Raw genomic sequence first — 60,948 nt, 5'->3', positions numbered from 1 at the left:
CAAACTGACAAGTGTTATGACTTGGCTATTCAAACTGCTAATTTGTTATGATTCAGCTCCCTCCGTCAGTCTTGACCGTTATCTTCAATGAAAAATTAGATTTGACCGAAGTATTCCGAAAATACCCTTATTTTGACCGTTTAAAAACCAAAATTACCATTTTCATTTATTAATTAGTATAAAAGACTTTTCTTTTTTTCTTTTTTTTTTTTTAAAAAAAAAAATCTAAGAATAAATGCAAAATCATTTTTTGTGGTTGGCCGAAATTACAAATCGCTAATCGTAGAATAAAAAATAATTCAAAAGTTTTCCAGATAGGCCAAAATAACAAATTAGTCTCTGCAGTCAAATTCCGTCAAAACAGTTGACGGATTCCGTTAGTTTACCACGTGTCATCGCCAATAGAATGATGACACATGTCACTATTTTTTTTTTTAAAAAAAAAGAAATTATGAATAAATTAAATATTTAAAAATTAAAATTTTAACAAATTAATTGTTGGGATAATTGCAAAATCAATCTATGTGGTTAGCTTAAATTACAAATCGTTTTTTCCAGTATAAAAAATAATTCAGATGTCCTCGGGTTAGGCCAAAATATCAATTTAGTCCCTGTAGTCAAATTCCGTCAAAACACTAGACGGATTTCGTTAGCGTGTCACGTCATCACATAGAATGATGACATGTGTCACTTTTAATAAAAAAACATATTAACATATTAAAAATATAGTATATAAAACCTAAAAATTTAAAATTTAAAATTTAAAATATTATTATTATTATTATTATTATTTTTATCCCCATAAGGGCACAATGGGGAGAATCTGGCCCAAGTGGTCACGTGTGTGCAATTTTCCATCTAGGTGTTATAATTCAGTAAGTAAGGATTGATAAAGATACTACAAGTTTTTCACTATAAGAATAAAGGTTTGAACCCCGATACTAAACCTAAATAATAACTTTTATAAGTACCCGGTACAAATAAGGTTGTTTGTGCCTTCCACTATCACCACCACTAAAAGAACAATAAGTCAGGGGTCAGAGGTGGCGCGCGACCACCCCAAAAGTTATTTAAGGGTGGCGTGCCCCACCCTCGACCACCTCCGGGTGTGGCCATGCGCCACCCCCATTGGCTAGGAGTGGCTGCCCAACCGGTAGCCACCTCTTTCTTTCTTTTCATTTTTTTTTTTTTTAAAAAAATACGCTTTTAAGTTTTATTTAATTATATATATATTTTTTATTATGATCGACACGTGTCTCCATCTTATTGGCGCTGACGTGTTGCCTGATGAAATCAGTTAAAAATTTTAATGGAATTTGACTCCGGGGAGCGATTTGTAAATTAAGCCAACCACATGGATCTCTGAATTAATTTTAATATCTGAGAGAGCGATTTGTAATTTAGGCCCACCACAGGGACCAATGGTGCAATTTTTCCTAAATAATATATGCACTTTTATTAGATTAAAGCATCTCCAACAGAATAGCCAAATCCTTAATAATAGCTAAATTTGATTATTATGGATGCTTTTTCGTCTACAACAGAAGAGACAAATTAACTTTTTTTCTTTTAATATGAACAATAAATAGGCTCTACTGTCTATTCACTGTTCACACTACATTTTTTTTTTCTTCTCTTTTCCTCTCCTCAATGAGTCCAGCCTCCTCTCTCTCTCTCAACGAGTTCAGCCTAGTTGAGTCTTGTTGGAAATAATCTTACTCATATCGACCCATTTGAAGAATCATGTGCCTCCAGGCTAGTACCTGCCCACAAAGAATTGTTGGCCCCAAGCTAAGATCACAAGACTCTCGGATGAGCCTACCCCAGGAGATAGACACCCAAACGAGGGGTCCCCGATAAAGGCTGTTTTCGAGAACACATGACAGACGACACATCCAGATCGAGTCTCGGGAGTGGATACATCTCGGGACTAAGGTTCAATTTCTCCAGTCAAGGCTCGGGACAAGTATGCCATGGGGACTCAGGTATCAGTCTCATCACAGAAGATGTCAAGGATGCTCAGTCTTTGATCCACAGAAGGATATAGCCGGGCCTCACTCCCTGGAATTCTTAGACTAGATCTCATCTCATGAAATCCAGATTAGAATCCTACTCCAAGTCTAATTGGGGTAGGAGTCATAATTTCGGTCTAGTTAGGACTCCTTGAAGAATCTGATCAACAGTCCTACTTCCAGTTGGATTGTGATAGGACTCCTAGTGCAAATTAAACTCCTAGCACTCCTTCGACAAGTTAGAGTAGAAGACCTAATCCAGGTTGAACTACATATCTTAGCCTATAAATAGGCCCTTATAACATGTATAAACCCTATATTGAATTATCGTGCTTTGGGTATACTTTTCTCTTAGATATTTAATTAGGCATCAGAATGAGACCCGTCGGGGTGCCCGACAATTTCTCTCTGATTTTGGTTGTTTTGCAGTAATCGTAGGAACGTGAAGAATATCGAAGAACGAGTTGTTCACACTATATCTGAAACTGTTCTAACAGTCCTATCTCCTCCTTCTATCTCCCTCTCCAATGAGTTCTCGTCGCTGAGGCTGGGCGTTGAGTTTGGTGATCTCATTGGATACGGAGGATGGGTTTGGGTAGATCCGATTGGTGGGAAAACTCAATCGGGTGAAATCTAGGTTCACACGATTTTTTTTTTTTTTTTATTTTTTTTTATTTTTTTTTTTCATACGGGTTATTCATCTAGTTTGAGTTTTTCATGTGAGTTCTTTGCCTGGTGTGATTTCACACAATTTGTGTTTTTTTGGAGATAGTTTGTGGTCTTTGTCATTTGAGTTCTCTGTCATTTGGTGGTTTCTCACGATCTAAATTTTTGGAGATGCTTTGGGTCCTCTTTCATTTGGGTTCTTTGTCATTTGAGTTTTTCATCATTTGGTGGTTTCACATATCTGTCATTTGGTGATGGTTTAACATTCCATCACTGGTGTAGATGGAGAGAGGATGGAGAGAGGAGAGAGAGAGACGAGAGAGGGGAAGAAAAACTGTTAGGTTAAAAATCAATAAAAAAAAAATCATTGAAAAATAATATTTAAAGAAACTAGAGAGCGAAATAGATAATCTACTAGAGTTTGTAATGAAAAGAATAGGTAAATAGAAAAGATGGCTTTTTAAGTAGCTAAAATAGACATTGTTACTGGAGATGCTCTTATATTAGTTCTATTCGTGAAATTTCAGTTACTGAACACCATGGTCAAAGATATTTTTTTAAAAAAAAAAAAAAAAAAAAAATGTTCAAGCCAGATGAATGGAGAACTTAAACTTTTTTAAGAGTAATGTTACTCTTCACACCTATTTATCACTCATTTTACAGTGGATGACATAGCGTATTTTAAGTATTATATATATATATATATATATATATATAGAGAGAGAGAGAGAGAGAGAGAGAGATGCTATTTTTCCTTATTCTGTCTAACTCTTGTCCAACTTCATCCATATTTTTTTTTCAAATCTACCATTTAATTTGTAGGACCCATATGTGAGTTCTATAAATCCAATGGTAAATTTGAAAAAGAATTGGATAAGAGATAAAAAGTGTTGAAAGAATAGGAGGTCTATTTTTTATTTTTTAAAAGAAATGCTATGCTATACACCACTATTTCACTCTTGTCCCACTCATCCTACGTGGACATCAATTTTTCTCTTATTTTATTTTCTTTTAAAAAAAGAAACCAACAAAAGTGCTAAACGAAATGGGCGGTCCTCTGAACAAAGCTAAGCAAAAGATAAAAAAAAAAAAAAAAAAAGGAATCAAAACTTACTCTCTCTATCTCTTTCATCTCGTCGGAGGTACTTTTAAGTGTTTTGTTCTTTAATTTCTGTATTAAAAAAGAAAATGGGTAATTACCTTTTCCCCCCATGAACTACCGGTCAATGTCATTTTGCCCCCACGAACTACCACTTCGACCAAAAGAGAGCATCAAACTACCATTTTTACACACTTTGCCCCCTTCTGTCAGTCTAATTCATGCAAAGACGTAAATGCCCTAACTCAATTTTGAAAATGACTAAAATACCCTCATTTAAAAAAAAAAAAAAAAAAGAAAGACTGAATGAAAGGGGTGGCGGCTGAGGTGGCTGCCGCCACCCCTGAGGTGGCCGGGTGGCCTGCGAGCCACCCCCAGAGGTGGCTCCGGCCACCTCTGGGGTGGCTTGCGGCCACCCCGGAAGCTGGGTGGCCGCGCGGCCACCCTAGAAATGACCTAGGGTGACCGCGCGGCCCCCCCAGGTTCTGGGGAGGCCGTGCGGCCACCCCTTAGGTCGGGGTGGGCCGCGAGCCACCCCAGAGGTGGCTCCGGCCACCTCTGGGGTGGCTCGCGGCCCACCCCGAAAGCTGGGTGGCCGCGCGGCCACCCTAGAAATGACCTAGGGTGGCCGCGCGGCCCCCCCAGGTTCTGGGGAGGCCGTGCGGCCACCCCTTAGGTCGGGGTGGGCCGCGAGCCACCCCAGAGGTGGCCGGAGCCACCTCTGGAGTGGCTCGCGGCCCACCCCGAAAGCTGGGTGGCCGCGCGGCCACCCTAGAAATGACCTAGGGTGGCCGCGCGGCCCCCCCAGAACCTTAGGCCGGGGTGGGCCGCGAGCCACCCAGAGGTGGCCGGAGCCACCTCTGGGGGTGGCTCGCAGGCCACCCGGCCACCTAAAGGGGTGGCGGCAGCCACCCCTTTTCCTTCAGATTTTTGGTTTTTTTTTTTTTTTTTTTAAATATATTAATTTTAATATTTTTTATTAATTACTGTAGAGGGTATTTTGGTCTTTAAGTCAAAATTAACGGTAAAAAATGGCATATTCCATCCAAAATTAACGGAATTCCTGACGGAAGGGGGCAAAGTGTGTAAAAATGGTAGTTTGATGCTCTCTTTTGGTCGAAGTGGTAGTTCGTGGGGGCAAAATGACATTGACCGGTAGTTCATGGGGGGAAAAGGTAATTACCCCAAAAGAAAAAGAAAATGCAGAGCATAAAAGACTTTTGTGCATATCGGGTATTAATATGATAAATAATATTGGTGTTACAATAAGGGCTATAGTGGAATGTTATTATTGGTGGATTGTTATTATTATTATCATTGTTATTGTTGTTGTTAATATTATTAATTGTTGGAATACTGGTAGTTACGAATTGTTTGAGAAATTGACGTGGCATCAATGAAGATGAATTTTTGGATTCTTTTCAACAATATGTGGTATTTTTTCAACAATCCCAAATCTGCAACCACCATTTCTTACTGAAGTTGGTGATCATAGTAGGCTTGTTAAATTATATTAGAATCCTCTAAGCTCTAATTAGTTTCAAATTGGGATAATCGAGTATATATACTTGTTAGAGGCCATTCTAATGTTGGCAAACATCTAGTTGGCTAATTTTCCTTGTAAATTAAGAGTTGTATCGGCATTTTCCACACAATCCACATGATCATACCACTTTAATAATTTAAATTCCTCATTGGATACCTTTTGTTCAAAGTTGGTTACTTTCAGATTTAGGTTAACCAAGATTTGGTTTCGGTGTATAGTATGTACTATCTTATTATTGTTTCATTGGTAATTCTAGGCCACTTTCTGTTCTCTTAAATGTAACTTCAAGCTCAGGCTTAGGGAATGAGGGTGAAATTGAATCTCTGTGTACATAGATTCCAAATGACAACGATTCAACCGATGAAGATGGACCCGAATTTGGTTAGGCTTTTAACTTTTATATTATTTATCTGAACTATGTATTATTTATTTGATTCTTTTTTTATATGTGATTTAAAGTTGGATGATAAGGAGGATAACAAGATGATAGATGAGAATGATAAAGTTGAAGAACCTAAGGAATTTATGATGTTTGATTCGTTGAAAGGAGTGGAAGACTATTATAGGAAGTATGGTCAACAAGCTGGTTTTGGTGTGGTAAAAAGAACTGAGAAAAAGGGGAAATATGGACATAACAAGTATATAACTCTTGCATGTATTCGCCAAAGCAAACCAAATAAAAGCAAAGGTGATGGTACAAAGACAATTCCAACAATAACTAAAACATAATGTATAGCCAGAATTTGTGCGATATTATGTGTTGATGAAAAGTGGTTTTTGAGTAATGTTTTGGTAGAGAATAATCATTATTTAAGCCCAGGAAAAACAAGATTTTTTTCAGATGCTATAAGAATATAGATGTTGCGGTGAAAAGAAAGATTGGGTTAAATGATGGAGACGGAATACGTACGAATAAGGATTTTAACTCTTTAGTTGTTGAAAAAAGGGGAATGAGCATCTTACTTTTGAAGAGAAATATTGTCGGAATTATATTAAAAAGGCAAGAGAGCTTCGACTTAGCAAAGGAGGTGCTCAAACACTTCATGATTATTTTAGTAGAATGCAAAAGCAGAATAATGGGTTCTATTATGTAATGGATGCGGATGATGCTTTTAGGATTTGAAATATGTTTTGGGTCGATGCAAAAAGTAGGGTAACGTATGAATTCTTTGGGGATGCCATTATGTTTGACACGACCTACTTGACCAATAGATATGACATGCTATTTGTTCATTTCGTATGTGTGAATCATCATGGTCAGTCAATACTTTGGGGGCAGAACTAATATCAAATGAGGATACAAAAACATTTTATTTGGTTGTTTAGTATTTGGTTATAGTGCATGAACAGCAAAGCTTCAAGTGCAAGTATAACATATCAAAATAAGGCAATGAAAAATGCAATTGCTATAGTTTTCACAGAGAGAACTTGATATAGATATTGTTTGTGACACATTATAAGAAAACTGTCAAAAAAGTTTGCAGTACATGTTTAATTCAATGGCATTAATAATGCCCTTAGTATTTGTTTGTATGATTCTCAAACATGTGATGAATTCGAAGAAAATTTGAAAAGTCTACTTGAGGCTTATGAACTTTATGACAATGCATGGCTAAATGGGTTATATAATGAGCGGAATTTTTGGGCGCTTGCACATATATATGAAAGATACAATTTAGGCCGGAATGAATACAACGCAGTGGAGAGAAAGTATGAATGCATTTGTTGATGGTTATGTGCACTCACAGACTACATTGAAAGATTTTTTTTTTGATTAATTTGATAATACTGTGAGGAAAATGGTTGAGAAATAGAAATTTTTTTATTTCGATTCTTTTACTCGCATGATTCCATGTTTAAGCCCCTATCCTTTATAGGAGAAATTTCAAGATGTGTGCACTAATACAAAGTTCAAAGAAGTTCAGGGGGAGTTTGTGAAAGTTATGCCTTGTAATAACTTGTTTTAAAATGAAAGTGCAATTTTTACCTATCAAGTGATTGAAATTAGTGTCATTAATAGAGACATGAGAAGTATCATATTGTGTTTATTACAATGAAGAAATAGAAGTGAAGTGCACTTGTGTATTGTTTGAAATAAGAGGTATCTTGTGCTGGTATGCCATTTCTGTGTATTGTTTGAAATAAAAGTTTCAACGTTGCCACCAAGATTATTTCTTACGAGATGGAGGAAGGATCTAAAGCAAACATACATATTATTGAAGAGTAGTTACGACAATTTTTGTAGTAACTTTGATGATGAAAGATGTGACAGCTTGTGCAAAAATTTAAATGAATTAGCATCGGTCGCATTAAAAGGCATGCACATTTACACTAAGGTGATGAAAGGAGTTGATGTTGAATGCAGTGAATTAAGACCTGAGCCCATTATCCGTTCCCATCACATTTCAACTATAGTCGCATCTCCTAGCTGTAATGAAGTCGTTCAAAGTAATGAAGCTTCGGCGTTGCAAAGCAATAATGTGCTTAGTCATATTAAGGTTAAATGTAAAGGGAGACCACCAATTAGAAGAAAGGTGCCAATAGTTGAAAAAGTAGCGAAAAATAAGCCATAAGTAACAAATGAGCCATCAAGCAACAATAATGCCAAAACAGGTAAAAAAAAAAAAAAGTAGGTTGATTCTTTTTTCCTCATAATTTAAAAACACATACATGCCCCACCTAGGTTTGTCTTGCGTTTTGTTTGAAACACATGAACCTAACCATTTTCTAATTGTAGACATCAAAAGCAAAGCAAGATTAAGCGAAGATCTTCCAAACAAAAAGAGTGATTGAGTTCGACTCAAGCGAGTGAGTGAAAGGCGTGGCAAGAGAGAGTTCGACTCGCAAACGATACATAAGTCAAACTCTATTGCCTTCAGTTTTTAATGATAAACACGGCCATTTAATTCGCACTCAGTTATATTCATAAATATGTGGACAAATATGACAATTTACTTGATACAATTTTTATAATCTTTTCAAACCTTGGGTTGTCTCATGTGTGTATTAGGTTGAGGTGCTTGTTGATCCAACAAGAAAGTTATCAAGATTGGTATATGAACACAATTTTGAACAGGCTTTCCACGTAGCTCTTTCAAGCTGCGATTTGTCCATTGTGTCCCGGCTACGATCATAGATGAATTGTCTCATCTAACAATGTGCACAAACTCAACAATATGTTTATAAATTGTTTTTGGTGAAAATTTATGTTTTTTTGTGAATATCAACTCTTTTTTTTGACATTTGAAGTGTTTATTTAAGATATGCATGTGACTGATGCAACAAAAGCTTTCTTTTTAGGTTGATCTACGGTGAATTTTGTCTGTAGTTCCTCTCCATTTGAGCCAAGGAGTACTACAAAACTTTTTGTGGCAATTAGCTTGTGATATCAGTAACAACCCACTTCAAAAACTTGCTTGGATGATAGTGATAGCCAATGCAATGATTTCAACTGAGCCAGGGATTGCAGTGCATGTGCAGCCCATCTTATTTCAAGTCGATAACATTCTCAACCATTAATGTACCTTGCACACACAAGCTGGTGTTGAGCTACTAAATATTCATTTTCTGATAAATGTTACAATTCCATTATCATGACTTCTAAATAGTTCTAAAGTTATTATATTTGTACTTGTATTATGGTCAGATTATGTAATTTTTTTTGCGATTGATTAGCCATCTTCTTGTTCTAATTAGACAATGTTAGTAAAAGAGACAACCAACTACAGTTACTCAAGTACCATTAGCAACTATATCAAGAATTTATAGTCAAATTTGCAAGATATGATTTTACCAGAAATTGTTTTTAATTAACATGCATGGCATCTTTCATGAATTTTCTTAAAATTGTCTTTGGATATGTTCATTGATTATAAGGCCCAAGATAGCCCACATTTTCCAGCCGAAAAGAAAAGAAAAGAAAAAACAATGTAATAATTCCTCTCGGGATCAGTCTACTATTCCATGTTATCTTTCTCCCGAAGGACCTTAGGCATCCCTAGAGAGATGGGATAAGGAGTTCTTTAAGCTGCAGAGTAGCTAATCAGAATTTTAAAAAATTTACGAAGGTTTTTCAATCTAGTTTTTATTGAACTGGACCAGAATTGTGCATCCTAGTCATTCCCTCCCCTCCCCTCTTTTGAGATTTGGTGTTTTTAGCTTGAAGTTCTATTTTGTTGCTCCAACTGCATAGTAATTACATCCATATGAGCTACGGACAAGCATTAAAACCCATATTCTAATCAGACGTTTCAAGAGGTTTCATTAAAAGATGGAAGTATCTTCGTGATTGCAATGGACTTTAATTATCAAGAACTAGGAAATTTTCTATACTGGACTGCCCTTGGGTGTTATACCAAATAATAAAAGCTCAGGTGCTTTTAAAATTTCTTACAGTGGAATGTAACTGTACTATAAATCCAAACTACAGGTGCAACATGAATTTAAACTTTGACCCATCACAATGCTACAGATAAGCTGTGATCTTGACTCTTGACACACATGAGCAACATCATCGACATCAAGGGTTCACAAAAAGAGGAAAAAAAAAATTTCACACCAAATTAGTGTTTACAAAAGTACGAATTGAACCCAAAGATCCGCTACTCCCTTATAGATGCCTAAGTCTATAGTCACTACGTTGGGACCCCATTGGCAATACCCAAATTAATTGAACCAGGCATAATTCGAACTATCTAGAGTCAGATGCAATATTCATGAATAAAAGTTATATTTTCATCTGTCAATTCTATCCAAAAACAATTATAAGAAAATTCATGAAAGAAAACAATTACTGTTAAAACCATATCTGAGAAGAGAGAGTTCCGACAAGAGAAAACTGACCTCCTGCGAGATAGATCTGGCAAGAGAGACCTAACGAGAAAAGAGAGTTCTTGACAAGAGCACGCAAGGTCCAGTAAGATCCGTCGAGAGTTTTTCGTTGAGAACCAACAAGAAAGAGTTTTTGCCGAGAAGAGAGAGAGAGTTTTAAACTTTTATTTTGTACTTTCGATCAAAGGACCGCCCATTTAGTTTAGCACTTTCGTTGGTTTATTTTTTTTAACAAATGAAATAAGAGAAAAACTGCTGATCTCGTAGGACGTGTATAGCACTAAAAAAAACCATTTAAAACACACCACATCAGCTAACACTACTCAAAATGCCGAATGCCCAAGGACATAACTGGGCAACTTTATGCCCCCCGTTTCCCCGATCACATTATATATATATATATAAACTAGCAAAAACGTGAAGGAACCATAAAAGACTTTAGACAGATACATACTTTGTGTGCCTGCCTCTTATCTGTACCATTAATTTTGAATTAAAGTTGATTGAGATGCGTGCAAAAGAGGCGTAAGGTGCGCAAATAACGCTGTCTTCAAATGTTGGTGGAGCGAACTACTTTTGTGCCATATTTCTCGGCCAAAATTCAAAACTACCGAAGAAGATTAAACCTAATTAAATTCCAACAGCTGGAAATTGCTTTGGACCCAATAAGAAGAGTAAATTGAATTTCATTGGCTCTAGAGAAAAAATAAAAAAAAAAAATCAACAATATTAATTAATTTACAAAAAGATATCTTATTGTATCATTACACAAGACTGAGCCACATGAATTACATTCATACCCAAACACTGAAAACAAAATAGAAGGCCATTTACTGGCCAAAAATAGAAAATGATGGCGGTTTGCTTAACAATTGAATCTACGATGAACATTTAATATCAAACAAAACAATTAAATACAAAACAAAATAACTTATTCTATTGCTACATTAAGACAGCTAAATGGAGTAGCCTTATACCGAAACGAACACCAATCAAAAGAACGATGACCATTTACATTAAAGGGAGCAAATCACAGTTCAATTACCCAGCTGGTGTCGCCGCCCGCAGTCAAAGTGAATACTGGAAAAAGGAACAAAGGATTCTATCACATCATGAAGGTGATAGGCTGCTGAAGATGCGCTTCAAACTAAGGCATGCCGCACGTAACCTCACCATGCTCATTGAACATACCTGTCTCACAAATGAAGACCCCCATAAAGATAATGATAAAATAATTCAGGTGATACAAAAAATAAAAACAAACAAGGATCTAGGGATGGATTGGCTTTTTAAATCTACCTGGGAGTGTGTTTTGCATTGTGATTTCCCAGGCCAAAAAATTTATTGATTGTGAATGTGTTTTTAAAAATCACGATTTCAAATCGCACATTTTGAAATTGTAAACTCAAAAGAACCCTTATAAGGATCTAAGGATCCAGAGAGAGAGAGAGAGAGAGGTTGCTCTCACCTTTGGACAAAAACGGACATCAAGAGTCTCCAGCATGCTACACTTTGATATGGCAGCTTCAACCGCTACTTCATCAATGTTGCAAGACTAACAAAGCGCCAATTCCAAAAGAAAGTCAGGAAAAAAGCATTAAATGGAAGCAATTTGGGGCATATACATACACCAACTCTAAAAGAACACACCAAAAGAATATAAGCCTGCATTGTGATGTGAGTCCCATCAACAAATGCCATGAACGGAAATTACTTTTACATCTACGGGACATACAAATCCAGCAGTCTAAGTAGAGGAAATTCCTCCGTAGTAGTTGACCATATATCAAGATAGGGACTCTCTAATACCTACCAAATGTCAAAACTTCTCCAATTGGGACACTAGTCAAAAAGTAGGTAACTGCAAGTAAATGAATTACAAAATCGTACTATGTTTGTAATATATATAGTTATCAATTAGGAAAAAAAATCCAGTTACCCAATCCAAAAGTCCCCAAAGTGATAACCCAACATTATTTAACTCCATCCAAAAAAGAAAATGGTAAAGATAAGTTTCATATCTTCAACTGACATGCCAAGAAAATTATTAAGGGCCTCAAACATGGAATGCAGAATGCATACCTGAAGAAAGAGACTAGTCAATCTCGGACACTCAAGCTTCAATATTTCCAAAGAGCAACAATTACTGAATAGGATAAGAAATAAAAAAAAATATATATATAGATACATCAGCACAAGATAAAACATCAGCAGGATCACAAACAAACTTCACCATATCCAGAAAAAAATGGGTACCTCAAATTAAGGAAGCATAAATTGAAACAAGCAAGATCAACTTCCTTCAAATTCGCTGATAGAGAAAGGTTTAACGATGACAAATGTACACAACGTGCTGCCGGTGGAATGAAAACTTTCCTAATATTCGAACAACCTACACAGTTTAGGTTCTGTAGTAATCGGTTGGCCTGCCCAATTGGCTCATTGATATTTTCAGATGACGTATAAACACTAGGTAGCTCAGAAAGCTGACCACCAGTACAACCCCAATTCAGGTCATGCATATTCACACAGCCATTCAGGCTCACATGTGTAAGATGTGTGCAGCAAGCAAGAAGCTCTTCTATGGCAGACTGACAGAGGGTCCCATAAGAAAGGTCCAATTCTTGGAGAGTTGGTAGAGCACCTTCCTTGTAAAGGGGCTCAAGTGATGAGTCAGCAAGATACTTGCAAGCTTGTAATTTTAACACCTATGAGAAGAAGAGGAAAAGTAAGTTTCAGTAAAGCCCAACCCTCCCCTACCCATCATAAAAGGGGTGGGGAAAATAAATAAATAATAAAAGAATAATAATAATAATAAAAAAGGTACTCAGCTCACCCTAGTCAGCTAAATGGGACTAGCTGTTTAGAATAAACAATAAAAGCAGAATCTGGAGTGGAAGTGGGAGCGGGCATCTTTTGGATGTTGGTTGGGAAAGGAAGGGGGGGGGGGGGGGGGGGGGGGGGGGGGGGGGGTTGTCCTGAATTACCATCTTCAAATATTAAAAGAATAACGCATTTTGGGGTATTTTTGTCCAATAAAAGCCAAGATGACATTAACCCAGACACGATATATGTACTGTTGGGAAATTTATTAAGAAAATATGGCCATGACAAGCATGAGAACATGAACTTGATATTATCAACAGCAACAGCATACACAACTTCATGGTCTGCATTACAAAAAGAAAAAGAAGAAAGATGAACATGTAAAAATTGGTCTAATGAATTTGTAACTTTATTTATTTATTTATTTTTTATGAATAAAGTAACTTTTTCTTTTCTATGTGAACCTTAATGCATTTATACCGCCAAAAATGAGATAAATATGATACAATCAAAAAGAACACATTCATGCTATGTTCTGTACCAACAAATCTCATAGATGAGGACCATCAAACGGTTGGCCTCTATCATTAAAACAAATTATGCCAAGTTTAAATTTAGAAGCATTTAAAAAGATTTTGTTACTAATCTCCAAAAAAAAAAAAAAAAAAAAAATCAAGTGGACGGTTAGAGATTTTGGCTGCTAGAATTTAGAACTTAGATTTAATGTGTTTTCTAGTTGACAAATAATTCTGTGGTTTTTTTTATACCTTTTCCCTAAACTTTAATGGCTGAAGTTGTAATATGCCTCATGTCAGAAGTAGAATGTTTATATATCTGGATAGTGAAAATTACCTTTAGTTGCAAACAAGACTCAAAAACAGGCTGCAAGTTCATCAAAAAGGTGTATGATAAATCCAGCAGGGTCAGATGCGGAAGGCAACGCAGGGAGTAAAGCCCATCAGAGCCAATCGATGGGCATGACATCAATATCAATGACTCAATCAGTGGGCATGAAGCAGTTGTTGCAGACAAGCAATCGTCCTTGAGTTGGCTGCATGTGAAAATGACAAAGTTGTCAGCTTGAGCACCAAAAAAGGACCACCAAAACAAATATAGAAGTGACTAACCTGCAAAAGGAAGCATCCAGAGACGTCAAGAGCGGACAATTAATAGATGCTTCAGATAATACACCACATCCTTTCAATTCAAGCAACACCATAATCGGTGCTTCAATACTGAGTACATTTAGTTTTGGGCATATTCCAAGATTCAGCGCCTGTAGGCCAACCTAATAGAAAGAAGAAGAAAATTCATGTTTAATCCTATTGGTTAATGCCACAAAAGAAGCAATTAAGCATGTCAAACTAAATTGAAAAACGAAATGTTGAAATATAAGATAGCAGCATTATACAGTATGAAATATTTTGTTTTAAGTTTAAACAATACATGGAGTATATTAGAGTATATATCGACAATACATGTTGCAAAATATTATTAACTCGGTTATCATTAATACCCAACAGAACATTAAAGTCAAATAATTTCTGTATACGACAGTAAAAAAGCAATTATTCAATCATTCTCACTTACAGGACAAAATGATGCTCTTTCAAGATGATCACAACCATCTAAGCAAACTTGCTCAAGATAGGGGCATGTGAGTTCAAGAGCAGTGATAGCCCGGCAACCAACAAGAGAAAGACTAACTAAAGAAGCACTGCAGAACCGCACTGCCGTCAAGCTCTGAACAGAGTCAAATCATCACATTAAATTAAAAGGGAAATCAAATACAACCATGACAACTCAATAGAAGAAGTAATTGTAACATCAAGGTCAATCAGATAGTAAACCATGATGGCACAATGCAATGTCAAACATACAAGAAATCAGGAAGTAATGAGCCAGATTCAATCAGAAATTTTTTATCATATCAAGGATTGGCCACTGGTTGTGCATTATTGCGAAGAACATAGTTTGAGAATAAAGCACTATAAGCTCAAACTTGTAAAGACCATTCCACCAAGCCAAACCTTCCACCTGTCCCTTTCCCCAACCCAATCCGCAAATCCCCACTACCTAGATCGGACTCCTGAAAACGTGATGAGGAATCATGACAATTCTAAAACACAAAAGGAATCATTTTTTTTTCAATACCTATCTACTTTAAAGCAAGAAGGTATGGATTTATCTTATGCCTACACACTGTTAACAAACAGACCTTTAAAACAAACTATTCAAAGCAACAAGTTTCAGCTTCAAAAATTCACCAACAAAGCACTATGGCTCCAAAATTCAATTTTGGCATAATGTTTGGTGTGGGGACCAAGCCCTCAAGACAACTTTTCGAGACATGTTTAGCATTGCCCATTTTAAGGATGATGCAATGGTAGACCATTTGGAGCTTTCTAGTGCCTCTCATAAGTCGGATATTAATTTTCTCAAATCGGCTCACGATTTGGAGATGGATCTCTTTACCTCATTCTTCACTTTTGTATTCGGTTAGAGTGAGACGAGGTGGTGAAGACAGACTTCGTTGGATTCCTTCCAGGAGAGGGTTGTCTGATATTTAGATCTTACTACAATGTTCTTGTTCCCAATGGAATAAAGTTCCCTTAAGAGTGGCTTTCTTTGCTTGATTGACCGCCTTTGGGAATATCCTTACCAGTGAGAAACTAAGGAAACATCATATCATTGTGGTTGAGTAGTGTTGCAAGTATAAGAAGAATGAGGAGTCAATAGATCATCTTTTACTCCATTGTGAGATTGCAGGTGCCCTTTGGAATATTATCTTCAACAATTTAGGGCTTGTCTTGGGTTATGCCTAGGAGTGTGGTAGATCTCTTTGCCTGATGGAGAGCGTCGGGGGGTAGGTTTCAGCTTGATGCAGTTTGGAAGATGATATTACCTTAAATTGTGGAGTCTGGAAAGAAACGATTGAAGCTTTGAGGACTATGAGGGGGCCTTAGTGGAATTGAAGGCTTTATTCTTTAAGACTTTTTCTTCGGGCTGCTGCCTCAAATTTTAGTATTCCAAACTATCATATTTTTTTAGATCTCTTTCCTACTTCTAGCTAAGCTTCTCTCTTATATTCTCCCTGTGTACTTAGTTATGTCTATGTGCTTTTTAATGAATTTTGCAATTAATTGTAAAAAAAAATATGACAAACAGAACACCATCAAGTTAGGCCAAAACACCATGGCCTTCAATAAGGTATAATCTCATGCTGCCCACACAAGTAAACTTAACAAAATAATAAATTTAGGAAACGAAAAGGGCTCAATTAACAAACCTCGCAGTTATCAAGAACTAATGACTTCAGCATGGGGCACCCGCCACCATCACTAAAAACTTCACAAACAGAATTTGTCAGAGATTCACAATCTGTGAGGTCCACTTCTTGCAAAGACTGGCATTGCAATGCCAATGTGATTAAGCTCTCCTGCTTCTGCAATGCTAATTTCTACATGTCCATGAACCCGCTTCGTTAAAATACTAGCTCTCATGTAAGTGACCAAGGACATGAAAGGAAGGACAAGAAAAGACCAAATTCCTCACAACATACCTGAAGTGAGTTTGAAGTGATGTTGATCCGGTGGAGTGCAGGGCAATTAGATACCATTATAGATGATAGCATGGTACTCCGTAAATTCAAATCTGCAAACCTGCAGGAGAAACATAATTAAGACCAAAAAAAAAATATGGAATAGGAAAATCTCCACCAGGAAAAGAAAGTGAGAGAGAGAATGCTTTTTTTGGGGAAGATTGGTGGAAGGGGAAAGATTAGATGGAGTAGCAGAGCATACTTGCGACAATGTACTAATCTAATATTCTGTAAGCGTGGAAGATCCAAGGACACAGAAGTCAGTAAACTACAATTGTCAAGCTCCAAAACCTGCAACAAAATTATGAAGTCATTTTTGACATGTTGAAAGTATCATTTATTCAGGCAGCACAGATATTTAGGCAAAGCTAATATCTGAAGCAAGTGAATTCAAACCTCCAACATGTAACTATGAGATATTGCAGCCATTGAAGCTGAAGTGATTCCCTCACAGCTGTGAAGCTTAAGAACAGTCAACATTGGCAGCCTAACAGACTAAGAAAAAGCAATTGAGCATGTCAAAAAATGTATAGCCATATTTCCAGGGGACAAAAAAAAAAAGAGAGGAAAAGATTAACAAAATCTAGAAACTGACCTCAAGCGAGATGTTTGGGCAGTACGACGCATTAAGAAAATGGAGGTTGGCACAAGCAAGGGCTATTTCACGTAGAGTTTCATCACTAACACATGAACAATTTGACATGTCTAGAGACTCTAATTGAGGGCATGAAGTCGCTGCTGAACGAACTGCAGCATCTGAAAGCTTGTGGCAAGAGCCTATATCAAGCTCACGCAAAAGAGGGCAATTAAGCACAGCCTGTGCCATGTTACTGCGCTTCAAAGACATAGTTTCAAGTTGTAGGCACCTGCAAAGACCATATCTTAGCACCAAAACTGACCTGATTGATTGACAGACATATTAGTGTCGTTTTAACCATAAACTACTTCACCTGACAGATACACGCATTACTCGGCACTTTGTTAGTTGAAGTTGACGCAAGCTATCATGGTTTATCTGTACTTCTTGAATACCATTCCCAAGAGTAGCATCATTTACATTCAATCTCTTCAACAAATAACAATCCGCTAAAGCGTGGAAAAAAGTATCACCTAGTTGCCCTCTCCCCAATGTCAGAACCTCTAGATTTCTGATAAGCACGAAAATATATAAGCCAAGATCGCACAATATTACCAGAAAAAAAAAAAAAAAAAAAGAACTCAAAAAATCCTCTCACCTTAATGAAGAGATTGCTCTCATAACAAGCAAGTGAATAGCAGGAGCACCAGAAATATTCACTTCTGTTGCATTTGGATACCGCCGACACATATCCTCAACTGCAAATGTATTCGCTTAGTAAGAAATTCCCACGTTTCTTTCAAATGAAACACCATCTATAAAATGCCCACCAATAAAGTAGATATACACAAGTTTGGATAGTCTCGTAAATCCATATTCCTTTTCTCATGCCATTGAGTCTTTGTAATAAGGGTTAAAAAAAAAAGGCAGCAGTACATTATATCATATTAAAACTCACATTGTTCCATAGATATGTTCCGGTTCTCAAAATTCAAACATTTCCAGAAATCTTCATGAGCACTAGCTGATCGCCACTGCTTACACACTCTGGCAGCTCGGCAAAGATTAATGTGGTCCAAGAAAGAGAAAACCTTAAAAAAAGTTACAAAATAAAACAATTACAATATTGAAGGAACGTAAATGATGAGTATCTTCATGAAAAGTCTTACGCACTGCATACCATATGGAGTAAGTCATCCGTAAGATCCATCCGACTTTCTAAATCTTCTGTTCTCAGAGTGTCACTCTCATGTCCATCATCTTTCCCATCAGTAAATTCAGACAGATTCTTATCACCACAATCGTTCATAGTTAAAGTATGATAAAATATCTGGTTCTTAGATGGACTAGATCCCTGGCTAATATGGTAATCTCTTTCTTGAGAGGAACTGGAATTTTCTGCATTTGAAGACACTGCAGTTGCAAAATGATGGTCACTGCAATAAAAGGTTTTGATCATAAGTATTCAACATAATAAAGCAGCCTTTCCAAGTTAACACTACACATTGCTTCTGAAATAATTCATGCAATACTTAATTCTTGGTATTAAAACCAGACAGTCCTTAAGTATCACCAGCATTTTTTCCTGGGAGATAAAAGTTTCACGCATGCTAAAAGAGTTATGTTTCTGTCCTGTTCCAGTTTGGAACACAACAGTCAACTAACAGACACTATACATGGCAAGCTGAGAGTACATCCACTATACATTGAAACAAGACTTAAAACACTGCCCTACCAAAAGGGAGCAGCTTCAAAGGGATGGAATTGAATGAAACACAGGAGTTGTTTAAACATTTGTTGTATTAGACCCTAATTGAATAATGCGATGTAATTAGAAAGAAAAGAATCCCCAGAAAAAATATTTGTTACATCACACCCGCGGAGCTTTTAAATAAGAAAGAAAACCTAAGAAACCATTGTCACTTTACGATTGTATCCCATCCAGCGAATTAATGTCAACCCGTGAGACCTTAATTGACTATTTACCAAGAAAGATACTTTAAGAAGCAGCAAAAATTTATGCAGCATAAACATCCACTTCCATTATGAATTTATATTGTAACGACTAGGAAAAGCCCTAGCTTAGTCAAAAGTTGTAATTGGAGTTTCCTACAATCACTTAAAAAGCTCAATCTAACCTAATAAGGAACCAAAGTAGGACAAAATACCTATGAGCATTTTTTTAATCATACTCAATGTTGGCAATTCATCTTCCCAATGTGGGGACTAGTTTTCTAAGGCAACACAATGTCACCCACTCAAATCTTTGACATCATCATCAGGCAAGGCCCACATCATGGGTACTTGACACTACATGGTGTTACTATTTTACTCTGATGCCATTTGGAATGACCCAGAGAAAGTTAATCACATCTACACTATCACTCCAAAATAACTAGTCAAGCTACAATTTGAGCCTTCTAAGATCACTTATAAAGTTCAATATTACCTATTAAGGAACCAATGTTAGACTTAGCAACTATGAGCATCTTTATAATTCAACCACTCAATGTGGCAATTCATCTCCCCAAGGTGAAACTAATTTTCTAGGTGTCATAAATTGTAAACGACCTAGAAAATCTGCGCTATAACCCCAAAAGGACAAATCAATTTGAAGCTTTCTTAGAATCACTTATAAAGCCCAATTAAACCTATTAAGTAATGTGGGACTTACCACCCATGAGTGTCTTTCTATAAACCATTCACTCTGTGAGCACTCCTCTTCTCAATATGGTACCGAGAGTTACAAACCCCCCCTTTAAATCCGCCACGTCATGCAGTTGTTGACAATATCACTTGGTGCATTACTAGGTGGCTCTAATAACATTTATAACGACACAGAAAAAACGCTAGCCACATCTGCGCTATAACCTCAAAAAGACTAGTCAATTTGGAGCGTCCCTACAATCACTTATAAAGCCCAATTTCACCTAGTCAGTAAGTAAGCAATGTGAGACTTATCACCCATGAGTGTATTTCCATAAACCACCCACTATGTGGGCAACTCCTCTTCCCAATATGGGACCAAGGTGTTCAATTCCTCTTCTCAATAAGGGATCGGGGTGTTACACAAACATACAATGAGTTGCAATTACTCACAATGAAAAAGCACGTAAAATTAAGACCATATATGTACTTTAGAAAGAGATAGTACATTGCATATCTCCACATCAGAAATAAAGACTTTTCTGAGTCCTGCATTATATGAAAGGGGAAAAACAAAAAAACAAAATTCCAATATATAAATTCATACAATAACAACATCGAAAACATGATTAGTAAATATTAAGACGACGATCATTACCAAAACATTATCATAACAATTCCATAAATATAGAGAATAAAACTTTACACCCCACAGCTCACAGCTGTTGTTTCTAACTCTAATCTCGGAATATACCATCAATATGTTAAAATATACTCCTAAATCTCCCCGCCAGAGCAAATCAGAAATCAAAATGCGAAAGAACCTTCGAGATTACAATCAGAACGCAATTCGCTACCAAATGAACAGAATTCGAGGAAAAAATGAAGCAAGAGAGAGTGAGAGACTCACTGAAAGTCGAAGTGAACCTTGGCGCGCTTACTGTGGGAATCGCGATCACGATCCTCGACACCAGTGAGCGCCGCAGCCCCCGAAGCTGAGCTCGCCTCTCCCTCGGAGCCCTGCGAGATTAGGAACCGGGGGAAAAGCGAACTGGCGCCCGGCGCCCCCTCCCAATGTGCAGAACCACGCATCGCAACCACCGCGTCTTCGAACCGCCTCAGCTGCTCGTCGCGCCCGCTCCGGTTCGCCGCGAGCCCTAATTGCTCGGTGTCTTCGTCATTTCCGATTCTGCCCTCGGGATTGCCCGTATCTCCGAAAACGCCCTCCCTCATGGCCTCCCCTTTATCTTCCTCTCCAACTTCTTCTTCGTCGTCCTCTTCTTCTCCGGCAAAGCATAGGCAGCACCAAATCTTCATGCACTCGGAGGTAAAGGTAAGACCTTTACGAACCCTAGGTCACGAACGTACTCATCCCTACCCAAAATGAACACCTCAATTGTCGCAGAAATCGAGGAAATGACGTCGGCGGCTCTGAAACCCTAGAATTGCAACCATAGACTCGATGTGAAAAATCAAATTATTGGGCAAAATACATAAGAATTGGTCAATACGTACATATTTGCTTTCGAGAGAGAGAGGGGGGTTAGAATTTTTAGAGAGAGAGAGAGAGAGAGAATTCGAGAGAAGATGTTGGGAGTGGGGGATCTGAATGGATCTGATCAGATCTTGTGAGTTGCTTTGTTGTGGACTTGTGGATGTTTTTGTTGGATTTAAGGGAGTTCGCAAAAGATTAAAAACACTTCGGGGGTCGCTCAGGAAAAAATATAAAATAAAATAAAAATTAAAAAAGGTTCGAGGCTAAAAACGACGGCGTTTTCTTGCCTGTCCGAAAAACGGCTGTTCCCGTCCTTGTCTCGGTCTGCTAGCCAATTGGGCTGATCGGAATGGAACGAAAATGAATTTTATATTGGGAAAGAAAATGAGTATAGTGTGTAAAATTTGGTAATTTACAATTCTGGACATAATTTTTTTGTACAACTTTAATAAATTTTTTTAAATTAATTATTAGATCTGTTTTTTTACATGTTGATTTTATATATTTTATAATTTTTTTTTTAAAAAAAAAGTTGTTGAAATTGTACAAGAATTATACTGAAGTTGTAAAAAGTTCATGAAAAAAAAATTATATATATAAATATTATACGTTTACAATTTTTGTACAACTCCAACAATTTTTTTTTTAAAATTAATCATTTGTATATAAGACCCACATATAAAAATAAATAAATAAATTCAATGATTAATTTAAAAATAAAAAGTTAAAGTTGTATAAAAATTGCATAAAATTTGTAAACGTATCATTACTATATTTAAAATAAAAGAACTTGATATTTTTGTATTATTATGAATCTAATTTTCAATATCATTTACTTTTATTATTTCCATATGAAAAATGCTACATGGAGTGGGATCCACTACACATGACTCTACCCCATGTGAAAGAGTGGGTGTGTAGTGAATGTGTAAGGAATGTTTTTATAACATTCCCTTTTTTTCAACCCGCCACGAAATTAGACAGTAAAAGATATTTACTGCGGAAAAAAAAAGGACATTGCGCTGAAAACACAATCAAACTTGCGTTTTTTCTTTCTTTTTCTAAAAGCTTTCTTCTTCTGCAAAGCCCACCCCTCCCTTCTCCATTTTTCCTCCTCTAATTCATTGAGAGAATACATGATTTATTGTTTTTTTCTTCAACCTGGAAGAATTTTTAATTTTATGAATCTCATTGATACGTATAGGGCTGCAAATGAACTGAGTCGAGCCGAGTTCGAGCTTTTTTGGACCTGCTCGAATTTTTTTTATTGTGATCGAACTTGGCTTGAGAGCTCAAGAATTTCTGAAATTTATGTTCAAGGCTCCGCTCATCAAGGGTTTTTAATGTTCGAACTCGGCTTGAACTCGTTACCTATTTCTAAAATGAACGAGCTCGAGCCGAGCTCGAGCTCGGTTTTTTCCTTTGTTTCTGAAACCTCAAACATAGAGCACTATTGCAATAGAGAGAGGGGGGAAAAAAAGACACAAATTCGTTGATGAAATGAAAAAAATCAAGTGTTTTTCACAAAAAGAAATTATGAAATTGAAACATAAATATCAAATCTGCAACAACAGACATCAATAAGAAAATATTATCCTTGTAAAAGAAAAGAAAAAAATAGAGTAGGGTGTGAATCATCTCCATCTCAGTTGTTGGAGACGAGAGGGCTTTACCCAGCTCCTCTTCTTTCTTGATCTCTGTTGATTTTTCAGAAACCAAATCCCTAATGTGTGTGCGTGGATTCTCGCCCCAACGACGAAAAGAAGGCCAAAAAAAGGCATTTTATTGAAAAAGGCTGAAGATCGGACTTTGAACAAGGAACAGAAGGAAGCTGAAGATCGGTCTTTGAACAAGGAATATAAGTGTGTAAAAGGTAGAAGGCGTGTAGAGTCGTAGAAAAGAGGAATCGAAGAACAAAGAAGAAAGAAATTTTTGTTTAAGGCAAAGAAATAGGTGCGTCCGTGCGTACCGTGCATCTAGTGGAAAAGCGGAAGTTAGGAAGACAAGAACTCAAGAAGTGTAAAAAGCAAGAAACTTGAAGAAATAGAGGAAGTGTAAAACAGTTGGCTATGAGCTGTTTTACACTTCCGAGGAGCTGCTAGAACTAGTACAGAAGAGTTGCAAGTTGCAACACATATATATATGAACGAACCTATCGAGTTGAGTCGAGTTTCTCCGAGCTTTGTTCACGAGCTTACCCCGAGTCGAGTCTAATTTTAGCATGTTCAGCTCGTTTATTAAACGAGTTTAAAAAAATGTTCAAGCTCTATTTGTTTAATAAATGAACCGATCTCGAGCCGAGCTATGTTGAGCCGAGTCCGAGTATGCTCACGAGTAGCTTTGCTCGCTTGCAGCCCTAGATACGTAGGGGGGAAAAATACCAATAAACTACGAGATCATAAACGTACAACGAATGAACGAACTCACTAAAACAATAAGAGACAAACATGCAATTTGCAACAACTAACTCACTAAAACATAAACAATCAAGAAATGTTTTGAGAGAGGAGCATCTACTACTTCTTGGAGATGTTCATGGCAGGCTTGGCAGCCTAGGAGGATTTCAGGTTGGTAGTGCGAAATAGGAGCTGCTCTTAGATCTGGTTTTGGGGGAGCGGCTCTCGGGTGAGAGCTGCGAATCAAGGAAGTAGAGCTTCCTCTCTCCCCACCCGACAGTCATTTTCATCCTCTCTCGGCAGTCAACAAATCAAAGGAGGAAAAATGGAAAAGGGAAGGGTGGGCTTTGCAGAAGAAGAAAAAGAAAATGCAGGTTTGAGTTTATGTTTTGCAATGCAAGTGTCTTTTCTGACAATAAATGTCTTTTCATTATCTGATTTCTTGGCCGGTTCAAAAAATTATGGTAGCGAAAATCTAACGTAGTTGATGTCAGGTTAGGGTATAAGAACAGTATCAGAGTTACCTTATATAGGTTTCCTTTCCTATATTTAAGAAAAATTTCATGAAAAACATTAAAAAAACCTCTAACATCAGATACTCTATATTTAGATGAGGGGGTTATGAATGAATAGTAATTCTCTATATATACATGTCTACCATTCATTCCCTATGTATTATTTTAATATAAAAAAAGTATATTTAACTGATATAGGGAAGAGAGAAAAAGTAGGAAAGAGAGAAAAATAATAAAATGAGAGTAAAAAAATAATATTTAATTGATATGGGGAAATGTAAGGGAATCTATTGTGGGGTATTTTTTTATAGGGAAGCAAAAAGTAGTTTTGTTCCCTAAATAAAGGAAAAATGGTTGTGAATCTACTGCTAGTACTCTAAAGAGATGGGTGTAAAAAGTTAGTAAGTCTAACATTTCTCTTTCCGTATTTGTGACGTCCCACATCGCCTGGGAATGAGGATGTGCTTATATGTTTAAATGCAACCTTTTATGACACAACGCATTTTAAAGCCGTGATGACAATGAACCTATCAGAACTCCGCAGTTAAGCGTGCTTCTGTGAGAGTAGTACCAGGATGGGTGACCTCATGGGAAGTTTGGTTTGGGGGAGCCAAAAGCGGACAATATTGTGTCATTGAGGGTGGGTCGTTACAAATGATATCAAAGTCATTGCCCAGCCTGAGATGGTGGGAGTGTGCACAAGCCCAATGCAGGATGCCAGCGGGGACGCTGGGTCCAAAGAGGGGGTGATTGTGACGTCCCACATCGCCTGGGAATGAAGATGTGCTTATATGTTTAAATGCACCATTTATGACACAACGCGTTTTAAAGCCGTGATGGCAATGAACCTATCAGAACTCCGCAGTTAAGCATGCTTCTGTGAGAGTAGTACCAAGATGGGTGACCTCCTGGGAAGTCTGGTTTGGGGGAGTCAAAAGCAGATAATATTGTGTCATTGGGGGTAGGTCGTTACAGTATTGTCTTTTAATTCCTTTATATAGAGTATTGTTAAATTATTTTTTTTTTCAATTGAATTTCAAGTAATATTTTGTTTTGTTGGAATATTAATATCTTGGAGAGTCTTTTAGTAAGCTCATAATATAGTGTGTTGAGACACCATTCAACTCCAAAGTTTAAGCCTATGGATTTGGATCCGACTATGCTATATTAACCACTCAAACTTGTTACACTTTTTCTAGGCAAAATTACAATTTAGCCTCCCAAACTGCCAACCATTTTGCAAGTAGCCACACAAACTACAAACGCTTGGACTCTGGCCCCCAAAGTACCAAAAAGTTTTAAAAAACCTATTTTCTCTATCCCAAAAGCTCTACCTGTCATACAAACCTCCACCACTTCTCACCCTATGCTTACCCACTCCCAGACTAGCTCTTTACATCCCAAGCAGTTCTCTGAGTTTCAACTCTATAACACTTCTAGGCATTCACCATCCATCCTACCATCTTCCTACTTAATGTAAGAACCCTTTTGTATCACTAAGGCAGTAACAAATCCTCAATGGCAATATGCAATGGCTCAAGAATTTTCTACACTTATCTCCAATGGGACTTTGACTTTATGTCCCAGACCAACTCGCCATAACATTATTCGTAATAAATGGGTGTACAAGATCAAAACGAAGGTTGATGAGTCCCTGACAAATTCAAATCTTGGTTGGTTGCTAATAGGTTTGAGTAGTAGTGTGGGGTTGATTATACTCACACCTTCAGCCTTGTCATCAAGCCTTCCACCATTCGCATTGTGTTTGCCTTGGCAGTACAATTCAATTGGCAACTTAAGCAATTGGATGTATCCAATGCTTTTCCCCATGACTTGTTGTGAGTTTTAAATGTACTCGCAAGTGCACGAATCGTTTGTAATAAAGGGTTTTGCAAGTACGAGTACATTTAAAACTCACAACAAGTTTTTGGCCCCGTTGCTGGGGAATTTGTAGATTTGTGAAAATTGATTTTTGTTTAAATTGATTTTATTTTTCTACTAGTTTAGGTAGAATTTTTGATTCTGTTATTATTTTTTACAATTTTTATTTTTGTTTTAGTTTTTTTATGATCTAACAAAAAAAAAAAAAAAATTGGCACTGTTTCAGGATTCAGTAGCCTAGGCGCGCACCAGCGTGTACACCAGGCCCAGGCACGCAGCAGCCTAGCGCACCCGCCCATCAGGGGCACAACGGCACAAGCCTGCTGTGCACAAGCCATTGCTCAGCATCGTGTGCACTAGTAGCATCGACGCGCACCCGTGTGCCAGCAGCATTGCGCTCGAGCACACTTCTGACTGAGCTCGAGTGCACCTCTGCAGGCAGCACCAAACCTGAAGCAGCTAAGTTAAAATAAATAAATAAATAAATTGCAGCTTGTTTTTGGTTTGTTTTTGTTTTACATTGTTTTATTGTTTGTTTTTCTTCTTTTAGTTTATTTTAGTTTTCAAAAAAAAAAAAAAAAAGTTGGTTGATATTTTATGTGGGATATTTGCATGCTTAAGAGTGAGAGTGAAGCATAGATTTTTCTTTTGATGATTTTTCTATACAATATGCTTCGCCTAGTGGTAGGACACTCGCTCCAACCAACTACCCTCACAATTTCTACCCACATGGAGCATGTTTATATTGCTCCGTTCCTTATCATAGTGCTAGTAATTGTCCATCTTGGGACAATTCTGCAATCTTTATTGTGAGCAAATGAACACCAATTTCTCCAGCCCGGGATTTAATTATGATTCTAATGTTTACAACCCGAACTGGAGCAACCATCCTGATTTCTTGTGGCAAGCTCAAGACATGGGAAATTGTGCTCCCCAATTTCATAAACCGCACCATCCTGAATATCCGCAGTTTGATAAACAATCTTCCCATCCTTCATCTTACAATTATCTAGCTTATTCTTCACAATCCACTTTGGAAGACACTCTCAAGGTCTTTATGTAGCTCACAGGCCAAGCTATTAGTGACGTGAAGAATGCTACTATGAAAAACACTCAGGCGATTGCCAGGATAGAATGACAACTTAAATATTTGGTTGCTGAAGTCATCAGAATAGAGGAAGAAGAGTTTCAAAGTCAGCTGATGGCTACAGGGCACTACATGATTGATGAGGATGATTTCAGCAATTCTTATCATGAGCATGTCCAAGCCACGACCATACTTGAGAGTGAGCACCTAGAGCAAATTGAGCCCCCGCCAATTCCAAAAGTGTCCAGCGACAAGGAAGTGAGTACTGAAACTCATTCCTTCATCATTGTCCATCTTGAGACACCTCATGAGCCACAAGCTTCAGTTCTACAATGTCTCAAATAGCCATCCTATGATAAACTTGTCAAGGATTCATGCACACAAGCGCGCAAATCTAGGAATCGTCGTCCTAAGAAAATCCTTTGAAGCAAGCAAGTTGGCTACTTGAAATGGCAGAACATTCTTTCCAAGGGCTATCAGATTCTAAAGAAGAAAGGGTGGAAGGGATTGGTAGGACATCCTAATGATTGGGGAAAGTAGGGTAATTTGTCCTTTTTATTTTCCACACTTAATTTTCAAGTTCTTTTCTTTTTCCATTTTCATTTTATTTTTGACAGCAATTAACCTTTTGATGTTTGTTTCTATGACAAAATGTTGTTGTTAGTTTTGTTGACATGTGTTTGGTGTTTAAGTTTGGGGGACGCCTTGGCCTTTTTCACATTTTGATGTTTCATTACTTCTGATAATATATTTCTATATTACACATTGAAGACAATATGTAATTCAAGTTTGGGGGTATGGAAAACACTATATGTTTGTTTGTTTATTTTTAGTTGTCTTTTTGTTCTAGAAAATTTTAAAAAATAAAATAAAATAAATTGTGTTATATTGTTGTCAAGTTTGAGTTAAACTGTAGCTGTGGTTTGCATTTCATTGGCTTACTTAAAGTGTTGAACACATCATGTCATTAGGAATCACAGTCTTTTGACTTATTTTTGGGCTAGTGAAACTTCACTTGTTTTGAGTTGAATTATCACAAGCACATTAGCATGTAATTTGTGGGGTATGAATTTATGCTTAATTTTGTGTATTTTGAGAGTTGTTGGATGACCTATTGATAAATAACCTTGGCTTGCAAAATATATATATATATAAAGAATAAGATCATTTTGAGTTTGTCACTGAGTAACCGGGCCTTTTGCCTCACTAAGCATTGAGTGTTCGCGTCAAAAAGGCGAGAATTTCAATTTGGTTGATTGTATGGCTAGTTTAGCTTCGTAGCCTTTTTGACTTGAGTAATTAAGCCCTTAGGGATGTTTCTACATTTAATGCCTAAGACTATTTGGTTTGGGAGCTACTGGCCCAACACTTGTTACATAGGTTAATTAGAAAGTTTAAAGGAGTCGAGCATTACATAGCCCACATAAAATAATAATAATAATAATAAATTTTATATGCCTTGGTTGTTTTATTTGATAGAGATTCCAATGCTTTTTTAGGTACTTATCTTGAGATTAATGCTCCGTTTGTTTCGACATAAAGTAAAATATTTTTGGCGAAATAATTTTCAGAAAAAATGATTTTCTCGAAAATATTTTACGGCGTTTGGCTAGCACAAAAAAATTACGAAATGTGAAAATCAGAGTTTGGCAATTGTCGCTGGAATCTGGCAACGCCCGGTCACCGTTGCCGGATTCCGGCGAGCAGGTTTGGCCGGATCCGTCCAGATTCGGCTAGACCTAGGTCATTTTGGCCGGATCCCGGCCATTTGGCCAAATCCGTCCCGCTTCTTACCATAGTCGGAATCCGGCGATAGTGGGTGGATGTCGCCAGATTCCAGTGCCGGCAGAATTCCTATGGCCGGATGTTGCCGAATTTTTGCACTGGATGGATTCTGACTGACTAATTGGATATCAAACGTGCGTTGAAGGACGAGGAGTTTAATTTCAGAAAATGATTTACGGTTTTGAAAATTGTAAATCGTTTTCCAAAAATTAAAGAAGCTTTTACGGTCAAACTGAAAATGATTTCCGTTGACCATTATTTTTGTCCCTACCAAACACTGTAAAATGCCGAAATCATTTTCCAAAAATCATTTTACGTCGTAACAAACGAAGCATAAATTGAAACCTCATGATTGTATGTTAATTTCACTTTACACTTTTGAGAACATGTGATGTCTTAATTGTCCATTTATGAGTGATTTGATGTTGGACTCCCCTTTTGATGTTGATGATGGTGTTTGTCTTTTTAAGCATGCTCATGATGTATGAACCATGGTTTGTGTGAAAATTCTTTCTTGTTGACAAAAAAGTGTTTCAATGTTTGTGGGTATCATTTCTGGCAAACCCTCACGAGACTTCACTCGTCGATTAGGGAGTTCTAGGCGTTGAAAAGGCTTGTTACATATGCTAAATGCAATCGTCTCTCCCATGAAAGAGGATTTATGTTTCATGCTTTGATTTTGTTTTGCTAAGGGACTAGCAAAATGTAAGGAAAAAAACACTTTGCCCCCATGATTTATCCACGGCCTGGCAATATACCCCCCAATGTACCAAAATTTAGATATGACCCCCCTGAACTTGCCAACGTGTGGCAAAAAATACAATCCGTCCATTCGCCCGTCTGTTTGGAAGGAAAGTCGATCACGCGCGTTGCACGTGACCGTTTAAGACATATCCCCTACCCAAAATACCCCCACCTCATCCAGCCTTTATCCCGTGCATGTGTGTCTTTTTCCCTTTATCTCGTGCGTGCATTTGGTCCCCACTTAGCACTGTCGAAGGTTCTACACGAAGGCTGACCCACCGAGACTTTGTCGCCAAACTCCACACTGACAACGGATGATCTTTTGGAACCTATCAACTCCAAAAGGCGTTCAATAAAGGTCAGTGCCTTTTTTTAAATGGTTAAAGTATTTTTTTTGTAGGCGATTTAGGGGGTTTTGTTAATCTAGGGTTTCGAATTTGGGGGTTTTTGTTAGTTTATGGTTGTCGGATTTGGTGTTTTTGTTAATGTTGTTTGTTAAGTCTCATGTTTTTATATATAAATTGACTGGGATTTGGGTATAAAAAAATGTTAGGGTTTGTCGGGATTTGGGGGTTTCGGTCCATGGGTTTTATAGTCATTCATGGTGGTCCCGATATGTTGTTTTTTCAATATTTTGGTATGCTTAGACCGAGACAGTGATTGGAATAAAGTGGTCCCGATTTGTAATTTTTTGGCTAAGTTTGCTTTGCACTAGGGTTTGTCGGGATTTTGGGGTTTATATGCAGTGGGTCCATTCATAATGTATGGATGCTACTTTATATGCAGTGGGTCCATGTGTATGGATGCTTAATAAATTAATTATTTTCATGTTGTATTGATGTTGGAGCATTATGTAGGACCATTATTTTGATGTTGTACTGTACATTGGGCCCTGATGCTATTGACATGTGTTGTGTATATTAGTTGTAGTGGCTTATTTATTATAGTGGTCCCCTTGTCCCAATGATAATGTATTTAGTTGTGTGCATGTGTAGGATGAAGTTGGTGTAAACTATGGGGGTAGGTTTGATAGAAAATGTGGATGTATTTATGTGGGGGGTCAAGTGGATGTTCATCCAAATAATGTTGATCTGGATAATATGACATTTGTCCTGATTGAGTCTATTTTGGGACAATATGGGTACAGTCCAGGTGATTTGATGTGGCTTATCTAGTTGCCAAACATGTGGATACTCCTATTGTAGAGCTTTTCTTTCCAAAGTAATGTAGGGGAGGATGGGGAAGATTGGAAAAATAATGAAGAGGGAGATGATGGAGGTAGGGATGATTATAACGACACATGGTGGGATGATAAAATAAGTGATGATGAAGATGTTTTTGATTATTTGGTGGATAATGCTGGCCCCCCAACAATGCCAGAAATGGATGGGGATGAGGATGGGGATTAGGATGGAGATGGGGATGGGGATGGGGATCGGGATCGGGATGGGAATGGGGATGAGGATGAAGATGGTGCTGATGTAGAGGGTGGGGGTGAGAGTGAGGATATTTTGGATGATGGTAATGGCGAGAGTGGGCCATCTGGTAACATAAAAATGGCATCATTTGAAGATGTTGAGGTTGATGAAAGAGACTCTGACATTGGTAGAAGTGACATTCTATTGTCACCAACTGTTAGTGAAGATGAGGATGGTGGGATTTCATCTCACCATGGTGTGGAGTTCCAGGAAATTGACATAGGCAATCCAAAATTAAAGCTTAAAATGAAGTTCTCTAGCATACAACTTTTTAGAGAAGCTGTTAAGCAGTACAATGTGAGAAGGGGAAATGACATAAAGTTTGTGAAAAATGAAAGAGCAAAGTGTGTAGCAGTATGTAGAGATCCATCTTGTGAGTATAGAGTTTATGGTAGACAGATGGTGATTGAGGCATCATTTGAATTGAGGTCCTTAAGACTTAAACATACTTGTTCTCGCGTATACAAGAGCTCAATTGTCAATTCGAGGTGGATATAAGATAAACTATATGATAAGTTTAAAATTCAGCCAGACATGCCACTGCGAGTGATACAAGATAAAGTCAAGAGGAAATGGAATGTTGAAGTAAGTAGGAGTCAAATGTATAGAGGTAGGAAGAAGGCAGGGAAGAGGTTGTACGGTTGTTTGGGCGAGTAGTATGACAGACTGTGGGATTACTGTGAGACTTTAAGGCATACTAACCCAGGCAGCTGTGTAATGATTAAGGTTGAAAAAACAAACCCTAATTTGCCTGCTAAGTTTCATAGACTCTACATGTCTTTTGCAGCTATGAAGAAAGGGTTCTTGGAAGGTTGTAAGCCTGTCATAGGCCTAGACGGTTGCTTTTTGAAAGGACCCTACAAGGGAATATTATTGGTCGCGGTTGGTCGAGATGCCAACAATAACATGTACCCGATTGCAATTGCTGTTGTAAAATCTAAGACAAAAGATAGTTGGACCTGGTTCCTGGAGTTCCTAGTTTCAAATCTTGGTTTACATGAGAGGCACACTTCTCCTACATTCATTTCTGATTGGCAAAACGTTATTTAAATTAATTAGTTACATAGTTTTAGATATTATGATTTCCTGATTTTTTTTTCTACATCTAGAAACTTACCCTTTTGTACATTGGAATGATGCAGGGTCTTATTCCAAGTTTTGAAACTGTTATTCCAATGGTGGATCACCGAATATGTGTACGGCATTTATATGCCAACTTTCGAGATAATGGGTTTCTGGGGGTGGCTCTGAAGGAATTGTTGTAGGAGGCAGCATCGTCTTATACTGAGGTCGACTTCAGAATACATATGGGAGAAATTAAGAGAATCAGTCCTGATGCCTTTGACTACCTAGACAAGGTTGACCCCAACAAATGGTTACGAGCATGGTTCAATGAATCTCCCAAATGTGACCTCCTTGTCAACAATATCTTCGAATGCTTCAATTCATATATCTTGAAGGCTTGTGACAAGCCTATTCTGACAATTCTTAAGATGATTAGGAAGTAGCTCATGAGAAGGTACCAACTAAAAAGAGATGGCATCAGCAAATTGAAAGGTAAGATGTGCCCTAGAATTGTTGAAAAGCTTGGATTGAAGGGTAGGTGTAGGCTTTGCAAGGTGGTTGGACACAACACCAGGACCTATCCAAAGAAGAAGGAGCAAGTATCTAATTATAGGCAACCCGCAACAGAAGTTTATTTGCCTACTCCACCTGGAGCAAGTTTGCCTACTCCACCCACACCAAGTGTTAGTTTCACTAAGCAATATGTTTATATTATATTTGATGTGTTATTTGATTTGCAACTTCATTATTTAATGTGTTATTTGATGTGTTATTGATGTTGGCCTTCAGACCCAAAGCATTGGATGTAGCAGTAGTACAAGGGGAGGTGAATAAGCAGCAACCAACAATCAAAAGGGTGGTGCACAACCAACAACCAAAAAAGTATGTGAGATTCAATTTTTGAACTAAAATTCACTTTAATTACTTGGGGATGATAGTGATTAATCACATGTGTTTTGGTTCTTAGAAGAGCTTAAAGACAATTACTGGTGATACACATCAACCCACTGCCCCACCTACTGCAACAGTTGAGAGAAATTTGGTACTTATCTTACTTTAGTTTAGTATTTAAAATGCATCCTGCCTATCAGCTTATTTATCAATCTTCTTTGGACTAAACTTATGGTAGGAAAGTGACCTTGTTGGACTTAAATTGCCAAGTTGGAACAGGCAACCGGCAACACCCAGACCACCATCACCACCACCACCACCCATGAGAGAGTCTAGCAGAATCAAAAACATGTTTTGGACAGTTCCAATTAATCCTCAACCTCCTGTTTTTATTGACCTGACTGCTAGGTCTATTGCCGCTGGAGACACAGGAGGGAAAGTAGTTGGATTGACTCCAAGAACCCCACAAGTTGCTGACAGTGGTGCAGTGGCAACATCCTCAATAATGGCTAAAGGAAAAAGGATGGTACATTCCATTGAAAAAGGATTACAGATTATGGAGTCAAAGCAGAAAAAGAAAAGGCCAGAATGGAAGCATTGATGTTTTTTATTTTGGACATGCTTTTTATTTTTTGGAATGTAATGATTGGTATGTGACCGGTGTTGTAATGGTTTGTATTTTTGGACTGTAATGTTTTTTTGGGAAGTTTGTATGTGACCGGTGTTGGACTTTTGGTTTGTGTGAAGTAGCTTATGGACATATTTAAATAGATTTGGATAGACTTGGACAGATTTGGATCATGTAAGTTTGACTTGCAGATGTTGAAATGTTGTTTATGAAGATGGTTATGTATGTTTGGTAATGATAGTGGTTTTGGATGCATGTTGGACAGATTTTTGGACAGGTTTTGGTATGCATGTTTGGACACTTTTGGTGCAATTTTTGATACCAAAAAAAAACTTTCAACCATTTTGATTATTTTTGGAAAGATTTGTTTATGCATGTTTGAACAGATTTGGATAGGTTTTGGTATGCATGTCTTAAAACAATTGGTCACTTTTTGTGTTTGATATGCAACTTTTTTAACACTTTTGTGGACACATTTGTTTATGCATTTTTGGTGAAATTTATGATACAAAAAATTGCAACTACAAGTGAATATATGTTGACAGATTTGGTTAGTTGCTTCCTAATTCAAGCCTTACATCATTGGTGCACTCAGTTTGTCCAATAGGACCTTGTACATTTTTGCTGCCATCATGCATTCCATACAAATTTGTCTACGTAAACATCATAAACACATACAAAAAAAATGGATCATGTTTACAAAACAAAACCACCCTAAACATCAACATAAACACATCACCATAAACACATACAAAAAATGGATGATGTGTACTAAACAAAGCCACCCAGCACCATTGTCTTCATGGTAACAACATACGACAATGTCTGGAATCGAACACACCTTTCGATTCTGATCTAGCCATAAACAAATACACAATTATCAATATCCATGTACATACAATTACTGTCTTATAAATCTTTTTCGATGCTTTGTATTTGATTTCCAAAATCTCGATTTCTTTACGATGGGCGGCAATTTCACACTCCATATTTGCCCTCGACTTTGCAACTTCTACTTCAACTACAAGTTGATATCGTTCGGCTTCTTCTGTCTCCATCTTCGCTTTCAACTTGTCAACTTTAGTTTCCACCATTGCATGACATCGTGCAGCTTCTTGAATCAAACTTATATGCCATTCCTGCAAACGATGTACCACCCTCTCTCTCCATGTGAACGCATTTTGGGATCAACCCACTCCCACAAATGACAAGCTCGATTAATCTGCAACACCCAAAACAAAAAAACCAGAAAAAAGAAAAGATCCAAAAAAGGTACTCAAATTTCAACCCACATACCCGAGCTTATATAATCAACCAACACATAAATTTCCTTAGATGTACTCAAATTTCTTCAACTCTCAATTTTTTTTTTTTTTGATTATTACACAAAAAAAATTAAACTAAAAAAGGTACTCAAATTTCAACCCACACAAACTGTACTTTTATTGGACTATCATTATATAATCAACTCATACCCGAGCTTACAACACCGAAAGGTTCAAACATTATTTCCTCAAATGTCAGGCTCCAATTTTTTTTTCAAACTAATATGCAATATACGACATACCCAGCATTAAAATACCTAAATGCGCCATATGCGACATACCCAGCATAAAATATACACTTAAAAATCTAAACCCTAAATTACCTTGTACTTCTCGCATTTTATAAATCTTCTACCAAAATTTTGTTCAGTGTAGGAGGTTAACGTACAGGCTGGTGCCCCGCAATAACATAGCCGCTTTGCATTCGAAGTTGCCCCACTCCTTGAAGACTCCGAGTCCCTTGAAGACTCCTAGTTCGTTGAAGCAGTGCCCGATGGTTGCATCTTCGAGGAATGGTGCGAAAACAAGTCAGGAATGTCGAAAAGCGGAAGCCCACTTTGAAAACCCTAGTTCTTGCAGAGCTGTTGGTGAAGGAGATGAGAAAAATGGCTGCGAAAACTGGGGAGTGGGGACCAAATGCACACACGAGACTAATAAAAAACAAAGGGAAAAAGACACGCACGCACGAGATAAAGGCTGGATGAGGCGGGGGTATTTTGGGTAGGGGATATGTCTTAAACAGTCATGTGCAATGCACGTGATCGACTTTCCGTCCAAACAGATGGGCGAATGGACGGATTATATTTTTTGCCACGCGTTGGTAAGTTCGGGGGGGTCATATCTAAATTTTGGTATATTGGGGGGTATATTGCCAGGCCGTGGATAAATCATGGGAGCAAAGTGTCTTTTTCCCCAAAATGTAAGTTTGAGAGTATTTAATGAGTGCCAAATATTGTATATTTGGACCCCTTAATTTGCACTTGTTAAGCCTTTAGCTTTGTTATGTTCTGATGTATTTTGTTAGTTTCTGTGTTTTAGTATTTTGCAGGTCATTAAGTGAAAAATAGAGGTTTTGAGGCAAAAAGACTGAAAATTCTAATTTTCTGGAAATGGGATCGAGCGCACGTGCCCACAACAGCCCTCAGGAGCTTTTCAAGCGAATGGGCTTGAGCTCAGCCATGTTGAGCTCGAGCGCATTGAGCACAGTAGCCATCTGTGCTGTTGTGAATTTTAATTGTACTTGTAAGTGCACGAATCGTTTGCAGTTAATGGATTGCAAGTGCAAGGTCGATCCCACAGGGAATTGTGTTTTTGAAAATAAAATTTATATCTAAATTAATCTAATCCTAACCTAATTCCAAAAAAAAAAAAAGAGAGATTGTATTTGTGAATAAAATCAAAAGCATAAACAAAATTAAAGTGAATGTAATCAAGTAAAAATACACTAAGGTATCGGAATCCGTACTCACAAATTCATAGCAACATATTCCCATGGTCAATAATATTGTTCTCACAATAAAATCATAAGTATGTTTTACTTTTGCTTCAAATAATTAATCAAAACCATCCCATGTATCCATTCTTTACACAAATCACAAAAGAAATCCAATTTAAATTAAATCATCAAGTGTATATGTAAATCACACCAAGATATCTAATTTAAATCAAAATATCAATTGTATCCATAGAATAAATCACAAGGGATATCCAATTTTTTAAACAAAGAAAACCAGGTACAAACAATTTTATGAAACTATCTTAAACCATCAAACGTATCCTTGAATCACAAAAGATATCCAAGAATCATTCTACAAAATTGAATTGAAGTAAAACAATTGGAAAATCAAGCTCATTAAAATTGGAAAATATTACATCACATGAGAATAGTGTTGCTAATCATAAGTGAGCCTTCATCTTCAACCTTAGTTAAGGGTTTAACCTCTTATGATTAAAAATAACATGCTAACTTTAATTACAAACATCAAAATAAAAACTTATAAAAAAAAATGTTGCAAGAAGAACGAAGACGCATGAACTACACGAAAATTTGTTCTCTTGCTTTACACATTTTTATTGAGGCTTAGCAGTCTATTTATAGGGAGAAAACAAACCCCATAAGCCTTAGAGATCCCAAAAAAATCCTACTTCAATCTCTTAGTCAAATTAGGAAGCAATCCTAGCACAAATTAGAATAGGATTCGTCCAAATTTGCGTTCTTATATTGCAGGACACTATGGGCATATCAGACGTCTGAATTAGAAAAATCCTATTTCATAATGATTTGTAGTATTTTAAGTTAGCTGTCCAACACCACTGGTTTCACCTAAATCGAATATTTGAGAGGAAAGTTATACCAAAATACTATGACATGTGCAGAATTTGAAATTTAATCCAATCCGATTTTAACTCCAATTAGAGAAATTCCGATTTAATCTTTTCATTGATTTGGTTAAACACAACCACATTATCTAGGACTTTTCAAAGTGTGCTTTCTTCCAAGTTTTGCATTTTTCACCTTAAGACTGCTGTTTTCTTTTAGCAACCTACAAAACACTAAAAACACAAATTTAATACAAAACATTAGATTAAGATATAGCTAAAGAATTAACTAATGTAAATTAAGGGGTTTAAATATGCAATATTTTGCACTCATCAAATACCCCCAAACTTACATTTTGCTAGTCCCATAGTAAAACAAAACAATAAAAATAAAATGAAAGCATGAAACATAAATCCTCTTTCGTGGGAGAGATGATTACATTTAGTATATGCAACAAGCCTTTTAAACCCTTATGACTCCCTAGTAGACGAGTGAAGTCTCATAAGGGTTTACCAGGAATGATATCCACAAACATTTTAAAACACTATGTTGTTGACAAACAATGACTTCTACACAAACACATGGTTCATATATCATGAGCCGTTTTAACAAAGTGAACATCACCATCACATTATTAGGACATTAAAAATCATTCAACTCATAACTAGAAAATTGAGACAATTTATGCTCAAATGAGTATAAAGTGAGATTAACATAGACTCATGAGGTTTCAATTTTTCTCAGAGTTTGTGTACCCCAAAATTTATAGGAATTTTATTAGATGAAACAACCAAGGCTTAAATCAAAATGTGCATTTTTTTTTTTTTTTTTTTTTTTTTTTTTTTTTTGTGTCGGCTGTGCAATGCCTTTCCTTAAGCTTTCTAATTGACCTATGCAACTAGTGTTGAGCCAGTGACTCCCAAACCAAATGATTTTAGGGCATTGGATGTAGAAATATCCCAAATGGCTTAACTACTCAAGTCAAAAAGGCTACGAAGCCAAATTAGCCATACAATCAACCAAATTGAATTTCTCATCTTTTACACGAACGCTTAATGCTTAATAAGGTAAGAGGCCCGATTACTCAATGAGAACCCAAACTGATGATTTTATTATTTTTCTTTTATTTTTTAATTTAAGCCAAGGTTTCATCAACAACTCATCCTACAAATCTCAAGATACACATTCCTTAATTCAAATCTTATACCTCACAGAACTAATGCTAATGTGCTTGTGATAATCAATTCAAACAAGTGATGTCTCTCAAATCCAACAGAAGAGTCAAAAGATTCAGATTTCTAATGACATGCAGTGTTCAACATGTTAAACAAACCAATGACATACAAATCACAGTTGCGATGTAATCATGCTCAATCAATAACATAACACAATTTGTTTTTTCAAAAGTAATAAAAATAACAACAGAAATAATAAAGACAACAGACAGAAATGTCTACCCCACCTCCAAACTAAAATGATATATTGTCCCCAATGTGACTGGAAATACAATACCAAATGGGCGATGCCAGTCGGGTGTATCGTAGAAGAACGCTCCCCCAAACTTGAATGGCAGACACTTGTCCTGAAAAATACAACTGTTAGTTTGTGATTGGCTGCATTCTGTTGGACAAAATCACTTTTATGTAAATATGCAAGTTATACAGGGATACTGTTATATTCAAAGTCTATACTTCAGTTATGAGCTTCAAAAAGACTCTTTGCAGAATTCAAAATAGTGTAGTGTAGTTCCCTTGCATCCGTCCGGACGACGCGGTATTCCATCCGGACACTTATTTGTCAAGCATCATCCACCTAGACGATGAGAACTTTATGTTCGAACCTTCCCTCTGTGTCCAGAAGCTTCGAACTGTTCTCGGTTGCATCCGTCCAGACGTCTCAGCAACACGTCCGGATGTCTTTCATTGTTCGACAAGTAAAATGATTTCTTTCCCAAACACAGATATGATAAGATTGCTGCAACCATCAGGACGATGTAGTGTTCCCGTCCGAACGCTATCCTTGATAAGGCAAGTCGTGAAGAAGATGTTCAACCGTCTGGATGTCAGTCTCCACTGTCCGGACGCTCAGGCCTTAATATGAAAATTGCGTGCAGCTAAAGTACAACCATCCAAATGCTAGGGCAACACCGTCCGGACGAGGCCCTATTCAGGAAAGAATATCAGTGAAATTTGGAAAGCCGGTTGCACAGTTGGTCGTCTGGACACCCTCAGTTACCGTTCGGACATCACCCAGAGAAAACCGAATCAGTGTCAATTTAAGTCTTCTTTAGCCTATAAATAAAGGCCTCCAGACATGTAATTTGTAAGAATTTGGTAGTGAATTCCATAGTGCTTAGAGAGAATATTTTAGTTATTGTGATAATCCGCCTACTCTCTAACCGTTGCCAAGTGCTGTTGCTATGTTCGTGTGAAGTCTATCTTAGGGGTTGGCCTTAAGGTAAAGGATTCCATTGAAGTCCCTTTCAAGTAGGTGACTTGGTTGAGAGGCGTTCGTGTTGGGTTACACGTCAGAGTTCAAGGTACGACCACTGCATAAGGTTATGTGAGTGCTACTGTTTTGTAACTAGCTTTGTCTTCTGAATAGTGGATATCCTGGGTTTGGCTGCCCCGGAGTAGTTTTTCTCTTAATTGAGTTTCCACTTCGTTAAAAAAATATTTGTGTCATTTAAATTCCGCTTTTATAATATTTTGTTACACAATACACACACGCACTTTAATTTAGAAGTTTCTTTATTTTTCAATTGGCATTAGAGCTTGGTACACTCTGTTTAGATTTAATTCTTGAGTGTTATCTTTCCTGTTGACTTCTATTTCAATGTCTCAAAATCTTACATCTATCCCTGCCTTTGATGGCACTAACTATGGATATTGGAAAGCTCGTATGCGTTTCTTTTTAAAATCCATTGATTGTCAGAAAGCTATTGAAACAGGTTGGATTGAGCCAGCGGATACAAATATTGAGCTTGCAAATGAAAGAAACGCACAGCTGTCCAATGATAAAGCCCTCCATGCTCTATGTCAAGCACTTTTACCGTCTGAATTTACTAAAATTTCAAACTGTGGAACTACTCAAGAAGCATGGCAAATCTTAGAAACAACATATGAAGGCACACAACTTGTTAAATCTGCCAAACTTCAAATGTTGATTTCTAGATTTGAAGAAATTAAGATGATGGATGATGAGACATTCAGAGAGTTTTACTCTAAGATGAGCGACCTAAGAAACTCAATGGTGAGTCTTGGGAAGATCGTCTCGAATGTAAAACTCATCCATAAAATTCTAAGATCTTTGCCTGAGCGTTTCAGAATCAAAGTAACTACCATTGAAGAAAGCAAAGACTTAGAAGAGATGAAGATTGAAGAGTTGGTGGGATCTCTTCAAACCTATGAGTTGTCCCTACCCCCAGTCAAAAAGATGAAGACTATTGCCCTCAAGGCATCTAAAAAGAAAGCCAAAGTCTCATTTGAAGAAGATTCTGAGAAAGAAGAAGATGCTGTGGCTATATTAGTCAAGAATTTCGGAAGATTAATGAAGAATGATTGGTTCAAAAAGAAATTCTTTGAAAAACTAAAGAAGGCCCACAGAGAGTCTGAACCTAAGGAAGATGAAAAGAAAGACCCTAGAGGCCCAAGATGTTTTGAATGCTCAGGCTTTGGGCATATACGGGCTTATTGTGGGAATCTCAAGCAGGAAAAAGGGAAGGCATATAATGCGACTCTCAGTGATGAGTCCGAAGAAGAAGAATCTCTTGAGCAAGAGAAATTTCTAGCCTTTGTAGCTCTACATGTAGAAGAGGAGGATTCTTACTACTCAGAGCACAGTGATGAAGACGGGGAAGAACTCAATGAGGCATATAAAATCCTCTATGTGGAGTTCGAGAAGCTGAGAGAGACTCACAAACAGCATATCCATGAGCTGAATAGCTTACAGACTGAGAAGCGTTCACTACTGCTCAAGATACAAGACCTAGAGGAAAAGCTACTGGAGACACAGCTTTAGTTGGAGAGGGTCACCGATGAGAACCTGACTTATATGCTATCAATCCAGAAGAGCCCAACAGACAAGTTTGGACTCGGGTATGTAGCTCCTCCCTCTGACATTCCCTCTACTTCTAGGACTGTCTTTTTCAGGCCCACAGTCCTCGAGTCTCCTCTCACAGTCGTGGACAAAGGGAAGGATATAATCAATGGAGATATTCCGGTCACTCAGAAGCTCCCCACCATTAGACAACCTCCCATATGCCATCACTGCGGCTTAAACGAGCATGTCCGACCTCAGTGTTCCCTTCTCAAGGCTTAACGATCAAAGGTCAAGAAAGAGGTGCTCAGACAAGCAAATTTTAGCACAAGATCTCTGGCCCAGAATAAAGCTCCAAGGCATCAGGCTCTCCAGTATCAAGCTTTATTGCATCAAGCTCCAAGGCATTAGGCCCCACGACGCCAGGCTCCCGAACATCAGCGACCTCAGCAGAGATTTGTTCTTTCCAATCAGAATGGCAAACCCAAGGCTAACAAATCAAGGCACTTCATGAAGAAGCCATAGAATATGGAGGATGATCAATTCTATAGGGTGCTGCCTATTTGGATGCAGATCATGATACAATGGATGGATCATCAGATAAATTCATGTCTATAACCACCAAAAGGAAGGTAGGCATGGGTCAGAAAGGAGCCAGACTTTCACCCTTTGAGAGGGAATGGACTCACCTAGTTAGTGAGAATACACATGCCTAGGATTTGGTTCCTAATCCTAGAGCATCAAGCTTGATTGCATTACATGATCTTCTATTTGTTATATCTTTGTTTGCTTTGCAATTTAGGAACCACTGTTATTTGTGTAATACCCAGGATAAACACCATGCTTAAGTTATTAAAATACGTGCATGCATAAGCATAAGGCTTAAGAATTAGTAGTCTAATAAAATTATATATTTATGCATGTAGAGAAATTGGATTAGTAAGAAGTTATTAATCAAAGTCGATCGAGCGACTCTGAAGTCGATCGAGCGACTTTAGAAGCAATGTAGATAGATCGAAAAGTGGATCGAGCGACCTAAAATTTGCGGGTAGATAGAATCGATCGAGCGACTTTATGGTCGATCGAGCGATTATGGGTCGATGTCGATCGATCGACTAAATTTTTGATCGAGCGACTTTACCCAGTGCAGCGCAGTTTCCGTTGAACAGCGAGGATCAATTTTCAACCATTGATTTTTGGACCCACACCTTGCTCTTAGGACCACACGATCATAGCCCCTTTTAGTTAGTCTAGTTAGCCCAATTTGGTTCAAAGCTAACAAGATTTCTATAGATATTATGTAATCATTACCTAAGATGTGACATAGTAGCCTAGAGGATTTGGGCTACGATTTTGGGTGATTGGTTGGCTCAAATCAGGCCATTGAAGAGTTTCCTTGATGGCTTGATCTCAGCCCTTCAAGATCACTATATATAGGATGCATGGGAAGTTGATTTTCATGAAGAGGAAACCAAGTTTTAGCTCAAACTCTCTCTTGTTCTAGTGCAGTAGCTATAGCACGGAAATCCTCTCATTTCATCTTACTTCCCAGCAACTAGCAAGCCAAATTTAAGCCTCAAATCACCCTCCTTTCATCAAAAAATCAGTAGAGAAGTATGAGCAGAAACAATCCTTGTTTTTTAAACCAAAGAACCAAGCCTTATAAGTGGAATTTTCTTTGGACAGCAACTCTTCTCCACCCTTTGAGTCTTTTGAAGAAGATTTGGTGAGTAACTTCTTCCTCAAACTTCTCATAGAACAAGTAGTCCTATTGTTATTTTGAAATTATGATTTGCCCTTACTTTTAATTATGTACATATATGTAAGTTGTGTGAAAAGTTGGCTAACTTATATTATGGACATATGAGTATATGTGTAAGCATGTGGGTGAGTGTTTACTACATGAGAAAAGTAAGTTGGAGTGGGAGAATTGTGTTTAAAATGGATCAAGAAAATATAAGTGTGTGTGTGTGTGCTTTTATTATAAGCTTCACTATAAAGGATGTATTTATAAGTGTGTGTATTATTTGGATATGTGTGCTAATTAAAAGGCTAGTTCATATGTGTGCTTAATTAGATGACACTTGTATTCTTGTTTTAAAAGTTCACTATATGCTAAAGATATATATATATATACATGTATGTATATGGAAGTATTTTCTTAAAGAATGAATAACTCTAGTAGTATTATTATGAAGAGTTGGTGAAAGTAAGCACTAAACTGAAATAAATAAATACAAGATCATGTTTATTATATCTAAATCCGTAGCCGTTGCAATTTCTAGGAAAATATATTGTAATAATAATGAATGTTTTCATAAATGCTTTTATTAATCTATTATTATTACGTGATGATAATTATGTAGTTGTAGAGGAAAATCTTTGGAGCAGAAACTAGTAAGTATCTCTATACTTACTGAGGACGAAGCTGGTTGACTTTCCTATAATATATGTTTACTGCTTTATTTATTTGTTTGCGTATGTGATTTTACATATTTTCTATTTTAACTAAAATGGTTAATAACAAAGCTGGTGAGCAGCGGGGGGGTTATGGCTGCCAGTGGAACCTTTGGCTTCCGTGACACTTAATAAATAAACGGGTTATGACCTTTGGCTCATAGTCTGCTGGAACCTTTGGATTCCAGTAACAAACAAATAAGATTTAAAGTGAGGGGAACCGTTGGCTTCCACAACACGTTAATCCGGACCGTTGGTTCCATCATGAGAGGAGTGCAAAAGATAATAATTAAAACTCTGCATTTAAAACTGTCATATCATTGCCTTATGATTATGTTTATGTTCAATTTATGTCTATGGTTCGCGACTATAGATTATATATTGTGTATACATATAATCATGAAACCCTTGCATTATGTTACATTTATTAAATAGATCAGCATTCATTATATTATTGGAAACAGTGGACTCACTTTAGTATTTTATGTTGCTATCTTCTCTCTGTATTGTGTAATGATTCAGGCTATGAAGAAGAAGGATATCAGGACTATCCCGACTTGTAGATGGTTCCTGATTCGGTTTTTTGTAAGGCTGGACAACCTTTCTTTTTGGGACTACCCTGTTGTAGTTCATCTAACCTAGCTCAAGACAATATTTATAATTCTACAGTTATATGTAGATATTTTGGCTTGTATGACTATCTTGCCCTGTGTGGCATAACTATTATTACTGTTTGTATAATTACTGACTGGCTTATTATATATTTTGAGGTATTTCAGTAGAAGCTCTGAAGTGTCAATATTACATTTACGTATATTCCGTTGCCAATATTTACCTCTGATAAGTTAGTAATGTCACGTGAAAATTTGAAAATTTTCACTTACGCTTTTTGTAAAAGTGGGGCGTTACATTTTGGTATCAGAGCAATTTGCTCTGAGGACTTTAGATTTGACCTTAGCATAGGATCAAGACACATAGAGCTATAGGAATCTAAAAGTATTTTTGTTTGTATATATATATATATGCTAGATATTAATTGGAATTTCATGAGTTAGAATAAGAATAAAATCTTTAAACTTGCTTCATTAGATAGATAGATATGTACACTTAATATTTTATTGTTTATAATCATTGTTCACTTGAGTGATTTTGAGTGTTATAATTGTTCATAACACGATTTGTTTATTAATGAAGTCTTTATCAATGATTGATTATTAAATGATTAGGTTGTTAGCTTTATTGATTGGTTTTAAATATTATATAGTCATTTAAAGGAAAATGATTGTATCCTACAAAATGTGGAATAACTGTTCCTTTAAAACACAGATTCATGCCTCCTAGACGCCGTCCTCTCTGTGACTCTAACCGTGTCCCTAATCCTGAAGAAAACGGTGAGGAAGATCTGCCACCCCCACCTCCACCACCACCATACAATGATGGCATACACCTAGCTTTAATACAACTTATAGCTGACACCACTAGGCATCTTGCCGAAGCAATATCACGAATTCCACAACCTAATGAACGAGCCAAACTTGTAGGTTGTTCATTACGTGATTTTGCTAGCTAATATTTTCGAACTTTTGAAGGAACTGAAGGGCCGAATGCTGCAGAAGCATGGCTCACAGACATAGATGTATTGTACACTACTTTCGGTTGTACAGACAAACAGAAAGTTCAGTATATTGTACTACAGCTGACGGGTGAAGCAAGGAGATGGTGGACTGCAAGGAAGGTGCTGCTTGGGGAAGGAACAGTGATCACTTGGGAGATGTTCAAGGTGGAGTACAAACGGCATTTTTTCCCTCAATCTCAGAGGCAACTGCGAGCGATAGAATTCCAGAATCTTGTCCAAGGTGATATGACTGTGGAGCAATATTCCACTAGATTTATGCAGCTAGCTCGGTTCGCGGCCAACATCATCCCGGATGAAGAAACGAAGGCGGAATGATTTGAGAATGGCCTCAACCCTCGTATCAGGGAGAGAGTAATTTTTCTGGAAATAAAGGATTACGCCAGGTTGGTGGAAGTCGCGTCTCTGTCTGAGAGAGGAATGCAAGAATCAGTAGCGGTATATGAATTGAAGAAACGTTCGAAGCAGCAAATAACACGCCCAGTCAAGAGGTTAGCCACTAGAAGTGGGGCTAGGCCACCTATTAGGAAAAATCTTCCATTGGCTGATAAGAGTCAAGGACCTCCATGTGACAAGTGCGGGAAGTCACACCCTGGAGAATGCTGGGTTGCAAACCCAAAATGCTTTACTTGCTGTAAGACCGGTCACTTCGCAAGGAATTGTCCTAAGAAAGCTACCCAACAACAAAACCCAGCCCCAGCATGAATATATTCTCTTACACCTGGAGGAGAAGAAGAAGAAGGAGAGGAAGGTGATGAAAAAGATGCGGATGTAGTAATAGGTACCATCCCTCTATTTGGTAAATTAGCAAGTATTCTTTTTGACTCAGGTGAAACGCATTCCTTCAGATCATCTACACACGTTAAATTATGTAGCATGACTACTCAACCCTTGAATCAAAACATAACTGTATCCACACCTACTGGGCATTTCAGCACACGGCCAGGCGCCTTTCAGTATTCGGTAGGTTGAAAGATTTCTTTCCAAAACACAGATATGGGAAGACAGCTGCAACCGTCCGGACACTATCCTTCATAAGGCAAGTCGTGCATACAAAGTTCAACCGTTCAGACGTCAGTCTCCATGGTTCGGACGCTCAAGCTTCATATATGGAAATTACGTACAGCTAAAATGCAACCGTACGGACTCTAGGGCAACACCGTCTTGACACGGTCCTATTTAGAAAAGAATATGCGAATTTAGAAAGCCGGTTGCACAGTTGTCTGTCTAGACGCTCTCAGCTACCGTTCAGACGTCGCCTAGGTAATTCAAGTCAGACGCGAATTTGGATTCTTGTAACCTATAAATAGAGGCCCCTAGGCATGTTGTTTGTAAGAATTCGGTATTGAATTTCGTAGAGCTTAGAGAGTTATATTTTAGAGTTATTATGCTGAATCGGTCTCTCTCAAGCCGTTGTCAAGTGCTGTTGCTGTGCTGTGCTGAACTGAAGTCTATCTTAGGGGTTAGCCTTAAGGTAAATGATTCCATTGAAGGCCCCTTCAAGTAGGCGACTTGTTTGGGAAGCGTTCATGTTGGGTTACACTTTAGAGTGTTAGATACGATCGCTGCATCTGGTATGTGAGTGTTACCGTCTATGTACTAGCTTTGTCTTCTGAATAGTGGATATATTGGGTTTGGCTGCCCCAGAGTGGTTTTTCTCTTGATTGAATTTCCACTTCGTCAACAAAATATTTGTCTCTTTAATTTTCCGCATTGTGATATTTTGTTGCACACTATTGCACATACTTGATAAATTAGAAGTCTTATGGTTTTTTACCGTCATAGCATGTTTTTAGTGTTTTTTTTATAAAAATCAAAAAAATTTGGGGGAGAAAATGTAGGAATTTTATTTTTTCTTTACTTGGCATATCAGATATTGCATGTGTTTTTGCCTGATATCTCAGTTACTTTTCTCATGGGATGATTTTATGCAGTATCCAAGGCTCCCCTAAGGTATATTTTTTTCTCTTTGACTTTTTGCTTTTGAAGATTCTTATAAGAGAGATTTTTTTTTGTAAGATGGTCAAATTGACCAACTCGCTAGTTGAACCTAGACCTGAAAATTCTAGCATTCTCTCTAGGTTGCCGCACCAAGTGATAAAAATCATTTAAAAAATTCAAAAAATATGGATAAATAAAAAGATCCACTTCTTTTGTGCTATAAATCTGTTCTTGAACTTGTCTAAGCATTCCTAATAGCCTCATCAAATTTTACTCACCAAAGTAGCTAAAAATCACTTTTCTCTATTCTGGTGAGCCAATTTTTTAAAATTCTCCAAGCAGCCTCACCATTTTAACTATTTATTATCACTATTCCATTTAAATAATATTTTTTCATATTTCATTATTCTTTCTATATTTAATCTTTTTACAAAGAATCTTTCATGTCCATGAAATACGGATATTATCGTGTGAGAGAGATGGGAGATGGGAGAAGAAAATGAGAGAAAAAAGGAAAAAAAGTGTGCTGATCATGTGAGAGAGAAAGGTAAAACAAAATTGGTGAGTGAGTTGGTGAGTGAATATTACTCATCAGAATTGGTGAGTAATTTCACTCATCAAAACTTTTTGATTAAAATGGTGAGGCTGCTGGGAGTGGTTTTTTAGTGTTTTCATCAAATTGGCTCACCAAAATAACTAAAAAGCTATTTTGATGAGGCTACTAAGAATGCTCTAAAAAAATAGTCAGTGACCAAATAATTGTGGAAATAGACAGTCACTAATAGGCTAAGTAAAAGAAAAGTGCTGCATCTTAGGGGGAATGTATCAGGTGAGGGTTGTTAGGCCCTTGTAAAATAAGGTTTAACTTTTGACTGATCTTCTTTAATTTTCTCTCTTGTTTAGAAAATTCAGTTGCTTTAAGTCATATCAGTGAACTTCATACCTTATTGAGAAAGTCTTCACACACACACGCATTGCATGAGTTGAGTAATCTATTTAAAATTTCTATCTACAGGGAATTTTTGTGCTGATTGAACTCTTAACTCTCTTTTATATCTCTGCATATTTTTGAGATGCTATCTGACTATTATATCAGTTGATTATACATGCGTGTTCTAAAGCCGACTTTAGGGAAAATTATTTTTCTGCAAATTTTCCTTCAGTTTCAGTTTTTTTTGTGTGTGTGTGTGTGTGTGTGTGTGTGTGAAGTGTCAGGACGGTCAGGTGACACGTCCGGACACTCGCGGTATTTGTTGCATGCTTATGTGGCATCGCGCATCCGGATGGGCTAGTGATGTATCCGGATGGGTACCCTACAGGGCTACATATCGCGTTTCAGCCCTAGCTGCCGCATCCCTCTTTCACTTTCTCTCAATTTTTTCTTGTCCTTTTTGTGATTTTGTGAGTTTTTCTTGTGGGTTCTCGCAATATCTCGGCTCTAATGTAATGATGCAAATTATACAGGGATGCTGTTATATTCAGAGTCTATACTTCAGTTATGAGCTTCAAGAAGACTCTGTGCAGAATTCAAAACAGTGTAGTTCAGTTCCCTTGCATCTGTCCGGACGATGTGGCATTCCATCCGGATGCTCATCTGTTAAGCATCACCCGTCCAGACGACGAGAACTTTCCGTTCGGACCTTCCCTTTATCTCCAGAAGCTTCTAACTGTTCTCGGTTGCATCTGCCCAGACGTCTCAGCAACACGTCCGAACGCCTTTCAGTGTTCGACAAGTAAAAGAATTTCTTTTCAAAACACAGATATGGGAAGACAGTTGCAACCATCCTGACAATGTAGTGTTCATGTCTGGACGATATCCTTGATAGGCAAGTTGTGCAGAAGACGTTCAACTGTCCGAACGTCAGTCTCCACTGTTCGGACGCTTAGGCCTTAATATGAAAGTTGCGTGCAGCAGAAGTGCAACCATTCGGACGTTAGGGCAACACCATCCGGACGCGGCCCTATTTAGGAAAGAATATCAGCGAATTTTGAAAGCCGGTTGCATAGTTGGCCGTCCAGACACCCTTAGCTACCGTTCGGACGCCGCCTAGAGAAAACCAAATTAGTGTTGATTTAGGTCTTCTGTAGCCTATAAATAGAGGCCTCTATGCATGTAATTTGTAAGAATTTGATAGTGAATTCCATAGTGCTTAGAGATAATATTTTAGTTATTGTACTAAACCGCCTACTCTTTAGCCGTTGCCGTGTTCGTGTGAAGTCTATCTTAGGGGTTGGCCTTAAGGTAAATGATTCCATTGAAGACCCATTTAAGTAGGTGACTTGGTTGGGAGGCGTTCGTGTTGGGTAACACGACAGAGTTCAAGGTACGGCCACTACATAAGGTTATGTGAGTGCTACTGCTTTGTAACTAGCTTTGTCTTCTGAATAGTGGATATCCTGGGTTTGGCTACCCCGGAGTGGTTTTTCTCTTAACTTAGTTTCCACTTCGTTAACAAAATATTTGTGTCATTTAAATTCTGCTTTTATAATATTTTTCTACACGATACACACATGCACGTTAATTTAGATGTCTCTTTATTTTTCTACAAGAAAAGCAAAACACACAAACAAAAGAAAGTGACAAGGAAATAAATGGAAATATGGGTTGCCTCCCACAAGCGCTAAGTTTACAGTCTTTAGCTAGACTCAGCAGATTAGGATCAGTTCAGATAAGTTGGGTCCTGCAAAGACATTTCTTCAATCTCAGGGATCTTCAACTCTAGAAACGGTTTCAGGCGTTGACCATTTACCTTGAAAGTGTCTCCATTCTTTGGATCCTCTATCTCAATGGCTCCATGAGTGAAAACTGTACAAACTGTGAATGGTCCAGTCCATCGAGATTTAAGCTTGCCTGGGAGCAGATGTAGACGTGAATTGTATAGGAGGACTTTCTGACCAAGTTCAAAAGATCTTCGCAAAATGGTTTGGTTGTGAGCCTTCTTCATCTGAGCTTTGTACAGCTTGGCAGAGTCGCAAGCATCATTTCTCAACTCCTCTAATTCATTGAGTTGGACCTTCCTTTGAGAGTCAGCTTTCGTGAGATTGAAATTCAGCTACTTGATAGCCCAATATGCTCGATGCTCCAATTCTACAGGAAGATGACATGCCTTTCCATACACAAGTCGGTAGGGAGACATGCCAATCGGAGGCTTGAAAGTTGTCTGGTACGCGCACAGCGTATCATCGAGTTGCAAAAACCAATCCTTTCTTGTTGGGTTCACTGCCTTCTTTAGTATCTTCTTGATTTATTTGTTGGATATCTCAACTTGACTGCTTGTTTGAGGATGGTAGGGATTCGTAACTTTATGAATGATACCATACTTCTTCATGACTTGCTTAAAAAATCTATTGCATAAGTGCTTCCCCCCATCACTAATAATGGCACGTTGTGTCCCAAAACGTGCAAACACATTGTCCTTCAGAAATTGCAGCACAACTCCCATGAAGTCGATGCCCCAAACATCAAAAAGCTCCACAACCAGGATCGGGTCAACGACATCATGTTTCTTCTTTCAATACTCCCCAATTTCTGGCATCTTTCACAAGCTGAACAATTGGCATGGGCATCACGAAAAAATGGAGGGCCAATAGAATCCACTTTGAAAAATCTTCGCCACGGTCTTTTTAGAACTGAAGTGGCCTCCACATGCATGATCATTGCAAAAAGAGATGACATTGTTCTGGTCACTCTCAGGAATTCATCTCCTTATAATATGGTCTGGGTAGTATTTGAACAAGTAAGGATCATCCCAAAAAAATGTTTCACCCCATCCAAGAATTTTGACCTGACGTACCTGGTCCAACGGAAGGGCATCTGGCCAGCGACAAGGTAGTTCAAGATATCCGCGAACCAAGGTTCAAGAGTTTGGGAGATGTGCATCAGTTGTTCATCAGGGAATGTCTCAGCAATGGACACAACATCTTCAGTGAAGTCTACAATCAGCCTGGATAAGTGGTCTACTACCACATTCGTGGAACCCTTCTTATCCCGAATTTCAATGTCAAATTCTTGTAGCAATATAATCCACCGGATGAGACGAGATTTAGCATCTTTCTTGGACAACAGATACTTCAAAGTAGCATGATCCAAGTAGACCAATACTTTAGACTTTAGAAAATAAGATCTAAACTTATCTAGAGCAAAAACGACAACCAACAACTCCTTTTCAGTGGTAGAGTAGTTAAGCTGTGCGTCAGTCAGGGTCTTGTTGGCATAGTAGATGACATGAGGAAGCTTCTCCACTCTCTGCCCCAACACGGCTCCCACAACATAATCGGAGCCGTCACACATTATTTCGAACGGCACATCCCAATTAGGTGGTTGAATGATTGGTGTGGAGGTTAAGGTCTTCTTTAGAATTTCAAAGGCGGCATGGCACTCATCATTGAAATCAAATGGAGCATCTTTTGCAAGGAAGCTGCAAAAAGGTCTCGCTATCTTATTGAAGTCCTTGATGAATCTTCTGTAGAACCTAACATGTACTAGAAAGGACCGAATCTCTTTCACTGTTCGAGAGGACGGAAGGTTGGAGATCAAATCCACCTTGGCTCTGTCAACCTCGATACCTCTATGGGAAATGACATGGCCCAAAACAATCCCCTGTTTAACCATGAAGTGACATTTTTCCCAATTCAGAACCAAGTGCTTCTCCTTACATAGTACCAATACCAAGGTGAGATGGTGCAGACACTCCTCAAATGAATATCGAAAGATTAAGAAGTCATCCATAAATATCTCTAGGTGACGTTCAACCATATATGATAAAATGCTGATCATGCACCGCTGAAAAGTAGCAGGTGCATTGCACAACCAGAAAGACATACGACGATAGGCAAACGTACAGAAAGGACAAGTGAAAGTGGCTTTCTCTTGATCTTCGGGGTCCACCGAAACTTGATTTTAACTAGAGTAGCCATCTAGGGAACAGTAGTAAGCATGGCCAGCCAATCTCTCCAACATTTGATTAATGAAAGGTGGAGGAAAGTGGTCTTTCCTTGTCGCAGATTTCAGCTTTCTGTAGTCGATGCACACTTTCCGTCCCGATTGAACAAGAGTTGGGACCACCTCATTCTCTTTGTATTTAATCATTGTAATCAAAAAGCTCCACAACCATGATCGGGTTCAACAACATCATGTTTCTTCTTCCAATACTCCCCAATTTCTTGCATCTCTCGCAAGCAGAACAGTAGGCATGGGCATCACGAAAAATGGAAGGCCAATAGAATCCACTTTGAAAAATTTTCGTTGCGGTCTTTCTAGAACTAAAGTGGCCTCCACATGCATGATCATGGAAAAAGGAGAAGACATTGTTCTGGTCACTTTCAGGAATACATCTCCTTATAATCTGGTTTGGGCAGTATTTGAGCAAGTGTTAGTTTGTAATTGGCCACATTCTGTTGGACAAAATCACTTCTGTGTAAAGATGTTTTTAACAGGGATTCCGCTATTCAGAAGTGCTTCCAGAAGATTTTACACAGTTTTGCAAGTCAGAAAAATCGGTTCCCTGCCAGCCGTCCGGATGACGTGTCATACCGTCCGGATGCCTAGCTATCCAAAGCACCAGCCATCCGGACGACGTGTCATACCGTCTGGATGCCTAGTTGTCCAAAGCACCAGCCGTTCGGACGACGTGTCATACCGTCCGAACGTCCAGATTGATACACCGTCCGAACGATGTGGTTTCCCGTCCGGACGCGCTCATAAATAAGGCAAGAATCGCAATTCAAATACCACCGTCCGGACGTCAGTCATCATTGGTCCGGACGCGCACTCATCAGTTAAGGAAATTGTCGATTTGACTTCAACCGTCTGGACGTCTGCCTCTCATGGTCCGGACACGCGCATAGTAGATATGGAAATTGCGTGTTGAAGTTCAACCGTTCGGACGTTCATCCCCCTTGGTCCGGACGAGCGAAAGCCTTATATGGAAGTTACTTGCAGCAGACCTACGACCGTTTGGACGTTAGTGTCTCACTGTCCGGACACGGCTCTTAAACAAGAAAGATTTTCAGCGAAATTTTTGGAAAATCCTGTCGCACTGTTGTCCGTCCGGACGGCCCAGGTTCACCGTCTGGACGGCATCTGTACATATTACTGCAGTCCCCATTCTGCACCTCAGCCTATAAATAGAGGCCCCTGGGCATTGAGAACTGCAAGAATTCGGTATTGAATTCCGCAAGAGCTCAGAGAAGTTCAAGATCCCTCTGAAGTTGTTACAAGTGTGTTGCGCTATATCTGAAGTCTATCTTAGGGGTTGGCCATAAGGTAAAGGATCCCATTGAAGACCCCTTCAAGTAGGAGACCTGGTTGGGAAGCGTTCGTGTTGGGTTAGACGTCAGAGAGCAATGTACGACCACTGCATCGGGTTAATGTGAGTGTTACTATCTTGTATCTAGCTTTGTCTTCTGAATAGTGGAATTCCGGGGGTTTGGCTGCCCCGGAGTGGTTTTTCTCTTGATTGAGTTTCCAGTTCGTCAACAAAAATCTATATGTCTTTTATTTTCAGCTGTGGTTAATTTTTGTTGACACTTGTGCAAACACTTTATTTTTAGAAGTCAATTTCAATTTTTAAAATCCTTTACCTTAGGGCCAACCCCTAAGATAGACTTCAGATGTAGCACAGCAACAGCACACTTGAAATGGCTTCAGAGGAAAAATCACGTCTCTGAGCAATTGTGGAATTCAATACTGAATTCTTGCTGTTCTCAATGCCCAGGAGCCTCTATTTATAGGCTGGGGGCTCAACTGAGCGTTAGGTAAAATATAGCTGGGCTCCATCCGGACGGACAACTGTGCGACAGGATTTTTTGAAATTTTGCTGAGAAATCTTTCCTGTTTAAAAGCCGCGTCCGGACGGCATGGCACATCGTCCGGACGGTCGCACGTCCGTAGCAAGTAATTTCCTTATAAGGCTTCACGCGTCCGGACCATGGGGAATGAGTGTCTGGACGGCTGAACTTCAACACGCAATTTCCATATCTGCTATGCACGCGTCCGGACCATGAAAGGCAGTCGTCCGGACTGTTGAAGTCGAATCGGCAATTTCCATATTAGTTGCACGCGCGTCCGGACCAAGGCTGACTGACGTCCAGATGGTGATATTTGAATTGTGATTCTTGCCTTAAGGAGACGCGCGTCCGGACGGGATACCACATCGTTCGGACGGTTGATCGATCTTTCCTTTATCGGAACTTGGAAAGAATCTGAGATTGGTCGAGTACTGAGAGGCGTCCGGACGGGCTGCTGAGACGTCCGGACGGATGCAAGCTGGATAGAAACTTCTCGACATAGTGGAGGGTCCGGACGGAAGTGCACGTCGTCCGGACGGATGATGCTTGGTCTGACTAGCGTCCGGTATGGCACGTCGTCCAGACGAATGGAACAGTTGTAAGATGTGCGTCTGGACGGGATGGCTCGATCGTCCGAACGGCTGACAGGGAATCGAAATCTTCGATCTTTCACGTAGTGCAAAGTCTTCTAAGAGTGCTCTGAATAGTGGAATCCCTGTTTACAGCATCTTTACACACAAGTGATTTTGTCCAAAATGAGGCCAAAAATACTAACAGATTGCATTGCATGATCTTCCATTTGTTATATCTTTTATTTGCTTTGCAATTTAGGAACCACTGTTATTTGCCCCTGAAAAATTGAAATTGACTTCTAAGTGTGTGTGTGCACAAAATGTTAACAAAATAATAACAGTGCGAAAATTAAATAACACAAGAATTTTCGTTAACGAAGTGGAAATCTCAATATGAGAAAAACCACTCCCGGGCAACCAAACCCAGGATATCCACTATTCAGAAGACAAGACTAGTTACAAAGTAGTAGCACTCACATACCCCTGATGCAGTGGTCGTACCTTGCACTCTAACGTGTAACCCAACATGAACGCCTCCCAACCAGGTCTCCTACCTGAAGGGGTCTTCAATGAAATCCTTTACCTTAGGGCCAACCCCTAAGATAGACTTCAGATTAAGCGCAGTAACAACACACACATCAACGGCTTCAGAGAGATCAACTTAGCTTAATAATCTCACAATATAGCTCTCTAAGCACTAATGAAATTCAATACCGAATTCTTGCTGTTCTCAAGCCTAGGGACCTCTATTTATAGGCTGACGGTTCAAATAAGCGTCTGGCTTGATAAAAACTAGGCGCCGTCTGGACGGTAGTCATGGGCCGTCCGGACGGACAACTGTGTGATCAATTGTCCAAGAATTTTGCTGAAATTCTTTCCTGTTTCTGAGCTGCGTCCGGACGATGATGCCCTGTCATCCGGACTGTCGCACGTCCGCTGCAAGTATTTTTCATATAAAGGCTTCGCGCGTCCGTACCAGGGGGATGATCGTCCGGACTGTTAATTTGATGCACACATTTTCCATATCTGATGCACGCGCGTCCGGACCATGCTGACTAGCGTCCGGACGTTTGGATTTGAATTACGATACTTGTCTTATGGATGAGCCCGTCCGAATAGGAATGTACGTCGTCTAGACGGTTAAAGTGATCTTCCCATAACTGTACTTTGGAAAGAAATCCTGAAGCTTGTTGAACATTGAGAGTCGTCCGGACGTGCTGCTAAAACATTCTGACGGATGCAAGCTAGAGTAGTTCAAAACTTCTCGACACAGGGAAAGGTCCGGACTAGAAATTCTCGTCGTCCGGACAGATGATGCTTTAGTTAGATAGGCGTCCAGATGGTATGACACGTTGTCCGGACAGCTGGTACTTTGGACAAATGGGCGTTCGGACGGTATGATACGTTGTCTAGGACGGCTGACAAGGAACCAGATTTTCTGACTTGCAAACTGTGCATAATCTTCTGGAAGCACTTCTGAATAGTGGAATCCCTGTTAAAAAGCATCTTTACAAATAAGTAATTTTTTCCAACAGAATGTGGCCAATTACAAACTAAGAGCCCCCTATTTCTCTAGAGAGAACTTTGCAGGTACATTTTGGGGAAGACAGAAAAAGCATGTCGGGCGACTGTTTTTCTGTATTGGTAATTTTGATCCTTCACAGGTTTGATCTTGCATTTCATGCTAGTCTTTTGATGATTTATCTTTATAGCTTGTTTTTAATAAAAATATAAAAAAAAAAAAAAAAATTGGGGGAGAAAATGCAGGGAATTTTATTTTTCTTTTTCTTGGCATGTTAGATATTGCATGTATTTTTGCCTGATATCTCACTCAGTTCATTGCGCATTAATTGACTATGTTTTTATATGATTGATAGTTTATGCCTAAATATCTGCCAAGTTTTTCCTGTGCAAGTATATGCTAAATAGTTATTTTCCTCGTGCGATAAAAATGTGCACTATCCAAGGCTCCCATAAGGCACATTTTTTTTTTTTTTTCTATCTGACTTTTTGCTTTTGAAGAATCTTATGAGAGAGATTTTTTTTTATAAGATGGTCAAATTGACAAACATGCTAGTTGAACCTAAAGCCTAAAAATTCTAACATTATTTCTAGGTTGCAGCACTAAAAAGAAACAAGCAGTTATACTTCTGAGTTCATTGTTCTATGCTTAAATTCATTGCTTCTATGCTAAAACAGCTTTATATCTTGTCCATCATGGTGCAAATAAAATTTTATCTTGTGCTTCATGGTACAAGTAAAAAATTAGGTGCTGCTTCTTAGGGGGAGTGTATCAGATGAGGGTTGCTAGGCCATAGTAAAATAAGGTTTGAATTTTGACTGATCTTCATTAATTTTCTCTCTTGTGTAGAAAATTTAGTTGCTTTAAGTCATAACAGTGAACTTCATACCTTATTGAGAAAGTTTTCACACACACACGCATTGTATGAGTTGAGTAATCTATTTAAAATTTCTATCTACAGGGAATTTTTGTGCTAATTGAACTCGTAATTCTCTTTTATATCTCTACATATTTTTGAGATGTTCTTTGACTGCTTTATTAGATGATTATACATGCGTGTTCTGAAGCTGATTTTAGGAAAAATATTTTTTTTGCAAATTTTCCTTCAGTTTTTGTTTTTCCCAGTGTGAAGCGTCCGGACGGTATCCTCTTGCTTCCGGACAAGTGCGGCTCAGATGGCCAGACAGTCAGGTGACACGTCCAGATGCACGCTTAGGTGGCACTGCGGGTCAGGACGGGGACCCCACAGGGTTTTATATTGCATTTTCTCCTAGCCGCCGCACACCCTTTTGATTTTCCTCTCACTTTTTGTCATTTCTAATGCGATTTTTTCGTGTTTTCTCACCATTTCTCGGTGTTTTTTGTCCTTTTCCTCTCCATTCCAAGTATTATATTAGTTATTTTATACTCTTTTCAGTGTTTTTTAACTATTAAAATATTTGCTCTTTTGTGGAATATGGTTGAGATGAAATGTGCTTAGTTTTGTTTTATCTGCTGCTATTGGGAATAGAATATTTGCTCTGGCATATATTTGGACTGTATTGGATTATATTGATGTTTGTAATTTTTGAAAATGTCAACTTTATTGTCGTTATAATGCCAAGTTTTTTTGGGAACTAACAGAACATTAATATCTTTGAGAATTTTTTTCTTTTTGGCATATCTTGTTGGTTATTACTTGCAGAATCATGTCTGCTGGTAGTCAACAGCGCAGAGTTCGACAGAGGACAGAGGAAGATGTGGCAGCTTTTAGAGCTAAGATTATGAACAGTCCTACCATTCCAGAGAGGAATATTGTTCGAGCAGATATTATGGTTGCTCCACTGGATGGTATCCATGAGATTATCCAGCCCTATCACTGGGGATACCTCCAAAACTGTGTCTGCATTGTGCTCACCAGACTGGTCAGGGAGTTCTATGCACATCTAGAGGTGGTGTAGAATGATGACAATGGCATTGTCCTACAGTCTATCATTGCAGGGCATGTTATCATGGTTGATCCTCAGGTCATCAACCAGATTATAGGGGTGCTCGTGCTTCAGATTTCGGCCAGTCCCTTCAATGATGTTTTTTTGGCACCTTCTTTCGATGAGCTCAGGGAGTTCTTTAATGCTGTCCCTTAGGGTGAGGAGTGAGCCTCTACTATTAGGATTGGTGCCTTGTCTCCCTCGCACCACATGCTTGCAAAGATCGTCCAACACAATCTCTGGCCTATTGTTAGGCGTAGCGATCTGATTCTGAGAGGGCACAGTTTTTATATGCCATCTGTCTGCGCTTGCATTTATGCCTGTGCAAGCATATTCTTGGTATTATGTGGAGGCCCGATATGAAGGTAATACCTTTCCCCCTTTCGGTTGCTTGCTCACTCAGATTATTTTGCAATCAGGCATTGATGTGGCTGGAGAGCCTAAGATGAAGATCTAGGATCCCATCAGCAAACAGACCCTGATGAAGTCCAATGCCTAGCTGAGGCGTGAAGATTAGGATGAAGCTCTACAGCCTCCTCCTATTCATGTTATGGTGCCTGATATAGCATCCTCTTCTCAGACTGCTCCGCCACCTCCACAACAGGATGCATGTTATGCTGAGATTTTGGCCGCCTTGGCATCACTATAAGGGGACATGAGCTCTATGCAGCTGGCAATTTCATCTATTCAGCAAGAGGTTTACTCTATTAACCTCCATGTGGAGCAGACCCAACTAGACATCCAGAAGCACCATCATCCGTCTAACAATGATGACGAGGATGATGCTCTCATGGTTGAGGATGATTGGTTTATTTATTTATTTATTTTGTACTTTGTTTTATCGATTTTGAGACATTATTATTTTTGTTTTGGATACAATTTTTAACTCTTGGATTAATTTTACTCTGTTTACCCTTGTTCTGCTGAGACATTGAGGGAGAGTAAATATTTTGTGGTTTTTTTTAATAATACTTAGTTTTACCCTTTGTCATTTTAAGACAAAAAAATGGAGTATTTTTACCGGAATTGTATTTTTTAACCGGTCAAGTGATTTTTGTCCCAGAATGGCCAAAGGGGGAGTTTGTTAGTTTGTGATTGGCTGCATTCTGTTGGACAAAATCACTTCTTTGTAATGATGATTTTTATTAAGGATTCAGTTATTTTCAGAGTCTTCTTTTTAGAGTTATGTTTCTAGAAGATTTTGCACAGATTCCAAGTCAGAAGAATCGGATCCCTTGCATCCGTTTGGACGATGTAATATTCCGTCTGGACGCTCAACTATCAAAGCATCATCCTTCCGGACGACGAGAACTTTCCGTCCGGACCTTCCTCTGTGTCGAAAAGCTTCGAACTATTCCAGGTTGCATCCATCCGGACGCCTCAGCAACACAGCCGGACGCCTTTCAGTGTTCAACAAGTTAAGGGTTTTCTCTTCAAAACATAGTTATGGAAAGACTGCTGTGATCGTTCAGACGATGTAGTGTTCCCGTCTGGATGCCATCCTTGATAAGGTAAGTCATGCAGAAGAAGTTCAACTGTCCGGAAGTCAGACTCAATGGTTCGGATGCTCAGACTTTAATATGAAAATTGCTTGCAGTAGAAGTGCAACCTTTCGAATGTTAGGGTAACACCGTTCGGACTCGACCCTATTCAGGAAAGAATAATAAGCAAATTTGAAAAGTCGGTTGCACAGTTGTCAAGCAGGATGCCCTCAGCTACCGTCTGAATGCTGCCTAGGAAAATCGCATCAGATGCGATTTAGGTTTCTATAACCTATAAATAAAGGCCCATAGGCATGTAATTTGTAAGAATTTTGTATTGAATTCCATCGAGCTTAGAGAGTTTATTTTAGAAGTTATTGTGTTGATTTGATCACTCTCAAGTCGTTGCCAAGTGTTGTTGCTGTGCTGAAACTGAAGTATATCTTAGGGGTTGGCCCTAAGGTAAAGGATTCAATTGAAGACCCCTTCAAGTAGCTGACTTGGTTGGGAAGCGTTAGTGTTGGGTTACATGTCAGAGTTCAAGGTATGACCATTGCATAAGGGTATGTGAGTGCTACTGCTTTGTAACTAGCTTTGTCTTCTGAATAGTGGATATCTTGGGTTTGTCTACCCCAGAGTGGTTTTTCTCTTAATTGAGTTTTCACTTCGTCAACAAAATATCTGTCTCCTTAATTTTCGCATTTTGATATTTGTTGCACACTATTGCACACACTTGGTAAATTAGAAGTCATCTTTAATTTTCAATGTACATGTTGTGGGACGCGTACCATGATTTGGCTTTGTGACTAATCGTCATGCCATTGTGCGATTCCATTTTGTATTAAAAAAAAAAAACAAAAAAACAAAAAAGTTGGACGTCACAATGTTTGCATCAAGTTGACAAAGATTTCTTTTAGTCGCCCAACATAATACTAGATTATCTTCAACAAGTAAAACTTTCATCCCATTCAAAGGATTATGATCAGTTCTGGTCTCATCATGTCTATGTATTACCATTTGCTTGAGAGAGCTGTGATGCTCATCAGGGGTGTTCAAGATCATGCACCCCCACCAAAGAATTTTTTCTAGGTTTCTAACTTTTTAAAGTTATTATTATTTTATATATATATATATA

At 38.3% G+C, this 60,948-nt stretch overlaps 1 protein-coding gene across 2 annotated transcripts; it reads right to left on the bottom strand.

The window, feature by feature from the left end:
• Positions 1 to 10,854: 10,854 nt before the first annotated feature.
• Positions 10,855 to 21,484, bottom strand: LOC133865739 (F-box/LRR-repeat protein 15). Of its 2 annotated transcripts, XM_062302192.1 has the most exons (18): positions 21,319 to 21,481; positions 20,714 to 21,242; positions 18,338 to 18,593; positions 18,116 to 18,248; positions 17,816 to 17,915; positions 17,531 to 17,728; positions 17,176 to 17,446; positions 16,977 to 17,075; positions 16,783 to 16,871; positions 16,542 to 16,641; positions 16,269 to 16,439; positions 14,570 to 14,722; positions 14,107 to 14,267; positions 13,832 to 14,030; positions 12,410 to 12,861; positions 12,236 to 12,299; positions 11,622 to 11,708; positions 10,855 to 11,344 (listed from the first exon to the last, which is right to left on the bottom strand). In XM_062302192.1, exons 2-18 carry the CDS (start codon positions 21,118 to 21,120, stop codon positions 11,264 to 11,266), a joined length of 3,021 nt encoding a protein of 1,006 aa, XP_062158176.1. In that variant the 5' UTR covers positions 21,121 to 21,242; positions 21,319 to 21,481; the 3' UTR covers positions 10,855 to 11,263. The 2 variants fall into 2 exon arrangements, with proteins under 2 accessions (XP_062158176.1, XP_062158175.1); XM_062302191.1 differs by having other exon boundaries at positions 20,714 to 21,484.
• Between the last annotated feature and the right edge of the window lie 39,464 nt (positions 21,485 to 60,948).

The sequence above is a fragment of the Alnus glutinosa genome, chromosome 4 (genome assembly GCF_958979055.1).
Source record: "Alnus glutinosa chromosome 4, dhAlnGlut1.1, whole genome shotgun sequence".
Lineage (NCBI taxonomy): Eukaryota > Viridiplantae > Streptophyta > Magnoliopsida > Fagales > Betulaceae > Alnus > Alnus glutinosa.
This window is presented reverse-complemented; position numbering and strand designations above follow the sequence as displayed.

Bases quoted from the DNA above. Each gene is read 5' to 3' on its own strand.
- LOC133865739 (XM_062302191.1), bottom strand. From the start codon at position 21,120: ATGAAGATTTGGTGCTGCCTATGCTTTGCCGGAGAAGAAGAGGACGAC. The intron at 14,723-16,268 runs GTTTGTTAATTG...GACTCTGTTCAG, and splicing joins TAGTTCTTGATAACTGCGAG to AGCTTGACGGCAGTGCGGTT. The intron at 12,300-12,409 runs GTACCCATTTTT...TATCCTATTCAG, and splicing joins TTATGCTTCCTTAATTTGAG to TAATTGTTGCTCTTTGGAAA.